This window comes from Vigna unguiculata, chromosome 9 (assembly GCF_037176805.1).
Source record: "Vigna unguiculata cultivar grain cowpea cultivar isolate G323 ecotype 2 chromosome 9, ASM3717680v1, whole genome shotgun sequence".
Classification (NCBI taxonomy): Eukaryota; Viridiplantae; Streptophyta; class Magnoliopsida; order Fabales; family Fabaceae; genus Vigna; species Vigna unguiculata.
In genome coordinates this window covers 9,440,505-9,512,593 of record NC_140800.1, presented here as the reverse complement: position 1 = coordinate 9,512,593, position 72,089 = coordinate 9,440,505, and the positions used below count along the sequence as shown (strand labels likewise).

At 33.0% G+C, this 72,089-nt stretch overlaps 4 protein-coding genes across 9 annotated transcripts; 3 read left to right on the top strand and 1 right to left on the bottom strand.

The window, feature by feature from the left end:
- The first annotated feature begins 33,648 nt into the window (after positions 1 to 33,648).
- Positions 33,649 to 36,596, top strand: LOC114164218 (transcription factor MYB1R1-like). 2 transcript variants are annotated; one of them, XM_028048802.2, is made up of 3 exons: positions 33,649 to 33,998; positions 34,511 to 34,734; positions 35,850 to 36,596. In XM_028048802.2, the coding sequence occupies exons 1-3, from the start codon at positions 33,767 to 33,769 to the stop codon at positions 36,255 to 36,257; spliced, it is 864 nt and encodes a 287-aa protein (XP_027904603.1). In that variant the 5' UTR covers positions 33,649 to 33,766; the 3' UTR covers positions 36,258 to 36,596. The 2 variants fall into 2 exon arrangements, with proteins under 2 accessions (XP_027904603.1, XP_027904605.1); XM_028048804.2 differs by having other exon boundaries at positions 33,653 to 33,998; positions 34,511 to 34,719.
- An 8,216-nt stretch (positions 36,597 to 44,812) lies between these two features.
- On the top strand, positions 44,813 to 48,212 carry LOC114164209 (putative myosin-binding protein 5). The gene is made up of 3 exons (XM_028048785.2): positions 44,813 to 45,944; positions 46,253 to 47,047; positions 47,606 to 48,212. The coding sequence occupies exons 1-3, from the start codon at positions 45,212 to 45,214 to the stop codon at positions 47,812 to 47,814; spliced, it is 1,737 nt and encodes a 578-aa protein (XP_027904586.1). The 5' UTR covers positions 44,813 to 45,211; the 3' UTR covers positions 47,815 to 48,212.
- A 252-nt stretch (positions 48,213 to 48,464) lies between these two features.
- 5-FCL (5-formyltetrahydrofolate cycloligase) lies at positions 48,465 to 51,753 on the top strand. 4 transcript variants are annotated; one of them, XM_028048787.2, is made up of 8 exons: positions 48,465 to 48,674; positions 48,759 to 48,893; positions 49,003 to 49,152; positions 50,222 to 50,263; positions 50,331 to 50,376; positions 50,619 to 50,689; positions 50,784 to 50,910; positions 51,328 to 51,753. In XM_028048787.2, the coding sequence occupies exons 1-8, from the start codon at positions 48,491 to 48,493 to the stop codon at positions 51,338 to 51,340; spliced, it is 768 nt and encodes a 255-aa protein (XP_027904588.1). In that variant the 5' UTR covers positions 48,465 to 48,490; the 3' UTR covers positions 51,341 to 51,753. The 4 variants fall into 4 exon arrangements, with proteins under 4 accessions (XP_027904588.1, XP_085522554.1, XP_085522552.1 ...); XM_085666428.1 differs by having other exon boundaries at positions 48,994 to 49,152; XM_085666426.1 differs by lacking the exon at positions 51,328 to 51,753 and adding an exon at positions 51,015 to 51,309 and having other exon boundaries at positions 48,994 to 49,152.
- Positions 51,754 to 52,907: 1,154 nt separating this feature from the next.
- LOC114162406 (transcription factor BHLH089-like) lies at positions 52,908 to 56,111 on the bottom strand. Of its 2 annotated transcripts, none has more exons than XM_028046276.2 (6): positions 55,868 to 56,107; positions 55,177 to 55,383; positions 54,931 to 54,996; positions 54,772 to 54,840; positions 54,589 to 54,666; positions 52,908 to 53,442 (listed from the first exon to the last, which is right to left on the bottom strand). In XM_028046276.2, the coding sequence occupies exons 1-6, from the start codon at positions 56,018 to 56,020 to the stop codon at positions 53,290 to 53,292; spliced, it is 726 nt and encodes a 241-aa protein (XP_027902077.1). In that variant the 5' UTR covers positions 56,021 to 56,107; the 3' UTR covers positions 52,908 to 53,289. The 2 variants fall into 2 exon arrangements, with proteins under 2 accessions (XP_027902077.1, XP_027902078.1); XM_028046277.2 differs by lacking the exon at positions 52,908 to 53,442 and adding an exon at positions 54,083 to 54,328 and having other exon boundaries at positions 55,868 to 56,111.
- Between the last annotated feature and the right edge of the window lie 15,978 nt (positions 56,112 to 72,089).

Below are 72,089 nucleotides of genomic sequence, written 5' to 3'. Positions count from 1 at the left end.
GTCAATGGTAGGAGAGGGGAACATAGGATAAATAAGACAACCAAACACTCGTAAATGCATATAGGAGGGATCACAATGATACAATTGTTGAGTGGGAAACTGATTAGATAAGGCCTTTCGAGGAAGTATATTAAAGAGATAAGTCGCCATTTGAAGGGCGTTGTTGGGAGGAGTGTGCATGACGGTGTGAGAAGTAGTGGTTTGCATCTTCGCTAAACTAGATTCCTTGAGAGTCAACATAGAACGAGCTTGGAGGAAGGAAGACAAAGGGTTGCTCTGACGGACCAGGGTGGTTACATCACGAAAGAGCTCTAACAAATCAGAGACTAACTGTAGTACCAAATGATGATTATTGACAAGAGCACCAACCTTTGTCAACTGATCATAGATTTGTTTGAGTCGCTGACAGTATTCAGAAACATATGCAAAGTTATCCATGCAAGTGCAAGAGAAATCATGCTTAAGAACAACAACACATGAATTCTAGTTGTCTTGAAAAATGGCAGCTAAATGATTCCAAGTAGTATAGCCATTGAGCCTTTCTCCATGACATTGACAAGGAGATGAAAATAAATCGTAGAGTAGATCCACTAAAGTATAGTAGAACCAAGAGTGGCCCATTGTTCATGATTAGCATCGGTTGGAGCTGGACGTTCCTTCCCAAGTTGAGGGATGATATAACGAAGAACTTTGGTAGCTCAAGTATGAGGTTCAAAAAGTTTAGCTCACATAGCATAATGGTCCTTCTCTATGTCCAATATAGAAGGAATGTTATTTTTGATACTAGTGACCATGATTGCTAGGTGAAATTCAGGTTTACCTAAGGAGGAGGAGGAGCCAAGATCAAAGTTGGTTAAAGACATGACGTCAATGGTGGGACACAAGTGTATGACGAGAAGAAGAGGCAACGATTAGGCTGGAAGGTGGCAACATGGGGTTGATGGGACCAAGGAATGACACACGAGTGAGAAGGGATGAGTGGCTCACGATTGTTGAAAGAAGAAAGGCAACACGCGAGTTGGAGAAGGAAAGGAGTGAGGTTGCGAAAACAGGTTGTTAGGGGAGGGAAGGTACGACAACGATTGGGAGCGGGGACAACGCAAGAGAGAGCCTTGGAGTGTGAGGCAGTGCGAAAAAGAGGAGCACACATGTCAAACGCAAATAGGAGAGGTCTGGATCAGAGAGAGACTCATAATACCATGCAAGAGAGAAAAATGATTTGAATTGTATGTCTTATTATGTATTGGAGATACTTATATATACATAGCAATATGATCTAAATCAAGTAAGTAATTATGCTCAACATAATTACAAAATATTTTATAAGCTAATTACAAGGATTTGATTGCTTAATTATAAGAGATTAATTGCTAATTGGCTTAATTTTAAAGGAATAATCTAGATTTTATCACAAACATACATATTATTGAATTTGTTGTTAAGAGGTTATTGAATTGATGAAATAATACATCTTAGAAAGTCTCACATGACCTAGCAAAAGCAATAGAGTGTGTGATAATAATTATATAATGGACTTAAGGTCCATGATTTTTAGACACCCTAATCAAATATTTAAGCTTGTATCTGACTTTAGTTATACTCTTGTATTAGGGTGTTGTGAGGTTTAATTTAAATTCTTTCTTTAAAGAGTGTGAGTGTAAATGTTTTTACATAGTGTTATTCTCTGATTTTCATTAGATAACGATCATGATTTGTTTCTCTAGTTTTGGAGTTTTTAGATTATATCTTGTGTTGATTGTTTTTATTTTGTTATTAATTAATAAGGTAATTCTCAAAGATAAAGATGTACATGTTCTTCGTGACATATCTTTTCATTAAAGATTAATCGGTATAAAATATTTAATTATTTAATTGTTTTGTGGATACAATTATATTAATTGTATAGGTAGTTATGATAAGTGATGGAAGAGTTGTATATGAAAGAGATTTTCTTATAAGTTAACCAACAAATGATTATAAAATAGTAATGAAAGAAGTGAAAAATAGATATTGAATACTTTAAATTAAAATAAGAACCTTATCTCAAAGCTTTATATACATCATAATATAGAAGATTGCTCTTATATATTTGATTTGGTATAAAAATCAAATGCGATAATGTATAGTTCAACCAAACCACCTAATGAAGTAGACAGTTAAGCCAATTCAAAGATTCTTCTAATTCTATTTTTGAAGACTATAGTTTAATAACAACGACAAACACATGAAAATCAAACTTGTATCATCCACACGCACCCACAGACTCAACTACATTCACATTAAATCGAAAAAATTAAAATCGAAAATATTTGATATCTTAAAATATAAATAAAACATATCCAACATTCAGTTAAGACAAAACAAAAATGGCTACTTTGAATGCTGGGTTAGAAAACAAGAAACAGACATAACCTAATTAACTGAAATTGTTAGTAGCAAAAAGTAACTAGCGCGAGATAGGAGTAATTTTAAAACTGCAGGAAAGTTTTGAATGAAAAATTTATGGATTTTTACAAAAATTTAAAAGTTAGACAAATAAATTTGCAAGATTGTTGTACAAATTTCATGTAAAAATTATGTGACTTTCATAAAATTTATTGGAACTTTTAGTATATTTAAATATGCAAGAAAAGGTGAAAATTTGCTTTGAAGTTTCCTATCGATTTAAGATGAGTATTCGGACCGGTAGCAAGATCTATATGGCTTTGACAAATCTTGATAGGATGCTTTCTAAGTGTTGAGGCATAGGAGAAAATTCACTTGCAACTTGTAAAAGATGTTTTCATGTAAGAAAGTGAGGATCTTGTATAAGAGATAATGATTATATGAGAGTGTGTGTTTTTCCTATGAAATACTAGATGTATTTATAGGACCTTGGATCCATGTGATAAAACAAGTAATGTAATATTAACCAATATAAGTGAAGTAACAACTTATCTTGAAGAAATAGTAATAGTAATAATAATAGTGTAGTACCTTACTTGATATACCAAATATTATGTAAATATTTGATATCGAAGAATATCAAGACATAATCAAACTTGCGAAATTTGTCATAATTATCGTTAATATGTGTATATCTGCCTTTTGATATATCTCATAATATTTTGTAGTTTTATTGAAAATGAAGTTAATTAGATCTTATTGGACTGCATTACTTAACATAATCTATTGGGCTGGATGAGTACAATAATAAATAAGTTCAAAGCAAAATTTGCTTGAATTTCCTAAAATACTTCTAAAAAATACGCAAGAAATTGAACTTTTTACATAATTAAATAAAACATTTCAACATTTATTTTAATTTAGCAAATAATTTCTTTTTGTCAATGATCGAAAACATATTATATCTTCAAAAAGTTTTATTTGTCAACAACATTTGTATACAAAATCCGTTTTAAAACATATAAAACAAGCAACCTAGTTTTTATTATGGATAATTCTATCGTCAAAATCTTCCATAGACCATGACTAATATTAGAAAGGTTGGCACGATTTTCTTGTAAACAAGATTTGAGTTATTGATGGAAAGACTCTATATCAAACAGTTTTACAATATATAATTAAAAAGAAAATAATTATGATAATTGAGAATAGTCATTATAATACATAATTAAAAGTAGATAATTCGATAAAAATTGAGATCAAATCATTAAGATAAACGTCAATGGTTCCTCATTATCAAAAGTAGTAAACAAGAATAGTTAGTTAGTTTAACCTAATGACCTTTATTTTACAGCACTAATTTAACCATCATACAAACGCATTATAATAGGCATATTTTATGCTAATATAAAAATATAGAATACTTTTTAGTGTGAAACTTATATATTATTTTTTTAATAATCATAAATTTTTTCTGAAATATATATATATATATATATATATATATATATATATATATATATATATATATATATATATATATTGTATCCAATTTCTGTGTAGAACTTTTTTTTTCATTTCAAATTTCAACCATTTTATTTTATAAAGGATAGACATTTTTTACAGCCCTAATTTAACCATCACACAAAGGCATTATAGTAGGCATACTACAAAAAAAAAATCTCATTAATAACCAATTTTAGAGTAAAAGTTACTAGTTATTATAGTCACTAATTTAGATATCAATTTACAAAATAAAATATTATTGATTATTAAAATAATCACTATTATGAATAAAAAAATTTATAATTCATCTCTAAATTAGTTTCTAAAATTTAGCTACCAGGGTTTTAACTACTCAAAGAGATTGGTCACTAAACATTAGCTACTAAAGTTTTTGCTCCCAAAAGAATTAGTTTTAAATTAGTGTCTAATTAAATTAGTGATCAATTTAACGACTACTTATAATTTTTTATTCATAATATTGACATTTTTAGTAACCAATATAATTTTTTATTTTGTAAATTAATATTTAAATTGATTACTATAGTGACTAACAAAAGTTTTAGCTACCAAACTAAATTGGACACTAAACATTAGCTACCAAAATAATTGGTTTTAAATTAGTTTCTAATTAATTAGTGATCAATTTAAAGACCACTTATAATTTTTTATTCATAATAGTGACAATTTTAGTAACCAATATAATTTTTTATTTTGTAAATTGATATCTAAATTTGTCACTATAGTGGCTAATAACTTTTGGTCACTAAAATTTATTGTTAATGAGACATTTTCTTATAGTAACTTATTTTACACTAATATAAAAATATAAAAAAATTTTAGGGTGAAACTTATATATTATTTTTTAATAATTATAAAATATTTTCTAATATATATATATATATATATATATATATATATATATATATATATAACTACTTTTTAAAGCATAATAAACAATCAATATTTGGTGAGATAAATTTTATATATCCAATTCTGTGTTAAACATTCTTTTTCCATTTTAAATTTCAACCATTTTTTTTATTAAGATAGGTAAAAAAAATTCAAATTGTAAAATCTAATTTATAATAATCTAAATTTATATTATTTCAAGTCTTTATAATTGAATTTATTTCAAATTTAAATTTAAATTTTTAGATTTTAAATCTAACTCATTTAATTGGATTTGGATTAAAATTAGATTGAATTATTTTTTAGATTTTGAAAATTCAAAATCGAGATGCATCAAAGTCGAGCCAAAGTAGTTGAGGATCAAGTTGAGCTACGTCAACCCGAGTTCAAGGTCGAGCAGAGTTAACTTGAGTCGAAGGTTTATCTGAGTCGATCAAAGACGTAAGTCAAGCCAAATCAACCTAGGTAGAGTCAAGTTTGCATGAGATGAAGGTCGAGCAAGGTCGACCCAATCTGAATGGTCAAGTTGAGTTAATCCGAGTTAAAGCTCGAGATGTGTTTGTCTGGGTCAAATGTCGAAGCGAGTTAGCTCGGGCCAAAGGTTAAGTTGAGTTCTCCTGAATCAAAGGTCAAGGCAATTCAAACGACAAGACTGGAGGACAATGTCGAACCATCAAGGACCTAGGATTGAGTTGAGATGGTTAGCATTAAGGAATCTAGTTGAGTTGCATATGCCAAAGGTGGAGTTGAGTAAGTTATCGAAGCTCAAATTGAGTTAGCGTTAACCAAAGGTCGAGACAAGTAAGTTTGGACCAAAGGTCAATGTGATTCAGCTTAAGCCGAAGGTCAAGGTGAGTCGATCCAGGTCAAAGGTCGAGGTAAGTCGGCCAAAGCCAAAGGTTCAGGTAAGTTGATCAAAATTGAAGGTCGAGACAAGAAGCACTACTAAAAATTTAAGCATTTTATATATGTTACTTATGAGCCACAATAAAAAATAAGAAAAAAATTTAAATCCCTAACCCCATAAGAAATCATCTTATATAAACAAATCTTAAAACATAAAGAGAATCACAAGGAAAATTTGTACTCACCAGTGCAAGGAAGGGAAATGACAACGGTTATTTTCACCTTTTGGCTTCAGGTGCGCACTCGAGGCATATACTGCCGAGGTAAGAAGGTAGTTCTTTATGCCTTAGTTATCAACCCGAGACATATTTAATAGTTACTGCCTTAGGTATAGTTTAACCGAGGCAAAAAGCTAGATTTACTGCCTCAGGTCTGGTCCAACTGAGGCATATCACCATTTAAAAAAAAAAATTCAGTGTTTCTTTTGATTTATTTTCTCACACACTAAAGCTGCACCCAACTCTCATTCAGAGACAAGCAAGGCAATAATTAAAAACAAAGCAACCACAAAGTGTAACAATTCATACAATTACACACAAGAATGTATCACATAACTCCCAATTTAACGATCCCTACCAAATATTACAGTTTAGTTTAACCAAACTCTCGAGCGAGCGATCGAAGTGGCTTTGCACCTTGTGCTTGTCGTTGCCGCTCTGGTCGAGCAAGGTGAGTTCGAAGAGAGCGCAAACATCGGGATATAAGTAAATTGCCCACTGGTACCCTTCAATGGTGAAAGTCTCGCTTGCGATGTGTTTTCCGATGCCGATTCCCTTGGCAAGAGAGTAACCTTTGATCACGAACTTATGCGAACCGTTCACCGTCACTGTCACCGTTCACCCACTTTCTATCATAAATCATCACAAACTCAACTATGAAAACTCAACAACATACAAAACAAAACACAAAAAAGTGATAGAGAGAGTTGAATCAAAAACGAAAAAAATACGTAAAAAGGGGCGAGATTCACGCCGGCAACAGAGGAGCAACAAGAACAACCAATTTATGGCCAACCGGTGCGGTGGAGGGGCAAAACAGTGGTGGCACGATTTGGGATCCACTGAACCAGCGTATGTTTTTCGAATATTGAAGACGTTGGAACAGGGCTGCGATTTGGGATTTGTAAACCTAACCAGCTTTATTGTCTCAGTTGATTCGAAACCGAGGCATAAACATGAATAAACCTCGGTTCAAAGCATAATCGAGGCATATTCTCACGCAAAATAACAAAAAAAAGGCACGTGGAAAAATTCTGCCACTTATAGGCCTCAGGTGAAAAAGTCTGATGTAGTAAATACTTATATGTCTCGGTTCAGTGGGACCCGAGGCATAAAACTGCCTCATTAATTTAGAATTTTAAAAAAGGGGGAAGTTGGAATTTTTGGCAGTGTTACTGCCTCGGTTGAGAATATAACTGGGGTATCAACATTCATAGGCCTCAGTTGTTTGGTGAACAGAGGCATAAAAGTTATTTTAAATCACAAAAATGTCACCGCGTCTCTATATACCTCGTTTGCGCGAGAACCGAGACATATAGGACGCTGTCTAAACTTGAAACTGCATTAGTGACTACTTCAATGTAAATTGGTGTGAGGATGAATTAAAATAGAGAAAACTCTATCTGAACTGCAACCATAAGACACTAAGATACAAAATGAAAAGAGAAAAAAAAAACATAAAAGGGTTTTTGTGTAAAAGGCTTTTTCCTGAAGCCTATGTTACTTAGAAAGCATTAACGTAGAAGTGTTCAAGGGCACAAATCTCTTCTAAGAGCAAACACATCCGAGTTGGTGGTCATAAAGGGTAGTGGGTATTGGTCACGAAGGGCAGTGGTCTCCTCCAAAAGCATGACAAAGTGGAAACGGTGTCACGGTGGACAACAGTCTCCTCCAAAAGCATGGTGTAGTAGAAACAGTAGTCAAAGAGGGCGAGGATCTTCTCTAATAACAAGAAAAAATAAAGACGATCACTACTTTGGCAGTCATAAATAGTTGTGATATCCTCCAAGAGAAAGCAACAACAGAGGTGATTATTTCCTTACACGCGAGCAATAACAATGACTTGGTGCTCTGTTGGAACCATGGCGTATGAACGGTTGATGATAGAGTGATAAAGGCATAGTGTTCTACTCCAATAACACCAGACGAATGGTTGGCCTATTACATTGGTTGGGCCATGAACCAATGTAACATCTTGTTCGAAGAAAAAAATTGAGATATATTAAATTAGTTAAACAAATAACTAGTGTGAAAAAGAGAGATTACATCGGTTCCTATTGTAACCAATTTAATATATATTAAAATGATTACAATTTTGCCACTGTTTCATATTACATTAGTTTTGAAAAAACAATGTAAAATATCGATGTAGAAACCCAAATTTGCACCAGTAAAGGCGCATGCTAAAGATCAAGTTAAGTTAGTTTTGGCCGAAGGCTGAGTTGAGTCGGCCCTAACCGAAGGTTGATACGAGTGTACTTGGACCGAAGGTTAAGCTGAGTCGACTAGAGCTTAAGGTTGAGCCAAGTTGGCCATTAATGAAGGTCAAGTCGTATCGGTCCAGGCTAAAAGTCAAATTGTATTGGTTCATGTTGAAGGCTGAGTTAGGTTGGTCTAGGCCAAAAAATTAACCTGAGTTGGTCTGTTTTGAAGGTTGAGATAATTTGGCACAGGTTGAATAATATAGACGAGTTGACCTAAGCCAGAGGTCTAGCCAAGTCGGCCCCGATTAAAGTCTAGTTAATCTCACAAAATTTAATCTAATTGACAAAATGGATTCAATCTAGATTTAATCTGATTTAAATTAAATTGAAAAAAACACATCTAAATATAGTTTATCTAATTAAAATTGATCTAAATTATAGATCCAATCTAAGTAAATCTAGATTGGATTTTGAAAAATCCAATCCTTGATAACTTACATTTTTATAAATGAAAAAAAATATGAACTTACCATGACATTTTTATTTATCTTTTATATCTATAATAAGTAGTGAGAAAACATTATTCGTTTACTAATACAAGAAATATATGTAATTAACGAGTTTAAGAGTAAATTTAAGATAATTATATAATATTTTTCATTAATACTTCTCTTATGACAAGTTGGTGAAAATAACAACAATGAAAACAGTCCGAAAGAGTAATATTAATCAATGTTTTCAAGTTGTAGTTCAAATTAATAATTTACAGTAAATAAACACACACAATCTCTTGAGAAATTACTAAAACCCGGTCACAGGAAATGTAGCTCAAGGCAATTAAGTCTCTGCATTTTCTCGGGTGGAAGTTTATAAGCATTAGGTGTAAGGGTCAGACCCGGAAGGTTTACGCTGAACTACAATATTTTGTTTTAAAAGATAATATATTTTGCTTTATTTTATTTTTTAAATTATGTGTGGGATTGTTAGAAATATTTTAATATAATTTAAAAAATAAAATAATTAAAATAAAAATTATACTGTTACTCATGTTTTTATAGACTTTTAATTTATGGGTTAATGCTTTCAATGGCTAACGACTATATTTTTATTACTGTTTACTTTTGTCTCCATTTTCTACCTATAAATACCACGTAGGTGCATGGGGAAAGACACAACAACAAAACAATAAACACTAGAGTTCTCTAAAAAGTGTTCTTCTTTTCTTTTCTATATTATCTTTTAAGACAATGGTGTTCATAAGGTTCGGAGATCCTTCGCTGCACTCGACCGATCTGACGGGTTGTTGTATCTTGGGAGAGAAATACATTTGATTTGAAAACACATATGATTGTGTATTGATATATTTGTTTAGTCCTGTGCAGTAGGGGCGTTTTCTCTCAAAGGATAGCGCTATGTGTACCTCAACCCAAGCTATTTCTAATCCTTTCCTCATTTTTTTTAACTCTTATTGTTATTATAATTGTTGATATCTTATTAATATTCATTGATTTATATATATATATATATATATATATATATATATATATATATATATATATATTATGTTATTTTATATTTTTATTATTATTATTTGAGTAATCATTTTCTAACAATTTGTATATTTCATATTTAATAGCCAAGGTAGAGAGTCATGTTATTGGTGTAGAATGTTTGTATTCACATGCCACATCTAAGTAAACTCATCTTTAAAAAGTTAATAATTGGTCTATCCAAAATCATACTTTAAAAACATTAATTTCGTGGTTAAAAAGGGAAAAAAAATTGAAGCCTTTTTTAAATCAATAAAAATGACTTACTATTGAAAAATTTAGATGTTTATGAGAAATCTTTATGGGAATGGGAGGTTTGAGAACATCCAAAGATAGTATTGCATAACCATTGTTCTGAATCTTTTTCTATGATCTATCACATAAACGATATCACCTTTCTTTTCTTTTTTTAATTCTTGTATAGACTTTCATATAGTAGGTTTTTACATGTGTAATTTTTATTCCCGATAGACTTTTGAAGAAGTTTTGCCTTTCTTGAGTAATTGCATTTTGCAATGAAGTGTTTGTGTAATATGAAAAGTTCAAAATAGTGATCAAACTTAAGCTATGATAATTGAAACTAGACGTAGATTGAAAAAAATAATAATAATCAAACCAGTATAAATTTTTTTATCATTATTTATTTATCTTCACTTATTTGTGTATTCTTTATATTTTCTTTAAAAAAATTGTCTTAATTTTTCTATTCTACTCATTTAATAAAGTATTTTTAAAAAACAATTTAAGGTTCTATCGGTCAAATTTAATTTTTCAAACACAAATTCACCCTCTTAGTAGTAAATATTCTTCTTATTCAATTTTTATTAACAAACTTTAATATAACTTTTATTGTATGGTTAGATCTACTGATTATTATAATAAAGCATACATAAAACTGAATTGAATAAAAAAAATCACAACAGAACATTATTAATATTTTTATTTCATTTCAAACATATACTTACATAAATCTACTTCATTTCGCATGTACTTCTATATAAATAATTTTGCATACTCCGCAATAAAAATTCCTACATATACACTAATAATTTGTTATTACTACGTGACAAATATTATTATGAAAAGAAAAAAAAAACATGAAACACCAAATCAAATCCATACACAACGCATTGAAAAGTAGTTTATAATTAATTTGAGAGAGAGTACATTCTACTAATTTTAAAAAATGTTCAAAACAATTACTTGCTTTATAACGAAAAGTGACTTTTAATTACGTAATTATCTACTACATGAAATAAGTGAGAGTACATTCTACTAATGAAATGTTTTCTTTTTATATATAAAAAGTAAAGCTATGTTATATTCTATTTTAAGATACTAATTAGAGTTACGTTTGTTTTATAATTTAGAGGCAACTCAACTTATAATTATAAAAGTTTAGGTTAACCTAAAATTTCAACTATCGATTATTCGTATTTAAGGATAGAATTGATAATTTGATTCGCATTTTAAAAACAAATACCATGTCCTTTTAAAAGATTAAAACAAGGATTTATACTAAATAAGATATAAAACAATTTACTTATAACTTTTAAGTGTAATATGGTGATGATTTCCGGTTGTGGATCTGTTTTTTTTTTTAATGAAGAAGAAAATGTATATTATATAAAGTGTCATGTTCTTGTGTCACCGTTATCGAATCACCTATTAATATATAATTTAATGGTCGAGCTGTATGGTTCAATGTGAGGGGTGTGTATTGATATCCTACATTGATTATAGATAAGACGATTTCACAATGTAAGTGGGGGTAAACCTTCCCTTATAAGTAGGGGTGGCAAACGGGCCAGCCCGACCCGTTTTGGCCCGGCCCGTATGTGGCCCGTCAAAAAACGGGTCGGGACGGGCCAACCCGTCAAATAGAAACGGGCCAATAATCACAACCCGTCCTGTATAGGACGGGCTAACGGGCCGGGCCGGGCTGGCCCGTCTAGTTTTTTTTTTTAATTTTTTAAATTTTTTTAATTAGTTTTCAAATTTTTTAATTTGTTTTATTTTTTAAATTTTTTTATATATACATATAAATTATTATTAAAGTCATATTTAATCAAATAAAATATTATTTTAAATTTTAATTGATTAGTTAATGTTTTTAATTAGATAAGTTAAAATAATTATTAAATTTACATATTAAATTATTCAATTATAACTAATAATTCAAACTTAATTTGTAGGTGTTGATGATTTAAATTACAATACTATTATATATTTCTACATTTAAAATATATAATCTAAAAAGTTAATCTTTTTAATTATTTTTATTTTATTTTATTTTTTTAAAACGGGCCAACGGGCCAGGACGGGCCAGCCCGTACTTTGGCCTGTCAAATTGACGGGCTGGACGGGACGGGCCAGAACGGGCTGACGGGTTGAAATCTTCAACCCAGCCCGTTCCTTTTAGCACGGGCTGACGAGCTGGCCCGTTGGGCCCAGCCCGTTTTGCCACCCCTACTTATAAGCTAGTTTATAAGGTTGATTTAAACTTAAAATTTATTTCTTAATATGGAATCAAAGCTACACGTTAGAGTTTATCCTAGCAAGTTTATTGTTTATAGGGTCTATAGTTTCACCCGCTATCAAACAACTATTATACCACACATTAATGTCTAGTTAACGCTCAAGATGTATATGTCTCGACGTGAGGGTGTGTATTGTTAGAATTAATTGACGAATTAATTTTTTGATGTGTGTCATGAGAAGTTATAATAAAATAAAGATAAAATGCAGTCCAACTTGATGGATGTTGGTTTATAAAAATGGATCAAGGTTTTGTCTCTGGCCATAAGGCTATTCCATAATAAGTAATTAAGAACGTGTGAGAGGAGAAAGAAAGATAAAGAAATAGATTGGAAAAAGGAGTTGGAGAATAGAGATTGAAGAACACATCCTCATTGGATCTCTCATGCATGAATCAAGGTTAGTATCCTATTATGATTTATATATTTTAATATGTGAGAATCGTGACTCTTAAGATCCTATAGTAGTTTGCTGGAAAGAATTAAGAACATATGAAAACTAAAAATTAATTTATGTGTATTGGATATCACACACCAACTAGAGATAAGTCGATTTCACAACATATAAGTGGATGCAAACCATACTTTTTAAGTCAATTTTGTAAGATTGAATTAAGCTTAAATTTCACTTCTTAAAATGGTGTCAAATCTAAGAGTTAGAACTTAAAATTTATCCTAGCGCATGAGAAAGTGTTTTGGAAGTCCCATTATTTCTGTAACATTAGACACAAATTTAATAATTACAATATTTTCCCATAACTATTAATAGTACAACATTCCTTTCTTCTTTATTTATGAATAAATGATATTATATATAGAATTACTGGTCAAGACTCTCTATCCCTGTTAAGATTTCCCTGTTAAATATACACTTACTATTGAAAGATTACCTCAAAGTCATTTAATCTTATTATATAAGAATATACCAGGTAGACTTGTGGGTCAGGGCCAATCCATAGGCTTTCATCATCAACATGAAAAATATATTATTATCTATGGGACGGACCCGATGATCCAGAGGGGCCCAATGACCTGGACAAGCAGACGACTCGAACAAGCCCAAAGATCTGGACCTACCGAACGACCCCAACAATACCGACCATCCGAATGGGCTCCCTGACCTAGATGGGTCCAACGACTCGAACAGGCCCCACGACCAGAACGAGCCCGACGATCCAAACGACCCAATGATTTAGACAAGCTCGATTTTCTGGCTAGGCCTAACGACCCAGACCAACACGACAGCACACACGTGCCCGACGACCGGAACGGGCCCGACGATTCAGACTGGTCCGAAGTATCAGATGGGCCCAACGACCCAAATAAGCGCGACGACCCGGACCAGCCTAACAAACCAAACAGGCTCGATGACCAAGAATAGTCCGACGACCCAAACGGGCACAACGATCCAAACAGGCCCAACGACCCGGATAGTCTTGACAACTCAGATCAGATCCTACAACTTTGACGGGCCAAATGACTTGAATGAGCCCCTCCAAACTCTCAAGCCCGTCTGGATGGGCTCGTCCGGGTCATTAAGTCCGTCCTTGTCGTTGGGCCCGTATAGATCATCGAGACTGTCTTGATCTTTGGGCACATTCAAGTCGTCGGACCTGTTAGGCTCATCCGTGTCATTTGGCCCATTTGGATCGTCAGGCACGTCCAAGTCTTCGAGCCGTCCAAATCATCGGTCCCTTTGGATCATCGGGCCCGTTCGGGTCATAGATCTTGTCGGGCACGTCCGAGTCTTCCTACTTGTCCGGGTCATTGGTCTTGTCTAGCTCGTTGAGCCTATCCGGCTCGTCGGGACTGCCCGCGTCATTGGGGTCGTCCGACCTGTCCAAATCATCATCCTTATCTTGGTCATCGGGCCCTTTCGGATCATCGGGCCCGTTCAGATTGTCGGGTCCATCCGATTTTTCGGGCTCGTCCTTGTTGGGTCCATCAGATTGATCTTTGACTTTGACTTAATATAATATTATTTGGAGGACCTAACCCACGTTAGCCCTAGCCCTAACCCATTAAAGAGGGAGTTTTGGGGACTGAAGTTTTCTTTGATCCCGTCATTTGGAACCCCTAAAAGGGGACTTAATGAAGAATGGGTCAGGACTAGTCCATGGACTAGGGGTCAAATTTATACCTCAAATAGCAGGTAGTCAAAATATGACAATATTTTTAGGTGTAGTTGCATTAATAATATAAATAAAAAAGATATACATTTGATCTTTTGTTTTGCACCAATGCATGTGGTTTGTGGCCCCCTGAAAGTGATCTATTTCTTTTTGGTCCATAAACTGATCTCTTGCATTGCAATTTTTAGAAAAAGTGAGGATTCGGGAGCACGTGTTTCCTCTACAAAAAAAATATGTAAAAGGAGCACATGCATGCGTTGGGTAGGGTTCATACTTTAGTGGAGACTACAAAATGGGAGCCACTGTGATATTGTCTCCTCTACCTTTATTAGTGTTTCAATATTCTCAAAACTTTCTCTTAACTTTCAACAATCAAAATTAAGAGTTTAGTTAGTTCCAATTAAAAAATAGTAAAACCCATAATGAACAATATATATAATAATTGGAGTCTAATAATAATGTTATCTTTGTACATTTCAGCATAATTAGAAAGATTGATTTGGATTTTGTTTGTTTATAAATAATAATATATCATATATCATATCAATCTTCATGTATTCAATAATAAAATAACGAATATATGAAATGAGAGATAAATTGCTCACAGCAACAACTTTGTCTGATTTGTTTGTTGAAATGCGAGGTTGAAACTTGATTCTTGAATAAAAGTCTATTGATGTGAGATAGAAATGGTAAGATTAAGTTAAAGAAATGCACAAAAAGAAAAAAATACTTGGTATTATTTTAGGAGATTGGGAGTTGATTTATTACATATTTAAAAATAAGTTATATACTGAGATGAAAGTTATTCTTGGATAAAATATTGGTCGAAACATAATTATGAATAAAAGAGTTAAATGTAAGATTTAAGGACAACAAAATTAACATGTACAAAAAAATCTATAAATGTAAAGTATCAGAATGGCTAAAAGAGTATCGGTAAGGTAATCTCCCGTTTCGGTAATTTTTTTCTCCAAATTATTCTTTCTTGCATGTTCCAATATTAAAAGTACAAAAAAAAGTTACGTTTATTTTTGGATAAATTATGCAATATAAAAGTTCAATATGGACATAAGAGAAGTAATTTGTTTTTGATGTATAAAGTGTATGTATACCTAATCCACAACTGAATATTAGATAAGTAACAATTATAGAAAACAATGTTTGCGTCGAATTATGCAATGTCCAACATATCATGAAAGATTGAAATATATATATATATATATATATATATATATATATATATATATATATATATATATATATATATATATATATATATATGTATGTATATCTACAAATATAATCCAATTGTACTAAAAGTTAGAATAAAAAGAATCTACCCAAACCTAAATGATAAATCTAACTATACTACGTTATAATAAAAGTTGTTCATTGTTTTTTTTTTCATACCGTAAGCATTAGACGATGGAAAATTAAAGACTTGTGACATTTAACTCAAGTATAAAAGTTAAATACGCTTTAGCGTTGAAATGGGTTACTTCTATTAAAAAATTAGTAATATCCACATAAATGATAATTTTTATCCGGATACATGATGTAAAATAATCACATTCAAATAAATTCACTTAGTTATTATACTAAAGTAAAAAATAAGTACCAAAATTATTTTCATACAACTTAGGAAGAAATTTATCATATGTACTAAAAGGATACACGAATTTGAGTGACCTTGTTATTTTTCTTCTAGTTAAAATATTTGAGTTAGTCACACTTTAATTGCAATTGCAATAAGAACATATGTTAGTGAATATGCACTTAACATTCTAATGAGAAGTATTAAACTTTTCTAGAATAGACTCTAATTCATTAATTTGGTATCATGTTAAGAAATGAATTTTAAACCTAATCCAATCTTACAAAATCAACTTGTATTGTAAGGTTTACACTCACATATATATACTGTAAACTAAATTTATTTCTACTCGATATGAGACTTTCAACAAAAAGTACATAAACAAAAATACACAAATTAAAAATAAAAGCACTCTAATAGTATGTTACTACCCTTACAAAAATCAAGCATAAAATTAACTCTATTCAGAACAATAATTTATCATCAATCACTTACTCCATCATTGTATTTTCTGCACATCAATTTAAGTCTCAGTTCTTTGAGAATTCTAGTTGTACATTTGATTTTTTAAGTAGTTTCTTGAATTAAATTACCCAAAAGAAAATCCAAGAGCAAATGGAATTACAACACTTGCACCTTAAAATTATGGGTCTAAACTCTTTGTAAAACATGTTAATCTTAACAAATATTTCAAAAGGAATTCTAACCTTTTCAAACTCCCCCAAAGAACAAAACAAAAACTCAAATCAAACAAAAGCAAGACACAAACTAGATCAATCAAACATAAAACTCATACCCATTTCTTAAAGAAATATTTGACCGACAATAGAAATACAATTACTTGATTAATGGATTAAACTTTGAAATATACAAGGTAACAAGTCCTAAACATGTCTACAATGATTTTACTATGGATATAATCCAAAAAAAAAATACAAACAATCATATCCAAATAGAAATGGGTTTCATACCCATTCTTGAAGAACATTTAGATGAAATGTGATGGCCACCTACTTTGAATTGATTGATCTTATAGCTACGAGGGCCACTAGATCCAAACCTTGAAAGGTTGGAAGGATCTTGATCAACTCAAGTGGTGTTGGATAAGAGAAGTTTGTAGAAACTGTTAGAAGTGGACTTTAAGCCTAACTCAACCCCCAAAAACCGGCTTGTAAGGTGAGGTTTGCACCTCACTTATATATTATGAATTGGCCTTATCTCTAGTCGATGTGGGACTTTCAACAGAAACATGTCCCATGGTGATTCAAATTTTGTATAACCATGAAAAGCAACACGTAAAACAAAATAAAAATTGCAAAAAGAGATTAGAAATGGATTGAGACTTAGAAATGAAGAAGAAAACTCTACCTTTGTGATGAATCCTAAAGGATAAGTATAGTAAGATTTGACATTTAAGAAAGTTTCTCAAGAGAAGAACCAAGACAAGATTAGAGATCTCTCGCTGCTTTTAAACTGATCTCACAAGGCAATTTTATTCAATCTTCAAAAGTGATTTTGCATGTGGAGTTTACTCTCTTCTATAAGGAGCATGCCACAATTTTGAAAAGGGAAAGGCGTCTTTCAAGTATTTAAAAACATTAGGAAACCCAAATGCAAACATAACACCATTTAAGTTAAAGTTAACTAAACTAAATTTATGTTTAACACTTAATTAATTCCTTATTAATCCTAACACATTCATGATTTCCTAAAATTAAGAAAAAACACATGATAACTCCTAAGATTAAGGAAAAGTTCATCATTACACTTCCATTAAGGAAAAAAATATTTCATGATATAAAATTTTTAAAATAATTTGAATGCTTCTTTTTATATATATATATATATATATATATATATATTTATTTTTCTTTTACTTTCTTTTTAGTTTGTTTCATATGAATCTCATTCATAATCTTCCATGAACTCTTCTTTATTTTTTTTTTCATACTACCTGTATTTATTCATTTTTTATATTATTCTCTATCTTCAACAAACTCTTCCTTATCTCTATTCACATTAAGTAGCAAGAAGATGATAACTATGATTGTAGCTAACCATGTATATTAGTGTAGTGGATGGATGAGGACACCTAGGCCAATACCTAGGACACCTCGGCCAAATCTATCTACAGACCATAAGACTATCAGCTAGAATTCCTCGACCATGGGGGCTAATGTACTAGTGAGCCAAGGAAGAAGACACCTTGGCCTGCACGCCTACATGAGTCAAGGAGGACACCTCAGCCTGCATCATGTCCACATAAGTTAGGAGGAGGATGTCCCTGTAACATCCCGTCAGGATATTACGAATTTAATAAAATAAAATAAAGTAATTAAATTACATTACACTTATTAATACCTCATTTCCCAAAAAACACGGGAAATTTAAAACTTTATTAGTTCATTAATAAGTCCATCATTACAAAACTGAAGTATAGTCAAAATATTCCATGAGCCTTTACAACCCATTTCAAATAACATAAAGAAAAAGATCCTATGATCATCCCCTCTCCGCAGCTAAGCCTCACTAGCTCCACCTGCATCAGCACCTGCTCACGTGTACCGCGTACACGATCATCGCCAAACACAAGCATATAGGGTGAGCTAAAAAAAATGAAACACACAAAAATATACCAGGCACACATATACATGTCTAATCGATAAAAATAATACAACAATAACACAAACTCTTCCATTACATCACATGGCCACAACCATATCTAATATCCTTTCATTTCCCACAACACTTACTCTCTTTCCCTCACATGGCCACAACCATGTACAATGATGCACCTCGTGGAAGACTCATTACCTTCCTTCCACATGGCCACCACCATGTTTATTAAAGTACATCAGGGAAACTCGTTCTAGTCCTTCCACATGGCCACAACCATGTTAGCAGTGTGCTACATCTTCTATTAAGTATCTCAAGGCGCCTTGCTGCCACACCTATCGGCCACAACCGATAGAGCACGCGCAGAAACCCTACTACGGATCACACACTGTAACGCCAGGTGGAGTTTCCAATTACGAACATAGTCCGCAACGTCCCAGGACTACCAAACTCGTCAGCGAATCACTGAGGAGGACAATCCCTCTGGACCCATCCGTACTGGCCACAACCAACCAGGGATGGCAACAGGGCGGGGCGGGGACGAGTTTCACTATCCCATACCCATCCCCGTAAAAAAAATTCATCCCCATCCCCATACCCAAACCCAACGGGTATCAAACTTTTTCCCATCCCCATCCCCATCGGGTAACGGGTATAATCTCGTACCCATACCCGTACCCGTTTACTTACTACTTTAATATTAATTTTAACTAATTTTTATAAAATAATAAAAATTACGGTAAAGGAAACATAATATTATCAAATATTCAATATTAGGAGTATGGTTGTTTCTTTGATATCAAATACTTTGAAATAAATTATAATTGTTTACATTTTAGATTAGAATACCAAATAAAATTTAATGAGAACCAAAACATTTATTAAATTTGCAAACATTAATGAAACCTAGTTGATAAACTTTAAAAATATTTTTTAAAAAAACTATAAAAGGAAAAAATATTTTTAAAAAAGTATAAAAGGAAAAAAATATTTAAATTAAAATATATTTTAAATGTTTGTTTACTTCAATTTTTTAAATTATAATGAATCTATATTTTATACACTAATAAAAGTTATAATACATCACTTGATCAAAATGACGCAAAGAACAAATAATAAACATAATAATAAAATTTTAACATAGATCTTGTATCTTTTGAACCACAATATATGTTGGATAGTGGTAAAAACATATTCATGGCAATTACATTAAATTTTTATATTATAGTAAATAAAAATTATTTATACAATTATATTGAGAAAATTAAAGTATGATTGTAATGAGTTAAAAAATAAAAAATAAATAGATAAAATTTATCAAAATAGTATTCTACATGATGAAAATAAACAAAAAATAAAAATATTAAGAAATTATCAAATGTGTGTCTTATAAACAATTTGGAGACTACTGGAAGGAATCACACAAAAAGAAACAAATATATAATTAAGGGTATGATAAGATGAAAAATATCTTAGAGATCTAAGAAAACTTTTCAAATATCAACATATATACTCAATGGTTGATAAAGAAATGACGGAAAGAACAAATAATAAACATAATAAAATTTTATCATAGATCTTGTATCTTTTAAACTCCAATATATGTTGGATGGTGATAAAAAATATTCATGACAATTACATTAAATTTTTATATTATAGTAAATAAAAATTATTTATACAATTATAGTGAAAAACTTAAAGTATGATTGTAATGAGTTAGAAAATAAAAAAGAATTAGATAAAATTTATCGAAATAGTATTCTACATGATGAAAATAAACAAAAAAAATATTAAAAAATTAACAAATGTGTGTCTTATAAACAATTTGGAGACTATTGGAAAGAATCACACAAAAGAAAACAAATATATAATTAAGGGTATGATAAGATGAAAAATATCTTAAAGATCTAAGAAAACTTTTCAAATATCAACATATATACTCAATGGTTGATAAAAAAATGACGCAAAGAACAAATAATAAACATAATAAAATTTTATCATAGATATTGTATCTTTTAAACTCCAATATATGTTGGATGGTGATAAAAAAATATTCATGACAATTACATTAAATTTTTATATTGTAGTAAATAAAAATTATTTATACAATTATAGTGAAAAAAATTAAAGTATGATTGTAATGAGTTAGAAAATAAAAAAATAATTAGATAAAAATTATCGAAATAGTATTCTACATGATGAAAATAAAAAAAAATTAAAAAATTAAAAAATTAACAAATGTGTGTCTTATAAACAATTTGGAGACTATTGGAAAGAATTGCACAAAGAAAAACAAATGTATAATTAAGGGTATGATAAGACGAAAAATATCTTAGACATCTAAGAAAACTTTTCAAATATCAACATATATACTCAATGGTTGAGAAATAACAAAAATTGTTTTAGTGAAATAAAAGAGTTCTTGAAATGAAATAAAAATTAATAATAATAAGTAAAGGTTTTTTTTTTTTTATATATTACCAAGTAAATGAAATGTTTATGCTATTAAACACTTAAATTAAGAGTATTAAACATTCTCATGTGAAAGGAAAATATACAATAAATAAAAATATTAAAAAATAATAGAAATATTCAAATGTTAGACATAATTTTTTTTTAATTGACATACATCATTTTAACATAATTACATAAAGATTATGATAAGATAAAAAATATATTGGAGATGCGAATGAGTTTCATGACAAACCAAATATTTAGAAGAAATAAAAAATAAAAAGAATATATAGGGTTACTTAATTAATTGTGAATATTTTAATAATTTAAACGAGGATGAAAATATGGCGGGGACGGCTATTATGGCGGGGATATATTCATCCCCATCCCCATCCCCATACCCAATTGAAAAAATCGGAGATTCTCCATACCCATACCCATACCTAGTCAATGCGGGGGTTCCCCGTCAAAACGGGGACGGGTTCGGGCAATACCCACGGGGACGAGTTTATTTGCCATCTCTACAACCAGCACACTCACACCGACAACACTCGTCAACCCGAGCCACAACTCAAAGGTTCCTCGTGTTCATCCGCTATGCCAAGCCACAACTCAAGGGAAGTCATTCCGGGCCACAACCCATAGAATGCCACGTGCTTAACCCCTATCCTGAGCCACAACTCAAGGATACGTTCCGGGCCACAACCCATGGAACACCAACAAGCTCACCATCGAGATATCTTAGAAGCCTTATAGATCACGCAACACCATTCAAACTTCAATCAAACCAATACTGCAAAATTTATTGCTTTTAAACCTATCCTCCATCCATCCCTGGACTTAAACTTCCATCTCTCGCCTAAGCATTTCAGCTCATCTCGCTTAGGCTAGACTACCTCACCTAAGCGAGCACCATACACAAAACCAACCACGAACCCTCGCTTAGGCAAGTTACACTCGCCTGGGCGAGATCACGTTTCGCCCAAGAATCCCATCTCTCGCTTGGGCTGCGAGTTAAACCACCATCATAATGTTCTTCCAACTCTCGCTTAGGCAAGAGACTCTCGTCTGAGCGAGACACACTTTCGCCCAAACAACAAACCCCGCCTACGCGAGATGCGCAACCAACACACTCGAGACACACACGGATTCTCACTTGGGCGAGTCACACTCGCCTAAGCGAGATGGTCTGTCGCCCAAGGCCAAATCACCTCGCCTGAGCGAAATGCTCGAACAGAAAGAGGTTTATGAGTCCCTGCATATTTCGCCTAGGCGAGCCTGGCTCGCCTGAGCGAGACATGCAAACTTTGGCACTGTTTCACGCACACAACAACAATAATCGCACCCAAAATATACTCCAATTTCATACCATTTCATTCAACACAATCCCATTAGTCATAAACGCATAATTGAACACTAAAATAGACCCCAGCAACCCAACTTTGCATAATCACTGAATAGGCAGTATATAACCCCATTAATTTCATGCTTTTAGTCCAACATTCAATAGAACAATACCAAAACCCAAAACCCTTAATTCCCTCAGGTGCAACACTAAAATCAGGACACAATTTCATCACAGATCATGCAAAATGACACTATAAACATAGGAATTCGGCTCAGCTCCCCTAACCTGAAAAATCCCTTGCTTAACTTCTGAAATTGGGAAATTCCTTTGGTCACCAAGGGCTTGCCTTATCACCACTTCAATTACCCCTATCTAATTCTCTCAAAATTCTCTATTTTACCTTGGATTCGTGCACCTCACAGAGCTCTCTGAAAACAGCCTCTCAAAACCCTTTTCCTCTCTCAAATTTTGCCTTTTAAAGGCCCTAATGCTAGGTTTATGCAAAAAAAAAAAAACGAAATTGGGTTTTATGATGGAGTTAATTGCTATTCAAGTCCATTATTAGTTGTTTTCTTTTCCAGCCCCTCTTGGCTACCCCCTTCTGCTAAGATCTTCCTCACCTATTCATATTCAGCCACCCCATTTATTAACAAAAAGTGAGTTTAAAATTGAGTCCATCCAACTTCGAACCCACCCCATGCTAAAGCCAAATCAACACTAAACCATCAAACCAACTCATGTTTCTTGCTAACACATACCATTCAAGCATTATAATACGCGAGACCAGCTCCAACATAATGCTAAAACAATAGAAATTAAATAACACACAAATGAAATACATAGGACTCGAACCCAAGTCCTTTCACACAAACAAAGTACTCTCAACCACTTAAGCTAGTACTTTTCCATGTCATACTTATTAGAATTTAATGTCATAAATATACTACCTACCCGCATTTATTAATTAATTTTTTTATTTAATTAATTAAATTTCGCGGATCTTACAGTCTTGACCTACACTACAATATAATGGTTGGACGAGGACACCTAGGCCAGTACCTAGGACACATCGGCCAATGCACATTGAAGACCCAAGGACAAGTACACCTTGGCCATTACCAAGAAGCCAAGACACATGTGTCACTACTACAGTAGGGTCCACACAAGCAAAAAGACAAATAATAGAAGGAGAAATAAACATTAGGAAACCCTAAAATGAGGTAATCTTAGGACACCCAATCACGCTTCTAACTTGAGCGTTGGAGTGTCTTTGCAGGCACCTCATCCACCTGGGACACCCAGTCATGCTAGATGAGGACATGACGACACATCAAAGTAGAGAATATGTCAACCCGAGGAGTTCCCCTACGAGGCTCCCCTACCTGGGTCATATCACCCTCATAGGAAGAGAACATCTAGGCATATGTAGTGAAGAATACTTGTTACCTAAAGAACTAAAACAGAGTAGACACTAAAGCTACCTGATATGTCCTGGCCTAGACAGAAGACTTGTGTATCTTTAGGTATATCTAGGCCCACTAGGAACAACTATGAAATGGCAACAAAAGTGAATACTCCATAAAGTACTCACCTTTGACACAAGAGTACAATATTTATTAAGGAGGAAATAGAAAATAGAAGATAGGTCCAACTAGTAAAACAATTTGCAATCTACTTAGATGAATTATTGTATAAACGTAAAAAATTTCAAAAACTTCACTTGTCAAATTCATGTATGTTTGTTACATGGAAACACACTTCACGATTTTCACATGTATACACTCAAATATTGTCATCACCTCATCTATTACATTTAAACTTCACGATTTTCACTAAACATTTAAACATTCACATGACATCTCAAATATTGTCATCACCTCATCTATTACACATAAGTATCTTTATTGACATTGTTCTACTACTTTTGAAAAGCTCGTGCGTTCAATGTGACTTATATTCTACACCTATTATGTGTTAGGAATCCAAGTGTGAGTTTCACATTGGCTAGAAATGAGAAAGTAGAGCACTATATAAGGATAAAGACCCATAAACCTATTATCTTAAGGTTTTGGGTTGAGAGTGGTGTCAATGTCTTATGTGGTTGGGCTCAGGTCTCATAGGTGTTTGTTCTCCCCATTGAAACCCCCTCCTTTATAAATTCTAACAAGTGGTATCAGAGCCGATAGTTAAAACCGGCTCAGACGAGTGCAATATGGTCCTAGTATCGAAAGTCTTCCTGACAAGGATCACAGGTAAGCGTGTCCCATTAAGAAGAACGACGGTACAGAAAAGGGCAGAAAAGGAACACTCATGGTTGGTTGGGAATTCTTTCGCTGGAGGGGAAGTGTACCAATGTGGTTAAAGGGACTCACCCTTGAGGGAGAGATTGTTAGGAATCTAAGTGTGAGTCCCACATTGGCTAGAAATGAGAAAGTAGAGCACTATATAAGGATAAAGACCCATAAACCTATTGCCTTAAGGTTTTGGGTTGAGAGTGGTGTCAATGTCTTATGTGGTTAGGCTCAGGTCTCATTGGTGTTTGTTCTCCTCAATGAAACCCCCTCCTTTATAAATCCTATCAAGAACGTAGGCATACACATTGTACACCGAACCACGTTAAATCCTCTATGTCTATTTTTCTCCCCTTTATTCTTTCCTTTATTGCCTTGTTCCTAACATTTGGTATCAAGAGTCATTTTTCTTAGTATGCTCTGTGGTTGCAGCACTGTCTGATCTTCCACATCAGAAAAGATTTGGTTTCTATTTTTTCTTCTTGGGGACCTCAGTTTAGATAAGTAGTGGGAGCTTTGATTAAAAGCTGCAACATGAGCTTTGGTCAAAAACCGTAGCAGGAGCTTTGGTCAAAGGCAGCATGAGCTTTGGTCAAAGACAGCAGGAGCTTTGGTCAAAAGGCGCAGTAGGAGCTTTAGTCAAAGGCTGCAACAGGAGCTTTGGTCAAAGGCAGCAGGAGCTTTGGTCAAAAGCAACAGGAGCTTTCGTCAAAAGCAGCAAGAGCAATTGCATTGGAAGAAGGGAAGGTGAGGATAGAGAAGTTTGATGATAGTGACTTCGGGTTCTAGAAGATGCAGATAGAGGACTACCTATATCAGAAGAAGTTGTATCTACCCTTAACAGGGCAGAAGCCAACCGACATGGGGCAGGCAAAATGGGATTTGTTAGATCAGCAGACACTCAGTGTGATCCGGTTGACATTAGCAAAGAATGTTGCGTTCAACATCATGAACGAGAGCACAACCGTAGATTTGATGAAGGCGTTGTCAAATATATATGAGAAGCCATCTACAGCCAATAAAGTGTATTTGATTCGCAGGCTAGTCAACCTAAAAATGGGTGAAAGTAACTCGATTACTAATTATATTAGTGAATTTAATACAATTATTGCGCAGTTGACATCAGTGCAGATAACATTTGATGATAAGGTGAAAGCATTAATTTTATTATCATCTCTTCTGGAAATTTGGAGTGCAACTGTTACTACAATTAGTAATTCTACAAGTAATAGTAAGTTGAAGCTTGATAACATCTGTGACTTGATCTTAAGCGAATATGTTCGCAGAAAAAGTTCAAGGGAATCTTTCAGTTCTAGTTTTGGTTCAGCATTGAGTATTGAAACTAGAGGAAGAAGTAGCCAGAAAGGTCGTAATCAAGGCCGAGGCAAATCAAAGTCTAGAGAGAAATCAAAACCAAAATTCCAGAATGATATCATTTGTTGGAATTGTCAGAAAAGGGGTCACTTTACAAATCAATGTAGGGCTCCAAGGAAGAACAACAACAAGAGGCCAGATGATGATCAATCAACAAATGCAGCAACTGATGAAATTGAACATGCAGTATTATGTGGTCTAGATAGTTCTATTGACTCATGGATTATGGACTCAGGTGCATCATTTCATACTACACCTTCCTTAGAATTATTATCTAACTATGTTCCAGGAAAGTTTGGGAAGGTCTACCTTGCAGATGGGAAATCTCTCTATATTATAGGAAGAGGTGATATAAATATCAGAACCTCTAATGGAAGTGTGTGGACTTTAAATAATGTTATACATATTCCTGCCTTAAAGAGAAACTTAATATCTATAGGGCAGTTGGATGATGAGGGGCATTACACCACCTTTGGAGATGGACATTGGAAGGTAATGAAAGGTAATCTTGTTGTTGCTCGTGGAAAGAAGCAAGGATCTCTTTAAATGATTACAGATGAGGATATGATATCAGTTGCAGAAGTTGGCAACAGTTCCTCTTTGTGGCATCAGAGGCTTGGGCATATGAGTGAGAAAGGAATGAAGCTCATGGTCTCAAAAGGTAAAATACCTAACTTGAAGCATGTTGACGTTGGACCTTGCGAACATTGTATCTTTGGAAAACAGAAAAATGTTAGCTTCTCCAAAACAAGTAAGTCGTCTAAAGTTGAAAGACTAGCACTAGTGCATACAGATGTTTGGGGGCCAGCTCTAGTGAAATCTGTAAGACCCGGGAAAAATTAATTAATTAAATAATTAATTAATAAATGCGGGTAGAAGGCGCCTTTATGGCATTAATTGTTGTTTAATGTGCTTGGTCCTGAATTTCTGCAACAAACGACCAGTAAGGTCAAGTTAATCCAAGACCGGATGAGAGCAACTCATAGTAAGCAAAAGTCCTATGCAGATAAGAGGAGATGGTCACTTGAGTTTGATGAAGGAGACCATGTATTTCTCCGGGTGACGCCAACCACAGGTATCGGAAGGGTTCTTAAATCAAGGAAGTTGACTCCGAGGTTTATAGGACCTTATCAGATTACACGGAGAATAGGAACAGCGGCATATGAGATCGCTTTACCACCTCACCTATCTAACTTGCATAATGTATTCCATGTCTCACAGTTGAGGAAATACATTGTGAGTCCAGATCATATTCTAGAGTCAGACGAGGTGCAAGTACGCGAAGATCTGACTATGCTAGTTGGACCGGTTCGCATATTGGATACTCAGGTCAAGCAACTGAGAGGCAAGGATTTGAAGACGGTGAAGGTCCTCTGGGACGAGGCAACCCAGGAGATGACTTGGGAGATGGAGGATCTCATGAGGAAGTCTTATCCTCACCTCTTTGCTGGTAAGTCCTATTTTCGAGGACGAAAACTTTTAAAGGCGGGAGAATTGTAAGACCCGGGAAAAATTAATTAATTAAATAATTAATTAATTAATAAATGCGGGTAGAAGGCGCCTTTATGGCAGTAATTGTTGTTTAATGTGACGTGAAAGAGTACTAGCTCAAATGGTTGGGATTACTTGTTTTGTGTGAGAGGACTTAGGTTCGAGTCCTGTGTATGCCAATTATATGTTATTATTTTATGATTTATTTTTAATAATATGTAGGAGTATGGAATTTGTAATGTCAACTTATGTTGATTTGTGTATATCACCAAATATGAGTTGGCATAGTGGTTGTGTTGGACATTATGAGTGGAGGGTCATGAGTTCAAACCTTGGTAGCAGAACTTAACCTTTATTTTTAAATTTGGTTTAGAGTGAATGTGGAAAGGTAGAGAACCTAGAAAATGGGGCAACGGGGGAAGGGTCAATTGATTCTATATGCTTGTGGAAATTCATGATAAGCCTAATGTGATTGGGAATTTGGGTAAATTGATGTAGTTGTAGAGTCTTACATGTTTTGGGTGTCAAAAATGAGGGTTTTGGGTAATGTAAGTGTGAATTGTGCTTTAAACTAGGATTATTTTGGGTCTAAATTATGCGTACATGTTTGGTGTATGATTCTCCATTGTTTGGCATAAATTGGAATGTGGTTTGGGTATGATTTCAGATGGTTTGTGTGCGTAAACAGAGGGAAACTCTGCAAGTCTCCCCCAAGCGAGGTTATCTCGTCTAAGCGAGAGTTGCAGAACCTCGTTTTTGGCTCTGTATTGCACTTCTCGCCTAGGCGAATGGTTCCTCGTTTAAGCGATAGACAGTCTCGCTTAGGCGAGAGTGGCTCGCCTAAGCGAGGTTGCAAGGAAGTGTGCGCATGTTGAGCGCGACTTCTCGTTCAGGCGAGAAGTTTAGCGTGTTGAGCGAGCCTGGTCTCGCTCAGGCGAGACGACTTCGAGACGACTTCGCCTAAGGGAGATAATGTGGTCATGTGTGATGTTTTTGCGTGATTTGTAGCTCAAGCGAGATTGATTTGAGTGTTTGGGCGAGAGATGATCTTGCCTAGGCGAGAGGATCTCGCCTAAGCGAGATAACGTATTGTGGTCACTGTTTTAAGCTCGCTCAGGCGAGGTGAGCTAGCCTAAGCGAGGCTGATGACTTAGCTTGGGCGAATGTCCTTGGCTTAAGCGAGTTTATGCGAGTACTATGTTTTTATGTGCTTGTGAGTGTGTTTTGGCTGTGTTATCCTAAGGATAGGATGTGTGTGCATGTGGTGTGGTGTTTGGGCTTCAAGGACTAAGTCCAAGAGGGGTCTGGGATGTGCTTGGTGGTTGGATACATGATGGGCATGGAACCGGTTGAGTTTTCGTCGGCTACTAATGGGCGAGGAGTCCTTAGTATGGTGATTGCATGTGTCGGGCGCACGATGGGCAAGGAACTGTGATGTTCCCGTCGGCTACTATTGGGCGAGGAGTCCATACCGTGCCAGGGTCCAAGTTTTGAGGCTTGAATGTTTTTACTACAGCCGAGGAGTCTGTAGGGCAGGACTATGAGCTGGATAGGCTCATAGGGTTGGACCACGAATGAGTTAGTTTCGTGGGAGCACAGGGAAGTCCCAAGACTTAGTTCATGCATATGACTCATGTAGGACTATGAGGTCATGGTAGGGTGATTTGGAAAGTATGAGAATTTTAATTATGTTATTTTGGGTTGGGGAACATATTTATTTCATATATCTGTTTATATTTTTATTGTGCATAGCTCACCCTATCTGTGTGTGTATGGCGATGATCGGATAATTTGTTATTCGGGAGCAGATGTTGTGACAGGTGAGCCAGGAGATGCTTAGAGACGGAGAGCATGGGCTACTTGGGTTTTGTGAAGCATTTTTATTTTTGGTTTTTGATGTAACTTTAATATTGCTGGACTATATTAATTTTTGTACAGAACGATAGTGAACTTGGGAATTATGTTACAATTACTATCTTTTTTAAATTTCCCGCGCTTTTGAGAAATAGTTTATATTCAATGCGGTATTTATTTTAATTGATATTTTATTTATTAAAAATTAGTAATATTCCTTAGGGATGTTACAAAATCCCTTGGAGGTTCACAGTATTACCTCACCTTCATTGATGACTCTATAAGAAAGGTATGAGTTTATTTTCTTAAAAATAAATCTGATGTGTTTTCTGTGTTTAAAAGGTGGAAACAGGTGGTTTGACTCAAATAGGTTTAAAGATTAAATGTTTGAAGTCTGATAATGGTGGAGAATATGACAGTAGTCAATTCAAGGAGTTTTGTTCAGAGAACGGGATCAGAATGATCAAGACGGTTCTAGGAACACCAGAACAAAAAGGTGTGGTAGAAAGAATGAACAAAACCTTGAATGAGAGAGCAAGATGTATGAGAATCTAGTCAGGATTACCCAAGGTATTTTGTGCAGATGCAATAAGCACAACAGCCTATCTCATAAACAAAGGACCATCAGTTCCTTTAGGCTATCAATTACCTGAAGAAGTATGGTCTGGAAATGAGGTAAACCTTTCACATATGAAAGTCTTTTGGTTGTGCTTCATATATTTTGTTGAACTCTAATAATAGAGATAAATTGGACCCTAAGGCAAAGCGATGTTATTTCATTGGTTATGGATCTGACATGTATGGCTACAGGTTTTGGGATGACCAAAACAAGAAAATTATTAGAAGTAGAAATGTTACTTTTAATGAAAACATGTTCTATAAGAACAGGACTGCAGAATTTGAAAATGCAAATAAACAGCCATAGCAGGTATCATTAGAAGAAATTTCAAAAAGTGATGTAGTCAACAGAAGGCAGAATACAGAAGTAGAGCCTGAGTCAGAGTATGGGTCAGAACCTGAACAAATAGTAGAGTCAGTAACTCCTGAATTACCGACTAAAAGGTCTAGCAGAACAATTGTAGCACCACAAAGGTATTCTCCTTCATTTCATTACTTGTTATTGACTGATGCTGGTGAGCCAAAGCATTTTGTTGAGGCTATGCAGGGAGATGAATCTATTAAGTGGGAGCTAGCAATGGAAGATGAGATAAAGTCTCTTCAGAAGAATAAGACATGGTCTTTAACCAAGCGTCCAGAAGGAAAGAAGGTTTTTCAAAACAGGTGGGTCTATCGGTTAAAAGAAGAACCAGATGGCAGCAAACGATATAAGGCTAGACTCGTAGTGAAAGGGTTCCAACAAAGACAAGGAATTGACTTCACAAAAAATTTCTCTCCTGTTGTCAAGATGACTACCATTAGAGTTATCTTGAGTATAGTAGCTGCAGAAAATCTTCATCTAGAGCAGTTAGATGTGAAACAAACACTGAGAAGAAATCTTTATGGCACAACCAAAAGGTTTTGAAGTACAAGGCAAAGAGAAACTTGTATGCAAGCTTCATAAAAGTTTGTATGGATTGAAACAAGCACCGAGACAATGGTAAAAGAAGTTTAATGAGTTTATGAGAAACTCAGGATTTCACAGATGTGAAGAAGATCATTGTTCTTACGTGAAAAAATATGTTAACAACTATATTATTCTTGGCTTGTATGTTGATGACATATTGATAGCTGATGCTAATATGACAGAAATTGACAGGTTGAAGAAACAATTGTCAGAAAATTTTGAAATGAAGGATCTTGGTCCAGCCAAGCAAATTCTTAGTATGAGAATTTCCAGGGATAGATCTGAAGGTATTCTAAACTTATCTCAGAAAAAATATATAGAAAAATTGCTTAGCAGGTTCAATGTTGGAAATGCTAAAACCAGGAATACACCTTTGGGAACTCACTTAAAGTTCTTAAAAAGGCAATCTTCTTAGACAAAAGAAGAAGAAAATCACATGTCTAAAGTGCCATATGCATCTGCAGCAGGGAGCTTGATGTATGCTATGGTTTGCACCAGACCTGACATAGCACATGTAGTGGGAGTTGTGAGCAGGTCTCTATTCAATCCCAAAAAGGAGCATTGGGAAGGCGTAAAGTGGATATTGAGATATTTGAAGGGCACTTCAAATATGCATTTTTCTTTTAGAAGAAGTAATCTCACTTTACAGGGGTTTTCTGATGCAGATTTGGGAGGTGATTTGGATGGTAGAAAGAGCACAACAGGTTACATTTTTACGTTGGGTGGCACAGCTATCAGTTGGAAGTCTAAACTTCAAGGAAGAGTCCCCGTTTCAACCACTGAAGCTGAGTATGTAGCTATCTCAGAAGCAGCAAAAGAAATGATATGGTTGAAGAATCTTCTAAAAGAATTAGGAAAAGGGCAAGATGAATCTCCATTGTTTAGTGACAGTCAAAGTGCCATTTGTCTTGCTAAAAATCCAATTCTTCACTCCAGATGCAAGCACATTGAATTGAAGTATCATTTTATCAGAAACTTGATAAATGATGGAGACTTGTTTTTGTTGAAGATTCTAGGTGCAGAGAATCCAGCTGATATGTTGACCAAGACTGTCACAACAACTAAGTTGATGAGGCTTTGCATTGCCTCAACTGGCCTTCAAGAAAATTGATGATGAAGGCACTACATTAGGTGGTAATGTAAATCAAACCTCAAGTGGGAGAATTGTTAGTATTATGGTGCTTGATTTAGTCCCACATCGCTTAGAATAATGAGATGTGATTCTCTATTTTACTATATAAGAGACTCTATATAAAGCTTTGAGATACACCAGAAAAATCATACTTCCTAATGTAATCGTGAACGCAAACATACACATTATACACCTAACCACGTTAAATCCTCTATGTCTATTTTTCTCTCCTTTATTCTTTCTTTTATTGCCTCTTTCCTAACATTATGAAGATTTTTGATAGATTTTGAAAAGTCATTGAACTTCATTTGTCCCCAGTATCTCAAAGACCTAAGTTATCTTCGTATCACAAGGTTAATTTCATATAATTTACAAGAAAAAAAATCTTTTTCATACCAATTCTTGTTTTAGTAATCTTTACTGACTTGTACTACTTAAATATATTTCTTTGTTTAAATATGAATATGTAGTATAATCTACGTAATGTCGTAAAAAAAATCATATTCAATATACGTCCCAAACTTAGTTACAGTCGGTTTAAAAGAAAAATGTATGTTTTAGTACTCTTCATCTTATAAAGATAAATATATATATGTAAGGAGGTCTATTATAAAAGCTATTGTATAGGTCCAATCTTTGTTCTTCTTTTTTTCTATAACCAGAAGTCACAATGAATAATATTTAAAGTTAATAGTGTTAGGAGAGGATTAGGAAAAGCTAAAGAACCCTTACTGAATTAGCATGTGTGAATTAAGTTATGTTATTAAAATAAATAAGAAACCTAGCTCAAAAGATACTGCCACCCATATAAAAAAAAAATGAAGATCGATCATAATGCTATATAACAGCAACGTTGGGCCCAAAAAAGAAGATAATATTATTATGATGATGAGGAAAAGAAAACAAATATATCCATGAAATATTCTGAAAAGAAAGGATTCCATAAAGAGACAAGATAAAACACAGGATAACAGCAGATAAAACGGACCACCAATTGCCACGTATTAAACACCACACAAAAAACTTCTTTTTTCTCATAAATCTTATGTGCTCTAACATGGCAAAAAAGGAATCCCACTCTCCACTCCATACTTTTCAATAAATAAATTAATTATATTAAATATATGCATCTTCTCAATTACTGTAATCTAATCATACACATAAAGTAAACTATTAATGTTAATGCTGGATTTTACTACATTATGCGATTGATAATGAATGAATGAATTTTAAAATAGTTAGCTTAATATGAGACCAAAGATTATTTATAATTAGCTGATATAATCCTTATTAAAGTGGTAAAAACATTAAAAAAAGAACCATTTGCATATTAAGAATGGTTCCGCCAGCTAGCTTCACTTAAACTAATATATCTCTTTCACTTGTTTTGGGGAAAAAGAAAAGCTAATCTAATGTGTGTCCTTAATCTGATTAAGAAAAGATAATAATAAAATTAGACATATATGTACTAAAAAGAATATTTCTCATAATGTTATCATCACAATCAATGATCTAAGCTACAATTTTGAATTATATGCGTATCAAGTACATCACATGATAACTCACATTAAACCTTATTTTAAACATCTCTGTCCCCTCACCACACCTCTTCTCTTTCCTTTCTCTCTCTTATATTAATCACTTCCTCACACATTCACTGCAACAACGCCACAATTCACTTTTCCCTCTCACCGGAAAATGCCTCTCTCCTCCGCCACCGCTCCTCACTCTGCCTCATCCGCCGAGATCATGCTGTTCGGAGTCAGAGTCGTCGTCGACTCCATGAGGAAGAGCGTCAGCATGAACAACCTCTCCCAGTACGATCACCATCGCGATACCGCCGCCGCCGCCAAAGACGACGCCGCCGGCTACGCCTCCGCCGATGACGCCGCTCCGAACAACTCCGGGAAAAACCGCGACCGCAAGCGAGGTCCGACCAACACCTTCTGGAACTCTCTGCCACGCTTTATAATTTATATAAATAAATACTTTATTGAGTATAATTGATTGTTCGCTCCGCCAAAAAAATTAGATGATTTTTCAAACTATACTTAAATACATTCCTGAGACCTAAATATGGAATATTAATTTTGATCGGTGAGAGAATCGTATCATATGAGGTATGTTAGTTAATCTAAGTGTTGTGTATTTTTTTTTTTTCATTATTTTTAATGTTAGGTTTGTTATATTATAGAATATATGAATGTTTATATCCGTTATTAATGTCGATTTTAATCACTGAGATTTAAGTAGGTATTATTGATACGAAATATTAATTTTAACCGGTGAGAGGATCTATGTTAGTTAATCTAAGTTTTGTATTTATTTTATTGGAAGTTGATTGTGGATTTGTTGTAGGATGAGTATGAATATGAATATGAATGTGATTATTGATTTGTTGCATTAAGAGAGTGTTGTTTGTGGATATTTGGGGATGATCAGGGATTCCATGGACGGAGGAAGAGCACAAGCTGTTCTTGGTTGGGTTGCAGAAAGTGGGGAAAGGTGACTGGAGAGGAATCTCAAGGAACTATGTCAAGACACGGACACCAACTCAAGTTGCTAGCCATGCTCAGAAGTACTTTCTCCGCCGTACCAACTTCAATCGCCGTCGCCGTAGATCCAGCCTCTTCGACATAACCACCGATTCGGTAAGTTCTGTTCAGGTAAAGTTTGATGTTAATTCTGTACATGAAATTTGGTGCTCTGAGTCAACGCGTTATTAATCGATGTTGGTGGTGGGATTGAAATTTTAGGGTGCTTTCTTTTGCCGTGTTAGGAAAAACAAAGTATAGAAACCAAAGGAAAAGGGGAAGAAAAAAAGTTATGCCACTATTCAGGTTCTGTTGGGTATGTTAGATTGGTGGATTATTGTTTTCAAAAATACTATTATTTTTTAAAATTCGTTTATCTCTTTGGGGTACTCGGAGTGTTCCTTAAACAGTTCCGTGTTTTTCTGTTTCAATTTTGCAAGCAATTGGGAGATTGTAGTCTTATTTTCGCAGTGTTTGGGTTCAAAACTTCGAAATCGCAGTGTTTGGGAGACTTTCCTTGCAATTGTTTGTAAAAGGGGAAATGGAATAAAAAATGTTTTATGAAACCCAAAGAAACTTGTGCCATTTGGTTATGTATCTTATCTATACTTAATTAATTAATTAATTAATACAGTCCTTTGTTGTTGAAGAGAAACTCCAACCGAACAAAATCACGTGATTTCAGGCTTTATAGCCCAAGAAGTAACTATTTTGAAAGAAACCTTTGTGTTATTTTAGAGTACCAATCGTTCAGTTTCCATGGTTTGGTACGGGAGGAAGACTTATATTTGGATGAGAATAAAGAAAAGGAAAAACAGTACGAGGAAAAAAAAAGAAAGAAAATGTTGTTTGGATGAATTAGTGAAAATGGATGGAAAAATTTTAATTAAATTCTTTTGATTGAAAAAAGGGTCATAAATATAAAGCAAGAGAATTGCATAATTATCATATCATTTTAGTGTTACAGATTTAAATTTAAATTAAATTGCTTATTAGAATTTTTTTTTCTCAACTTCATCCAGTTCCTCTATTTGTGGTCCTTTATTCGACTATTCAAGTTTTTATTTGATTTTTTCACAATTTTTCTCTCTTTTTATTTAAATATGTGAAGCGTTAATTAATCGAATTGTTTTTGGTTTCTTATTCAAATATTTAAATCTTTTATCACCAATTATTCAAACATGTATACCCTGTTATGTTTCAACAACGTGAGTTATTTGTAATGATGTTATTAAATTTTTGGTCAGGTCTCTACAACCCCGATGGAAGAAGGAGAGATCCAGCATGAAGATAATGTGTCTCTTGTGCATCCCATGTACCCTGTTACGGGTGAAGGAAGCAACATGAACGGATTTTCAATGTTGCCTATGTATTCGAAGGACATTGCTGAAGCTGGGAATCCAATGAAAATACTTACTTTGGGACAAGGAAATAATGTGGAACAGAATGGGCCTTGTACTAAGCTAGTTTGCACAACACCCCCAATTGTTCCAGCGTCTGATATCACTGCCACCAGTTTAAGTTCAGTTGATCCACCAACACTGTCTCTCGGGTTATCTTTGTCATCTACTCAAAGACAAACTTCATCAATACATTCAGCTTTTCATTCACTCTCGCGTTTCAACAATGGAGATAGCGTCATAACCGTTGCTTAGAATGATTCAGAGACTTTGGATTCAGAGATTTTGATATCTCAGATCTCCTTGATGTTAAAGGATAAAAGATGTTAAAGGAAAGGACGATGAATTAGAGAAGGCAATAAGGTAATAAGTCACCAAATTGATCCTTCTGTTCCTTGTACAGACCCTGGAAAGGTCCTGTCATGGTTTTGTTTATTGTTTATTGCCTCTTTTTATGTTTGTAGTTACTATAACTGAAAATAACGAACTACTTCCTGTTAATTTTTAATCAATATAAATCTGGACTATACCCAAGAATGATCTCTAGCCCTTTCTGGGAGCAATTATATACATGAGTTTCATGTTGCCACTGTACGTCATCTGCTTTAGCAAATTGACTCATTTTTCTTGTTTTTTCTTAGTGAATTCATGACTTAGTTTCTGCCTGCTCTATAAGTCTTGAAATTGGCAATTGCATCATCCCTGTTAATCCACAACATCCACATATTCTTTACCGATTATTTTGGTGCTGTTCTCTCCTTAACGATTGTATTGATATTTTAAATATTTTTTTAATATATTTTAAAACGTTAAAATTAAAGATAATTCATATATTATAAAGATGCAGTATAAAAATAACACAAAATAAAATTGAACATAGAATCTAAATTGATATTAGTTGTTAATATTTTATTAATGAAGAAATTGAACTCATAATCTCTTTGATTCTTCTAAATTTTTCAAATCAATTTTATAACTTCGAAAAGTTAGTGGGTGCGATGCGAGTTTGACTACTCAACTTGTATTGTTGTGTGTCTTCTCACAGTTGCAAGCACCGTGCGGGCCAGGTTGTCAATTCAGTTATTCGACAAAAGAAGTGTCCTACATGTTAAGAACCTATAAATAATCATTTTTTTTGGTTAATGTCATGGGTAGTTTTTGAGATGATGCTGTGAGATTTTTCCTTTTATTTTAAAGTGGTAACAATGCGTGAACACAAATATTGTGTCTAGATGCTAGATCCAATGTGAATTTTTTTTGTTTCTGTTAAGGTAACAATATCTTCTAAAGGAAGAAACCAAGGGCGTGTTGACCCAAAAATGTTTTTGTTCATACTAAGTTAATGTTTAAACTCCCTGAGTAATGCTCCCTTAATTATATGTAGTTTATTTCTTAATGTGGTCTTTTTTAATGTTTTATTTAAATAAAAAAATTTAAATTTACTGAGTTTTAATTATTTTATTAGATGAAATATTTCAATCAATCAGTAAATATAAAAATTATTTAAATATTAAATAATTATAAGTAATTTACAAATATAAATGTTGATAATTGTCAACACTCAATCTTGTCCGGGTGAATAAATTTATTTTCAAAAAACAAGAAAAGGTTTTTAGTTAATAAAAAAATAAAAAAAATGTGAAACAAAATTTTCTTCAAAGATTTTCAAACTTTAATTTAAAAAAAAAGAAAGAAAAAAAGGAAAAAAAGAAGGAAGAACCTAATTTGTTATCACACCCCTCTTTATGAGTCCAACAACTCAACATATCTTCTACCTTTGTTCTGATAGAGAAATTAATGATTGATTTTAATAATTAGAAGCAATATTTCTTTCAAATGTTAAGAATCAATATTACTAATTGGGATATGATTTTGTGCTCTGATTTGTTAATGGTTAGAATCAATATTACTGATCTTGATTGATTTTGTGCTCTGATTTGCTCTCTATAATGTACTACTATCATGACCAATTCTTTCCTTATATTGTTCATTCATTACAATTAAGGCTAGGATTGCATTGATATTACAATATGTGAATATAAATACGTACTCTGTCATATGAAGAAAACAGAAAAAGATAATTCTATACACTTCTCTAATTCTTTCCCATCACCACTCCCACATACACACCTCCTTTCTAATCTCTCTTAAAAAAAAAAAACATTCTCTACACTCTCTCTTCCTCTCATTACCATCCATATAGACACCTCTCCTCTTTATCTCTATTGGAAAAACAAACACAAATTAGAAAAGGAAGCAAAAACAAAAAAGAAAAGAGAAAAAGGTGAGGAGATATTGAAATTTTTTGTTAAGGTACGTCACTCTCAATTTTTTCTTTCAGCTTTTGATTTAGTTTTTTTCAATTTTCATTCTTTTTTTTAATCATAAAAAATATTTTTTCCCCTTTCTTTATTGTCTGCCCGGCCGCTCGTGTCGCATGATATCCAATTTAAACTTTTGCTTTTTTTAAAAATATATACAGATGATCTAAAAATAAAATATATCTTTCTTTGTTTATTCTTTTATATCTATTTGGTTACTCACGTCGCAATGACATCCACAACTACTCTAAAATAACTTAAAAAAATATTAAAAATTTGTAAATGATTAAAAAAATAAAAAATAAAAGATTAGAAAAAAAAGAATTTACTTGAATTTACTTGAAAAACAAATAGTTTTGTTGTTTTCTGTACATTCTTTTATTAATATTTTTGGGGAAAATTAAATATTTTGAAAAAATCACATAACTTTTGCACATTTAATTAAAGGTACCATCTTAAGACGAACGTTGTGAGGGTGTTAATACCTTCCCCACGCGTAATCGACTCCCGGACCCAAAATCTGATTTTTCGCATACCTTGGTTCTTTTTTATGGTTTTTCATAGTTTCCTATAATAACTATAGTGGCGACTCCAAACTCTATTTTTACAAAATTTTTATTTTTAGTTCGTTGTCCCGTCGCGATTTCGACAATAATTCTTGGTTAATTTTATTTTTTGATACAAAAATTTCAAGACTTTTTTGTTTGTAATTGACATAATCTCTAATCAATTGTATTCTTTTTTTAGTTTGTGCAAATCCTTTGAGCATCAACGGAAAATATTGGAGAAATCATCATCTTTTGTGTACGAGTCTCTCAAGTTATCAAAATTTAACATTTTGTTTAAGACTATTAAATAATGCATTGGGCATATCTCATTTTATTGTCATTTTCTTATTTATGTTTGATCACACAACAAAATTATTTGTATACCTTATTCATATTCATTAAGCATGTTTCTGGTTAAGCTTACATTGAATTTTCAAAGATGGAAGGAATTCATGATTACTATTGATCATAAAACTCTTTTAGGAAAAAAAAATGTATATTTTACAAAGTTCTAGTAAAAACATACAACTCTTTATCTCCCCAAATTTCCATAGAAACTATGTGGCTCATGAAAACTTCTTCATTAATATTTGTAGGAATTGGTCAATCTCTAATTACTTTCACATTTTCATACCATTCATTTCAACTCCCTTGAAACTCACAACAAATTTTAGGAATACTACATGATTCATCTTAAATATGCATTTATCTTTATTAACAAATAATATTTCTTTCTTAAAGGTTTCAAGCACTTTTTATATGATACATATACTCATATAATCAAAATATCATCAAAATATACAATAGAAAAAACTTGTCTACAATGTGTTAGGTGAATTTAAGCATGACTAATCACTCATAATTCAAACTTTGTTTTGAAAGTAGTTTAATATTCATCTCTTTCTTTAAGCCTTGTTTGGTTATATTTGTTTTTCAAATCAATATTGGAAACATGTTCAGGGTCCATACAATTCATTAAGTCTTGGAATTAGGGATGTCTATATATTTGATTGTAATATTGTCGATGACACGATAATTCATGCACATACACCAACTACAACAATTCATGCACATACACCAACTACATTTTTTTTAAGAACAAGGATAATTGGCATATCACAAGTACTCTAGGTATATCTTACTCATTCACATTCAATCCACTCTTCTACTTGCTTTTGAATTTCTTAACTCTTCTAGGTTAGTTTTACTAGTTGGCATTGGCGGAACTTCAACAAGATAGAGGAGAGTCATGACTCCCCAAAAAAATTTTAATTTAATTTTATATATTTTTAAATTATTTATAATAAGTTTAAGAAACAATTTCATTATTTTATTTATATATTATTTATTTATATATCTTTATTGTTTAAAAATAAAATAAAAACTAATTTGATAAATGTTGGTTAATAAAATTGATTCTTTTTTAATAAATCATCAAGAAAGTATAAGAGTAAAAAGAAAGATAAAAAGATATATCGGAAACGAAGATAGGAGAATAAATAGATTGAATAACGCATTGTCACAATATTTCTCACGAATAAAGATTAATATTCTATTATGATTTATGTAAGAATGGGGATTTTGTGTTTTTCATTTGTAAATTTTTATTGATGTATCTTGGACTGTTTTATGAATTGTGTTACACATATTGAATAACCTTGAATTGGAATAAATTAAAATACCTATGTTGCGTGAATTCAATGAAATAGAAAGATTAGAAATTAAAAAATGCTACGATAATTACTTTGTGAAAATGGTTTAAGTAGAGAAAATGTAGAGTTTTTATTTAATTAGAAAAAAATAATTTATATATAACAAAAAAATCTAATTTGGTACCTCTAAGTTTTTTGTCAAGTTTCACCAATGCAAGTTGGTCTATTTAGCAAAGAAAAACTAGGGATAAAGTCAATTTGATGTTATATTAGAGGTGGTAACCCATTTGGAGGATCTTCGAAAACATTCTCAAATCACACCAAATATTCTTACCAGAAAGGAGTGTGCTCTCATGAGGTGAAAAAGTGACATTTCTAAGAAGTCAAGCTTTAACGTTCAAGAATTGAACATTAAGTTGTTACTGAGATCCATCTCTAAATGATTCTCTAACACTAAAGATAGTAATAATTATAAAACTTATAAAATATGTAAGTATTAATATGGGTGAGAAAGAAATTGAGTTAGTGCTTCCTGTAAAATCAATATGTCTTTATAAGTTTTTTAGTCTATGCTAAAATATTAAAAAAAATAAGTAAGACAAATAAGACAAATTATACCTAATTATATAATATATAATTAGTTAATAAGAAATTTGTAGTTTAGTTAGTTATAACCAATTATGAGAATAAAATCTTTTCTTAGGTGCAAGGAGTTTTGGAATCTAGTGGATGAAAGCATTTCCACACTCATAATTGGATCAGGACCAAGTGGTGGAATCGACAAATCTGTAATAAAAGTCACTTTTTATGCCGGTTATACCATACGTGAATGGGTTTTGTTGATCGAGGTCGTACTCTATTGACTTAAGAAAAGTAGGTTTAGAAGATGACACCTCCGCTAATTGTCAAATCGCGTCTATCTCAAAATCATCAAGTTCCTCAGTGCTGGCAAAAGAGCTTTGAGACTTCCCGTCTGAGGATAGAATGTGAATCAATAATGAATGCGATGATCAAAGAAGCGGCTAGACATAGGTCAAAGGTACAATTGCTACCGCCAGTAAAATTTCCTTGCTTTACTAACGAGCTAACCTACGAACCGTTCCATGGGCTACATAAAGAAACAAGAGTAAAAGACAACGTAGACGCTATACTACACAACACAAGCAAATACCAAGATAGAAAGTGTCACTTTTTAAGTTGGTTATAACCACAACCGACATAAAAAATGATGTTTTCTTTTATTGCAAATTTATTTGTTTCCCAACCACTCACATAAGAAAACTTGCATATATAATATAACCAGTCCACACCAGAATTGCAACACATTACCAGATCATCAACTATAATAACCACTTTGGAATAAGTTACCAAAACCCTAAAAGAGTGAGAAGAGCACAGATAATCCTAATGGTGTGTTTGGATGAGGTAATTTAAGAGATTAATTCATTTATTTAAAATTTTTGAATTTCTTTAAAGTAAAATGACTTGTTTAGATGAGAAAATAAAAAAGAAATTGAAATTAAGGAATTTTAAAAATGTATTTCAAATAAATAAAATAATAGAATTTCAAATTCACTCAAAAAAGAAGGAAATTGAAATTCTCCAAGTTGTGAAATTCTTCATTGGTTAGATAAAAGATGGCTAGGCCTGACTTGACCGAATGACTAGGAATAACTCGACCAAATTCAGTCAAATTTCGCTCGATGATGACTTGGCCGAAATTCGGTCTGGACTAACTCGATCGAATTTGGCCAAATTTCGATTGGAGCCGACTTGACCGAATTTGACTAAATCTTTATCTAGGGCCAACTCGATCGAAACTTGGTTGTGACTAACTCGATCAAATTCAGTCGGGGCCGTCTTGACCGAGTACAACCAAATTTTGGTCGAGACCGACTTAGCTGAAATTTGACCGAGTTGACTCGATCGAATTTGGTCAAATTTGGCCGAGTTGATTTTGACTGAAATTCAATCAAGTCAACCTTGTCCGAAATTGGACCGCATTTGGCTGAGTCGACCTCGGCCAAATTCGATTGAGTCGATCTCAACCTATACCAAATTAGATTGAATTTATGCTGACAGAAATTTGGTTGAATTCGATTAAGTGAACCCCATTGAAATTTCATCTAATTTAAATTTTTTAAGTTGAATAATCTATTTTCTAAATTTAATTTAAAATTTTATATATTAAAATAAATATTATTAAAATAAAAATTTATCTCATAAAAAAATTTAATTATTTTATCGAAACAAAAAATTAAAATGTGTGATATTTGAATTACTCTGTCAAAAAAATATTTAAAAAATTAATAAAATTCAATTAAAAAAAATTCAAATACAATAAATTTTAATTTCTTGATTGAAATATTTTATCCAACCACAAGATAAAAGAGCTACGCGCGAGCCACCGGAGTACGATAATGAGAGTAACCATTAGATGATGATGCATTTTGATATGCAAGAGTGAAACCAAGTACTTATCTTATTGTTCGTTGAATGTGAAATATGATGGAGATAAAATAAATATACGAAAAATTGAGTATAATTTGATAGAGGATAAATGTTGAAAAGAAGTTTAAAATTCATCAGTAATACTTTTATGTTTTTTTTTTAATCTATTTTTAACCTATTTATTGCATACCTATTTTTACTATCCATAAATTGAATACCTATTTTTATAAATAAATAAATAAATATCGTGCTTTCCACTCTATTGTTACTTTATTTATTTTGTTAAGGTGTGTGAGACGTTTTGTACCCGACCCGCGCCCAAAAACTAAAAAATCAAAACCCAATTTAGTTTTAAATTCAGGCAACGTTGATAAATCAGGGAAGAGCCCTCGCGTTCTTCAAACTCACTCAATCACCCAGCAGGTAGGGTTCAAGATTCCGTTGTCGTTTTCATGCAATGCACTGTTCCATTTATTTTTAATGAAGAAAAGTTATCTTGCAGTTTTGCAGAGAGAACAGAGATGGATTATGACCCTTCACCAGACTTATACATTTCGGAGCAATGGTTAGAGGTTGCTGAGTCCATTGCTTACAGTTCAATGCCTCTCGTTGCTCTTATACGTGCCAAGGACTCTGGGAATCCAAATGTCATTCTTGGAACTATCTTTATTAGAAATTATTTATGAGATATTACAAGATAAAATTAACTTGTACCTAATTTAAAAATAAAAACTTAAAGAAATTACATGAGATAACTTCTAGAAATTATGTTGTGTATATAAGTTAATTTTTATTTATTTTTTATTCCTTTTCTCTTATCTATGATGACGAAGAAACTCGATTTTAGTTATATCAGGTTTATTCTAATTTACTATAGAGTACTTTACCAGTTACTATAAATGAGTAATACTTTTAGTTCAGTTGAGTTTAGTGCATTATATGAATATCTACAAGTATGTCTGAAATATGAAGAGTACGAATTATTTTGGCTGTACAGGAATTCATCAAATTTAAATACAAGATCTAATAAATGTAATAATTAATAATTACTATTCATTTTAACGAATTTACAACTCCCAAATATATATTGAAGGAACAATTCTTTTTTTGTTTCGGATTCCATTTATCTTTCACAAATAAAACAGTAATATTGTCGTTTTTCTTAAATTTTACCTAAACCTCTTTAGGATAAGTAGTATTTTCGGGGCAATCAAAAAATATGAAGTAAGTCTTGGTTTCGGCAAATTTGAATCTTTAATTCGAAAGATATTAAACTGTGAAAATTACTGTTCATTCAGAAAGACATTCCTCCAACTATTTTTCTCGTGAAAGAAAGGTTATTTTATTAATGATAAAAAAATGAGTTTAATTTCTGTACATTGTTAAGATAAAAAAATTTATATTGTCAATTATTAAAAAAAGTATTGTTGGTGTGATTTAAAGGTGATTATTTTAAAACAATATTTTATTAGACATGGTAATTTGTAATATAACCTTTTTGAAAATTTAAGCTAGAAGAGATAAAGATTTATTCAAAATAGAGTATAACTCCAAATTTATAAATATGTCATAGATAAATTATGGCTTCATTTTGTAGTATAATAATATAAAATAATATAGGCTGAGAGCATATGTTAATAAATTCATTCAGTATTCTGTTTTTACACAGTACCTTAATATTCCTGATAAGATTGACCTTGTAACATTTAAATCTTTGAATGGTAGTTGTAATGACTAGCAGCTGTGAATGAGAAGTGTGAAGAAAAATGGTGTAAGAAGAGTTTGGCAATGGGAAAAGGAAGAGGTATCTGTTTTTGTAATTTGGGAACAAAATTGGGAGAGGCATGATAGACCGTTATTTCAGGTAATTGTCTGCCTAACAGCCTCCATTGGTTTTAATTTCTTCTATTTACGGCTAATTGAGTTCCACCTTTCACATTCTCTTTTCTTTCCTTTGCAAACGTGCCACTGAGAGAGACACACGCTGAGAGAAAGATCTTGGTCTCATCCCCAACCAAGGTCATGATCTTCCTCCTTCTTCCCACATTCTAAGTTCCTATCTTTTTCTTTCTTAATCCACACCCACCTTTTATTTTATTTTTTTGTTTGATCTTCGGCACCATCAAAGATTACAGAAGCTTTGCTGTTTTGTTGCATTGATCTGCATGCTGTTAATAAGGACAGAGAAAACAAAATAAAAACAAAAAAACAGAAAGGAAAGAGAGAAAACTACCAAAATGGCTACTCGATCATTTTCTACTTTTGTTGAGCAAGAAATGGGGAGGTTCACACATTTTGTGATCTATGTGTTGCTTGAATGGGTGCTGATATTCATACTCTTCCTTGACGGTTTTCTTGCATTTGCGGCCAATGAGTATGCAAGATTCTTTGAATTGCATATCCCTTGCTGGCTGTGCACCAGGTTTGATCATGTTCTGGTTCACAGAAATCATGATTTCTATTACAATGAGTCTGTTTGTGAGGCTCACAAGAAGGACATGTCGTCTTTGGCGTTTTGTCACAATCACAAGAAGCTCTCTGACATAAGGAAAATGTGTGAGGGGTGCCTTCTTTCATTTGCAACGGAGAAGGAATCGGATTGTGACACATACAAGTCCCTTGTAGGGATTTTGCACAAGGATTTGGAGTGCTTTGTTCAGGATGGCCAACCGATTCAGTTGAGTTTGAAGGATGATGGGTTCATGCAGGTTGACAGACTCAACAACCAAAGGTGTTCTTGCTGTGGAGAGCCTTTGAAAATGAGGACTACCAATGCAAAAGTGAAGCACTCCTCATCGTTTGCGCGAGCCCCGAATCCTTCACCACGAGCTTTTCCATTTTCATCAAAAAATGACGATTCTCATTCTCTGGAATTGCCTCACATGAGGTACAAAGAACTAAAGTTTATGTCATATCACGATTCCGAGCTTCAGGAGGATGACTTCAATATAAATAGTCCGAATGTTAAATGTGAGTATATGCAAAATTAGATTTTCTTTCTTTGGAGTTTGCTTTAAATGTTACATGTAAACTAGAATTTCCTGATACCATGCTTCTGTAGATTATAACAAAAAATGATATCTTTCTGGCTGCACAAACACATTGTCTGAATAATATTAAGACAACTTCATCATTGGGGCAACAAAAAACTTTATTGTTATTATTTCATTTAATTCTACTCTTGATTACTTGTGCCAATAGACACTGAACATTTACTCATGACAGAAAACGTGGTATCTTTTAATTGTGGTATAAAATAATGATTTTGTTCCATACAGTAAGGGACGACCACAAATCTATCTCAATGCCTCCTGTATTGTCAGAACTTGATGATCTGAATGATGAGTCCAGCAAATTCACCCCAACTTTTACAAGGGGCAATAAGTTCTTTGGTATCCCACTCACCGATTCTGCAAACAACAGTCCCAGGTGGACTTACAGAATTAGCAGGAAATCACCACTGGAAAAGACAGAATTTGCCTCTGAGTCTAATGAGGTAACCCAAAGTGACTTTGATGATGCCGTCTTAAGCAATTTGAACAGACAAGTTCGTTTGGATCGCAAATCACTCATGGCTTTGTACATGGAGCTAGATGAAGAAAGAAGTGCTTCAGCTGTTGCTGCCAACAATGCAATGGCCATGATCACCCGGCTACAGGCTGAAAAGGCAGCGGTGCAAATGGAGGCTTTGCAGTATCAGAGAATGATGGAAGAGCAGGCTGAGTATGATGAAGAAGCCCTGCAAGCAAGTACTGAAGAAGTGCAAGCTTTACAAGCTGAATTGGAGGTTTATAAGAAACAATATGGATGCTTAGCAGAAGGAGTTATCTCGTCCCTTCGTAACAGCTCTTCATTTAGGTTCAATGAAGGTAATGATAATCAAGTTGCGTCATCTCAGACAGAAAATGGAGGGATAAGACACAGTGAATCAGTCAAAGCTTTTAAAGCAGAGAGAGCACATCTTCTTGGCCGGATAAAGAAAGTAGAAAGTAGAAATCCCTTTGAAGAAAGTGGAGTTTATTCCTCCTTACTGTCTAGCTCTGACAGTGTTAATAATTTAGACAATGAGAAAGGTAACATAGCAGGCATGCCTTCATGAATAGCTAGTATTGTAATTCTATAATTATTAGAGATAACATTTCCAAAGCTACATTACCACATTAGCCCTTGAGAAATTTGGTTCCTAAGTTACTGCCTCAAGGATTTAAGCTTCCATTACATTAGTTCTCCAAAGATTTTGAATTTGTTTGTAAAAACTTATCTGTAAACACTTATCTGTATACATAATCTCATTTTAACTTGTGAAGAAACTTATTTCATTTATGCTTCTTCTTTTTCTCCTCTAGTGGAACTTATGCAGAAGCTTATTCAAACTGGATCATTGTCACTAATTTCTACTAGTCACATCTTGCATAAAGATACTATGGCGACATTATGCAGATAAAAACTAATTTGGTAACAATTTATAGAAGACTAATATTGTAACATTTAGATCATCAGAGGACTAATTTTTTCACCAATTTGAGAAAAAAATTGTGGGGATACAACAAGTGACTCTGAAGGACAAATCTGGGAGGATTTGTCTACCATTGTGCTTATTAACATTCCTAACAATGTTTGTGTTGTAACAGGAAAAGGAGGCGAAATCTTTCTACCAAAAGAACTGTCTTTTCTTGCTGAAAGAGTGAAGGCTCTAGAAGCCAACAGTGGGTTTTTAGACCTTGTTTCCAATAAAGAGGAGAAAGATGGTGAAGGTACCAAAATTTTGACAGAGATATCACAGAATCTAGAGAAACTCAGTCACCTTGTTATGAACTCCTCTGAGGTAGACAGTGCATGATGCCTATTTTTGTTTTATAGTAACTGGCCCTTTAAGTGTTGATGAGGCTCAGAATGAAGATAATTGAACTTCATGAGGCTCAGCCTATAATAGAAAGACCAGAAAAGTCTTCCTTGTGGTAAAGATTCCGAGTTATTCTGATACTAAAGGTTCTTTGCCAAATGGCAGCTCAAGTGTCGAAAGCATGAAAGACTTTCTTATGCCTCAAGAATGTCCCTGTAAAATATTTAAATTGCTCTCTGACCATGTCTTGTAATAGGTTTTTAAGATCCCCATTTCTAGGCTTCTCTAGCTTTACTTGGATCATTTGGACAAACTTGTCTAGGGTTTGCTTGTTTATAAAACTATTATTGTCAACCTTTCCGTTTCTTTTTTATTATTTAGTATGAACTTCTCTCATGGAAGAATTGTAAATTTTGTATTCCATTCAAATAGTAAAACATTCATAAAAACTCACCTCTACTATTATGACAAGTTATTAACCCTTTTTCGCAATGAATAACCAGCCGTTTTCAAATTATCAACATGGTTTTAAAAAATAAAATAAAACAAAAAATATTATTAGCTCTAACCATTTGCATAAGGACGCATAAAAAACAAATGAATGAAGGAGTGGGGAAAAATAATATAAATAAATACAATTTATTTTAATGAAGAATAAAAGTGAGAAAAAAGTATGCGAACGAAGATGATAATTGCACAGTGTTGCTCTAGAGCAGCGTTTGGACAATTGAGGATGAGCTCCACCACCACTCCCACCCACGACGATCTCGACGCCGTTTTTAAACAAAAGCGCTTAATCCGAACGCAGGTCAGAAAAACGCTCAAGTCCATTCAACCCTCCCTCAGATCTCACCAAGGTATCACAAATCTGAGTCTAAGACACTGTTTGTTTCACGGATTAAAACTTCTCTCTGTATATTCAACTTTTCACTATTTTCCAGATAACGCCGTTCAGGACATTGTTCTCGAAGCTCCCTGGTTCAAATCCAGTCGCAGGCTTTGCGCCTACATAAGCTGCGCTGCGCTACGCGAAGTCGACACATTTAAAATCTTGTCACAAATTTTGCAATACAATGGTACTAATTGTCGGAAAAACGCAGTAATTCCTATTATGTGCTTTTTCTTGAGAAGCTGTTGTTGAGCGTTTTTGAAGCGCTTCCTCCGAATATTGTGGAGTGTGTGCAGGTGGGAAAAAGCTGTATGTGCCGCGCGTGGAGGATAAAAATAGTCACATGCGAATGCTCCACATATCGCGAATTGATGATCTGGTTGCGAATTCAATGGACATCTTAGAACCTGCTCCGGTTGATGCTGATGGAAATGCGCGTGAAGATGGTACTTCTCTTGCCCCTTTTTGCTTCTTGGTTTTTGAGTACATAGAGCTAAGGTGTTTATACAATCATGTACGTGAGTTTGTTGATTTTTATGGCAATAAGCTTGCTGGTTTTGTTCTTTTTCATTGACTACTAAACTCGTGATTAGAAATGGATCCCTGCATTCGCCCATTCATCAATTGGAACAATTAGATGAAGATCAAACAGTGTATATTTAGCATGATACTTTAAGTGAGATTTATTGATATAAAATGAGTCGCTTGATCTTCGTCCAACCATTTTGTTTGGTTTTGATCTTCTTGCTGCTTCAGCATTTTTTTTAATTTGCAGTTGTGGTTGTGGCTTAGTTGTGATTTTAAATAGTGGAAAATTGCAATCAAATGCAGCTAATTTTGGCCGGGCTTTACTTACCTTTCGGCCGAGGAAGATTAGTCTGGGGTGAAACCTTTTGACGCTGGTAGACCGTGTCCAAGGACACAGAAATTCAGCTAATTTCTCACAGAGATCCCAAAATCCTTGATGTTGCAACCTTAATTTTAAAATCTTGCGGTTTAGCTTTCGTAGGTATAAGCATACTTGCAAAAACAAGCTGCTTAACTTTCGGATTGAAGTTTCAATATTTTCAAAAATGCCACTGTTATCAGGCCGTACTCTGTTACAGCACGTGAGACTAATTTTTGGAAACTTATCTGTCCTCCTTTTGATGTAAAATTGTCAGATATCTGGTTTTTCTTTGGGTCAATGTGAACAGTGGGTGGTTGACATGAATTTGTATGCAGTTTGCATATTCTAACTGGGGTTTCTTCAGCTAAAAGATGTGAGCTCTTTTGATATTTCTTTTAATGAAAAAACAACAAAGTAAAGCTTCACAATAGCTTAACTTTTACAAAGCAGCTTCCACTGGGTCTGGATAAAAGCTATGTGTATCCTCCTTTTCCTTATCTGGGCTAATTTTGTTCACTTAGTTTCAAATTTTTCTGATTCTTGTAGGGTTGACTTCCATTTAATGTATTTTCTTATAATCCTGATTGGCATTATCAACAACCATTTGAGAGATCTCTTTGGTACAGTTATGCAGGCAAATGATCCTGTTGATTTGTTCCTTTTACCTGGTACGTTTGTCATATTTTTTATTGTCATAGTTTGAATGTAGCTGATCTGTATTATTGTTCTTCCCAGGACTTGCATTTGACAGAGCTGGAAGACGTTTAGGTCGTGGTGGAGGGTATGGTTTTCACATTTGTTTCTCCTGTCTAAATTAAGAGTTGAAATCTGCCTCATTATATAAATTCTGAGTTGTTCTGAAATTTGTGAGCTGAATTAGTAATTCTGCCATGTATTGGTGACTACTTCACAAACTCTTATGCTTCACTTTTGACATTTCATATCCTGAATTATATTATTTTTGTAACAAATGATATGAAATTGTAGTCCAAGTTTGTTACAGTTAATATCCACCTTCTACAGTTACTATGATACCTTCCTGAAGAATTACCAAGACTTGGCAAAGACGAGGAATTGGAGGCAACCCTTGCTTGGTATGCAGTTCTTCCTTGCAGGATACATAATTTTGGTTGAACCAAACCCATAAACATGTGTCACATGATCTAGCAATTTGGCTTTGATTTGCAGTTGCTCTGTCTTATTCTGAACAAATTCTGGATGAAGGAGTAATACCAATTACTCCGTCTGATCTTCCGGTTGATGCTCTTGTATCTCCTGAAGGTGTGATTCCCATCAGTTCAGCTGCTTTAAACAGGTATCACTCACAGATCAAACTCAATTACTTTGGGAATTTGTTAATTAGTGGGCTTAGGATCTTAGTAAAGGAATTATAATAAAAGGGTAAAATGACCAATCCAGTGCTCACATGGGATCTAGGGAAGGTAGAAGTATAAAGCCTTACCAGGCATGCGAAGAGGCTGTTGTCAAGATTTGAACTTGTGATCTCCAAGTCAAAAAGACACTGATATACCAACTCTCGCCCTCTAATTTTTTTATGAAAGAGTAGAATAGAAGCATTTAATATCTTGTAAATCTAGAAAGTCTTCACTTTTTTCTTCTTTGAGCGATAACGAGGATTTGTTTATTTTTGTGCTATTTGTAATGGAGAGTATTAAATGTTTCTTCAACAATGCCCTGAGAGAATTGATTAACATCTTGTGAACAATTCCAGAATGGATCTCTAAACACTGACACTGGACTTCAAAGCTGATCTTGAACACTTTCAACAGTAAATCTTCAATAAAGTTTTGTGGTTCCTAAAGTGGTCGAAGGCGCCAAAGGATTTGGGTCTTGTACAACAAAGGATAACCAATTCATTGGGTGGCACTGGACTGCGTTAAATGATTGCATCCATTCGAAGTTTCAGTACTTGATTCATCTTAAATTCAGTATGCTTTCTGTTATGTTTGAACTTTGAAGTTTGAAGTTAACATTCTTAAATCACACGTGTTTACACAAGAATTGCTATGTTTTAACTCGTACGGTTAATTTTAGACTTTTCAGTGTTTATTTGTGATAGCGAAATGTCAGGTTTTCCTATATGGGAACAGGGATTCAAAGGCCATTTAAGAGCAAGGTGTTCGAGAAATATGAACAATTTCATAGGTGTGATGGCTAATATGTGAAAGTGTGTTTGGATGAGTGTCGGTAAAATTGATTTTGGTTAAAATTGGTTTTGTAGCGATGTGATTTATGGGCAGAATTTTTATCTGTAAAACTCAGTATAAGATTTAGTTCTCTGTAGAAGTTACTTATAGTTGTTTAAACTCGTTCTATTATAGATCCAAAATTCTTCCACATAAAATCAAACAGTCATTAAAATCACGTAAATGTATGTTTTAACAAGATTTTGGACAGTCAGATATAAATTTAAGGACCAAATTTTGGCATTTTTTTGTCATATTTAGTTTTGATTACTGTAGTTTAAAAATTGATTTATTAGTCTTAAATTTAAAAAAAAAATGTGAGTTTAATCTTTCTATTAATTTTTTGAACATAAAGAAATGTTAATATTTGTAAAGTTACCAATAATAAATGTTAAAATTGTCACTAAATGTTAAAATTGGATATAAAATAGTTATAATCATATATTATTTGTAATAGTATGGAAGTATAAGGATTAAAAATAAGTTTAAAAGAAAGTATTTCACAATCTAAAACACACTTTTCAAAAATTTAAACAGAGTTTGAATGAACCACTTCATACCTTGTAAGTTCTAACTGGCAAGCAAAGTTGCTAGAGTCGTGAAATAAAATTACCAGTTTGGATCAAAATTTAAGCAAAAGTAAAATTTGATCCAATCAGTTTTATTAGTTTGAATTTTCATTTTATTTTTCACAATCTAAATCACACCAAGCTAGTAAGAACAAGTGGACTTGGTTTGAAAATAAACATTTTACGAATATCTCTCATCGTATTCTCAATTCTATATCAGTTGGGAGGCAAAAAATGATTCTGCCGTTGTAAACAAATTGAAAAGGACAAAAAACTTAAAATGTCTAGAATAGATTATACTGACACTATAGATATACATCGATCTAGAACTCAAGATTGAAAAAGACCATATCTCTCGATTGTAAGACCAGACTTATTTTTTGAGATGTTTGTGTTTGTCCTAAGTACTTATGATAGCTAGATACAAAATTTTGACTATATCTCTCGATTTTTCCTATTTATGTATTGATAAGAATCTAATCCTGCTGCAAATATTTTTGAAAAATATAACAAAAGAAGATTAAAAAGTCTCTATGTTACTCAAATAAACAATTCAAAGTTTTTGTCATCATTCAAAATACACAAATGAATACCAGCAATATATATATATATATATATATATATATATATATATATATATATATATATAGTTATAGTTATAGTTATACATATCAAACCAGGAGGTAGGAATCCTATCACAGCAGGGACTAAAAACCATAACTACACTAAGATTGTTTTCTAGTTGCTGATTGCTAATGTAGTGAAGCATGTGGTATTTAGATGCATTTTCTATGTAAATTATATCATTCTCTAACAAAGGAAATACAAACCTACAACATTCAGCAACAGTTAACTAGGTTGTTAATAAAACACACTATGTAACCAAACCTTTAGTTTTTTAGTAGAAAATCAAACCTATCAGTTGATGATGTTTCTTTCCCAATGAGACTTCTCTAAACTATGTTGTTCTCTCAAACCACCACCTATCTGCATATGCAGCCATCCAGGATGTGATCCCTGAGCATACCCTGTTGCTGCTTGTGATCCAAATACCATTCCAGCACCACCAACCTGAAACAATTCATTAACTGATCAAGATCATGATACTATGGGAACACAGTCTCACAGTAACCACAATCATTAGGAGAAAAATGTTTTAGGCCTAACTAATTTGGCATAGATACAAATAGAGACACAAGAAAATGTAGTTCTGATTCACAATATTCATCTTTGAGATAAACACTGGGAATCATTTTCACTAGTTTTTACTCATGATCATGATTGGTACACCAATAACTACAATTATGATTAATGAAATCGCATTGAAAAGTAGAATTGAACTCTAAATCTGGTGGAAATTAAGGTCACATTCCCTAAAGATGTTCAAATCAAGTTTATAATAGAGCTAAATTTGGAGTTTGCCAGAGTGAACTACTGAGGATTTAGCCTAATGTAGCTTGATACACCCGAAATCCCAACTGCACTTTTGCACATTCCAATACATTTTATCCAAATGAAGAACAATTATCAACAGTATTGGAACCAAAAATTCTCAAAACGCTTCAAGATGATGTAGGTGAAAGCTTCAACCTTTTATCCTCTCCATGAAGGTTGAACTTCAAAATGTTGTCCCATCTAAACTGGATGTTAAATGGAGATATGATCAGGGTAATTATATGCTGATTCAGTCATTCCTTTCTGCTGATAAGCCTTCAGTTATCTTGAGGAAGATGTCATATGATGATACTACAGACAGCCATTAGATTGCTTGATAACAAAGCTGCTTTTATCCCGATTATGGATTACTATGCACCAACATTATCATCTGTTTTCCCGTTCTGATCTATTCGTTTCCCAGCTCAAAACTGGTTTTGCATTCCTCCATCAGTTCCTTTCTTTTTCTTTTCTCCCTCTCTGCTTCTTCCATACCAACTTCACTTCAATTAAGCTTTGCCAACTGATCAGTGAGATCCATAAACTTACAAGTTAGAAGAAATCACTTTATCCTATTAGTTTTTGACTTTTCAAATAAAAGTAGTCAAGAAGAATAATTTGAGACACAATTTCCCAGACAAAGCATCAGGATAGATTTCTTCGGCAGTATTCCAAAAGCTGATAGCAACCAACACATACAATTTTGCATAATGTTTAAATCTTATGAAAGCGGAAATTAATTGAATATTAGAAATCAATATGACATCAAAGTTGAGAACTTACATCTTTTAAAGGAAACCCATCTATGTTAGGGCTCATGTTCATCCTTGAATTAACTACTTCAAGCTTCATAGAAAGGAACTACAAAACTCAATTTGTTAGGCATACAGAATTAGATTGGAAGTTAAAAAGAAAACATCATCGAGTGAAAATACCAAAAAGTGATGGAAAGATGAAGAAATCCACCTCAACCTGACGCTGCAGAGACTGTATGTAATTGATTATCTCATCTAGGACTAGTGCTTTACCAATTACCTGAACATTAAAAACAAACAAACAAACAATGAAGGAAAGGAAATATAGAAGCATTAATCTTGTGATGGTCCAACAGAATATAATGAGTACCTTGTTACACCCTGGAACCAAGTCCTGCAGAATTTTCATTCTCTCACTGATCTTTTCTCTTCTTGCCTGCAAAACAGGTGGTGTTAAGTGGCATGCCTGTGAACAAATAGTAAATATAAACAAAAGAAAGAAAAAGAAAATGTCTAGAAGTTCCAACATTCCATTGGTTTCTAGATCAAGGAAAAATGCTCAAGAGAAAGCAAAACTTGTAAGAGACAAGAAATAAAAAAAACAGAAGCCAGTTACTCTTTCTGCTAGACTGTGGCTATCAGTAGCTTGACCCCTTCTTGCTCTCACGTGAATATAGTCTTGCTTGGGTGCATCACAAGGTATAGTGCTTTGTTCACTTGACTTGTTACCACTCACAGAACTTGTTTCTGCTTCCTCTTTGAAACCATCATTTTTAATACTGGACCCTTCCACCTTCATCCGTTTATTGCTACTAGAGTCATTCTGTTCAAATTTCCACGCAATGCATCAATCAGAACCCAGCTCCTCACTTGGAAAGAAAATAGAAAAATAGAGAAAAAGAAAAAGAAAACTCAAATAACAAAAAGGAAAAAGGCAGAAAAATCATTTTTCAAAAGTAAAGCTTCAAACTTTTCTTTCCTTCAAATAATCTCTTCGTGTTAAATTTCAAAATTTCCAACCTCCCTTCATTTTCTTTCCTCCAAAGCAAACGGGCCAACACCATAACGATTCAAATTCACCGAAAAACTAAACCCTAAAGTATACAACACCCTCTCTCAAACAGTTAATACAAGTTGGAATTACGACCCTTTCACCGAAACACAACATAAGTTAGATGCAGTTTGCGAAATTCGAAACATTTGGGAATTGCAAAAAACATGAAAGCATTGAACTTTAATTGAGGAAGTAGAGTGTTGTAAAAACAAGTATTGAAGTGTAATTGATGAAGACATGAAAAGTGGAGGACCTTGGAGAAGTGGTGGTCGGAGGTTCCGAGCCAAATATCGGCGAGGGTGTAAGCGGAGGAGAATGTGGAGTGAGTGATGAGAGGAGGATCCATTGGAAAGTGAGAACATGAATGTGTTAATGGATGAGTGTGACACTGAGAGAGAAACATCATATTCTACTCTTATACTCCATTTTTTCACCCTTACCTTCTTCTCCACCTACTTATTCCCACCTCAAAATTACCATCACCATTTTACTTCCTCCTTCAATCTGCGTTATTTCAAAATTATTCTTATACCACCTCATCCTCACTCTTCTAATCAAACATCTCTCTGACTCCAAACTCAATTAGTACGTGTTTAGGTGTTAAAGTTATATAGAATCGGTTAGAAACTATTTTCTAACCGGTTTAATTTTCAAAATTAATTAGAGTAAAAAAATTATGTTAAACGAGTAATATCTATTATTGATCTAGTGGAGGATAATCTAACTTTAAATATGTTTTTTTACCTTGGCTTTCAGTAAATTTTGGAATTAGTTTTTTATAAATTTTGGATCAGTTTAGTTTTTTATCTTTAGAAATATGTAAATTTAGTCCTTTTAATCAAATTTTGTTATGTTTATTTGATATTTCAAGCGTGTTTCATATAGTATTTGACTTAACATTAAAACAAAAATATGTCAAATAATATAAACAACTCAAATACAATTCTGAAATGCGTACGAAACATCAAATAAACCTAACAAAATTTGATTAAAATGACTAAATCTACGTATTTCGAAAGATGAAGGACTAAATTAGTCCGAAGTTTCGAAATGGACTAATTCCAAAATTCACTAAAAGTTAAGGGACCAAAAACATTTTTAACCCAATAACCTATAACGATATAAGAAAAACAATGTCTACGAATTTACTCTTCTACCCTTCTTAAAATTTTGATTGTTGTCCAAATAGATGTTTTTAAGTCATTTTTAATTTTCGTTTTCCTTTAATACACATCTTAATATTGTGACACTTGTTCTTAGATGTGGGTTTTCTGTCATTCTCAATGTTTCCCCACCAACGACTATTATATCCTCACCTTCACATTTCTGATGTCATTATTTGTAATGGTATTTTTATATTTTAATGTTTGGCGCTTCTTCCCTTTTTTCTTCGTTTGATATCATTGTACTCGATGGACGGGAAGAAAATGATTGATGGACATGCTCAACTTAGTTTCTTGCTCCTTCCTCTTCTTCGTATCTTTTGCTTCTTATTCGTCTCACATAAGGTTCACGTTAGGTCTTTTTGAACCCATTTTTGTTTTTTGTGTTCTTCTCCTTATTTCCTATTTTTGTTGGTGTTCTACTTCTTATTTGTTCCAGATAAGGTTTAAGTTAGGTCTTTTTCAACCCATTTTGTTTTTGGTGTTATTCTCCTTATTTTTATTGGTGTTCTTCTCCTTATTTTCAATCACCATAAGGTTGAAGGTTAGGTTCTTCTTCTACTTTTTTTTTGTTTGCCTCTTTCGTTATTTTTTTCGCCATCTAAGGTTTTCGTGTTCCTTGCTATTTCATGTGTTTTCAAGTTGTGTTAGTAGTTGTCTATAGATTTCTACCAAAGTTTTTTGTTTGTCTCTTTTTTTCTTTTTGAGATTTAACAATTTTGTGTTTTTTTGGGTTTCTTTGTATATTTGTATCATACAAGATTTGTGTTTGTCTCTGTTATTTTCTTTTTCTGTTTCAGATCTAGGAATTTTGTTCTAATTTTCTTTTTAAGTAGTTTCATTGGTTCTTTGTATATTTTTGTCATACAAGTCTTTTGTTTTCCTTTGTATTGATTTATTGGTTGATTTTTTGGATACCAGTTCTTTAGTTATTTTTCTGCATTTTTTATATTCTCTTTCTGAAATATTTTGTTTTTCTTTTCGACATCTATGATTTTCGTGTTCTTTGGGATGTCAATGTTGTCATCTTTGGGTATAAATTTTCTCTCCATCTTTTAAGTTTCTTCTGCTAAGTTTTTTTGGTATTATTCTTATCTTTTTTTTTCTTTGTGAAATAAATATGTATATGTTTATGGGTTGTGTATTGTGGTGTCAAGGTTGATGAGTTTATTTGTGTATTGTGTAATGTTGTTCTATTGTTTCTTTTTAACACACTATAGCAAAATGACTTTAGGCAAGGCATAAAAAACCATGGCTTAAAGCCAAAAATCATGGCCTTAACATTAGACAATGAATTTGTAGTCGTTGCATAGGTGGTTGTGGTCTATACTAGAGACAACGATTTTTTATCATTTAGGCCAGGAAATTCAAAAATTGTTGCCTAATATGCAATAATTCAGAAAAAATTTGCCTACTAAGCAATAACTAAAAAACATTACCTAAGATTTTCTACAACACAATAGGCAACACTTCTATATTTTTGGAAATATTTAGTGTTGCCTAAAACCAAAAATGTTGTAGTGACAATGTTTTTTTGGTTGTTTTTTTGTTTATTTCCTCTTTGCTGTAGTGAAGTTTGAATTTTTTTTTTTGTATATTGTGTGTGTAACATCCATAAATCAATAAATAATGTATTACTTTATAAACATTTTATTATATATTATTATTATTATTACAAATATATATATATATATATATATATATATAAACTTATATATACATAGGTAAACTAACATATTGTTAGGTAATAAAAAAAACAATTGGTTAAATAATTATAATAATTTTGTTTCAGTTATAAGAATACATAAATTTCTTATATATAATTGAATATGCATTATGATACATGTACGGGTTAGTTAATAAGTAAATAAAATAATAATAATATAGTATAACTATAAAATATACGTATATGATAAATATATGTTAATGACCGGATAATTTCATTAGTTACAGCAGACTGAATGACGTATTGAAATGATAAAAGAAGATAAAATATCTTCTAAAAATAATCTATAACTAACCTAATAGGAACTACACCATTAAATGCTTAGTCTAATTTGATGAAGGATTATCTTGTTCCTTTTTAAGATTATTAAATATGGTGTGAGTTGATTAAGAAAGCTAAGTGAAATCCCCACTGGACATTAAGATAGCAAGCTATCTAGATGTGAAGGTTCCTTTCACAAAGCTCAAGAGAAGAAGATGATGGATTGATTCAAAACAAAAAGGAAATGGAAAGCACATAAACCATAGAAAACCAAGAACAATTAAAGGAAGAAGAAAACATAAAATGGAAAGGAAAGGAATGGTAAAAATGTGAGAAGCACGCCACTACAAGGCTAGGCTAGAAGCCATGGCAACCTTGAAGATGAGTGGATGTGTGCCGCCACTTGCTATGCAAGATAAGGCTTAGAAGTATTCACTCCCAAGGGAGGAAACTCTCACAAATGGTTGAGACACAAGAGTGTTTTTACTTCAAAATGTTCAACCCTTTTACATGTCTAGGAGCACCCCTTATATAGAAGAGTTTAGGGGCCTCTAAGCAAATAAAAGATACCTAAGGATGTCTCTACAAAAACCTAGCCCTACCTTCTAGAAACTAGGTCAAATAAGGTTACAAAAATGAGAGACAAAAGAGCCAACTATGGTGTGTGCAAGGCTAATTTCGTTCTAGCACAAAAGGAGACAAAGAATGTGTCTCATATGTCTCCAAAAGGTGGCCAAAGTGTGCTAAATTCAAAGGAGACCAAAGGTACATAGGTACACTTGCTTTATGCCTTTTTCTTTATGCTTTATGCCTTTGCTTTACTCTCTCCTCCACATCATTTATGCTCCCCAATCACCATGCGCCACCTAGCATTGCTTTCTTACTCCTAATTAACCTACAAAGCAAATAAACATAGATTAGCATGTTGGCTTAAGTCAAGTCAACTATAGTCAACAAGTCAAACCTAGTCAAAGGTCAACAAGTCAACTAAAGTTGATTCAACTAAGTCAACTTAGGGAATAAAAAATAACAAACACAAATGAAATGGATGAAGGATTAGTGAACTTCCTTTCTAAACATGCTTAGTCTTCTTAAGCATGTGCCTCCATCCTTGGTTGGGGTCAATCCTTCATCATCCTCCCCTTCTTGGAGAGAATTTGACCACAAATTCTTTAAGCCTTTGTGGATGGAACTTGACTTGATTTGGGGGAGGATTTGCGCCTCCCTTTTATGAGCTTTTGTTCCATCCTTTCTAAGGGTATTACCCCTAGCTTTGGTTAGGCCATCTTTATTTTCTAGACTATTCTTCCTCTCTTGCTTGTGCTTTGGGCTTTCCTTTTTGGCTTGGGAAGAGAAGGAAGGGTGATGTACATCTTGCTTTGGAAGAATTTTTTTGTAGGCAAGTAACACCTTAGTGAAAGCTTGCCCCTTTTGTTTTTCTTCTTTATCTTTTCTTATTATATTTCTATCCTTATTAACTTCTTGAGGTGATAGAGGTAGTAAAGTTGTCTTTTTCCCATTTTTGAAGAAAATGTATTGGTTGGTATGGCCATCATGTAAAGTTTGTTTATCAAATTGCCATGGCCTACCTAGTAAGATATGTGTGACTTCCATGGGAACAACATCACATAGCACCTCATCTTTGTAGCTTCCTATAGAGAAGTTAATTAAGACTTGTTTATTGACATCTATTTCTCCCTCTTTACTTATCCAAGCAAGCTTGTAGGGCTTAGCATGAGGAATGGTCTCTAAGCTAAGCTTTTCCACCAACCTTGTGCTAGCTACATTGGTACTACTTCCTCCATCAATAATTAGAGAGCAAACCCATTTGTTAATTTTGCATCTAGATTGAAAAATGTTTTCTCTTTGAGTTGGCTCAAGCTCACTTTGATCTTGACCTATCATGCGCCTTAATAACATAGGGTCTTTCTCAAAAATTTTAGTTTTACTAGAGGAAGAAGATTCTTTTGAAAGAGAATAGGGAGATGAGTGTTCACTTTCAACATCATTACTCTTCTTTAAGATCATGGTCCTTTTGGTTGGGCAATTTAAAGCAATGTGATTATAACCCAAACATTTAAAACATTTAATGGAACTTGATCTTTGAGAAGTGGAATGGTGAATGTGATCACTTGGTGACTTACTTTTACTTGGTGGTTCTTGATGAGAGTTAGAAGGGAACTTATCATGTTTCTTTTTATCCTTTCCCTTCCATGAGTGACTAAAGTAGTGGTTGGGTGAGTAACTCTTCCTTGCCCTTCTTTTTCTTTTCAATTGAATTTCAATCCCAAGGGCAAGTGTGAAAACATTTTCAAGAGTGGAGTACTCATACAACAATACTTGGTCTTGTATGTCTCTCCTAAGACCACTCACAAATCTTTTTATTTTCTCTTTGTTAGTTTCTTTTATTTCAACCCTACGCATTTGAGACTCTAATTCTTTAAAGTACTCACTCACACTCATAGAACCTTGGTGAAGCTTTTGGAGCTTCAAAAGAAGTTCCTTCCTATAGGAGGGAGGAACAAATCTAGCGCGCATAAGAGATTTAATGTCCATCCAAGATGCCGCGGGTGGCCCTTGGTCATAATTCTTACAAACTTTATGCCACCAAGTATTGGCATACTCCAAAAATCCTAAAACTACTAGATCAACTTGTGCTTGATCCTTTACATGATTTTCATTGAAAATTTGATCAACTTTAGCTTCCCAATCAAGGAAGATTTTGGGATCACTTCCACCATAGAACTTAGGAATCTTTAGAGTTTGCTTCTCTTGTGATGGGTTGCGCCTAGAATGCCCTCTTTTCCTAGGCTCTCTTTCTTTCTCCCTAGCTTCAAGCCTTTGAATGTGCTCTTGGATTCTTAGGTCACTTTGCTCCTTGTCTTTTCTCAATTGTTCAAAGGCCTCCTTCCTAGACAACTCCAAATCCCGAAGCAATCTCATCAATGTATTGTTTTTGTTTGGTGTAGGTGCATTTGATGAACTTGCCATGATTCCTACAACAAAAACACTCAAATCCGAGACAAAATAAATGGATTAGTGGTTAGAAAACATGAAAATCGAGACCAAATCCAACCCAAAATGTAACCCAAGTGTTTAGATCACTCTCCCAAAATAACAAGGCAAGGCTAGCACTCAAAATCCACCAAAGGAGTGAAGCAAACACTTTTAAAAACTTGTTCAAAACCTTTCAAATTCAATACAAGTGATTCGGCCACAACATCCCAAGAGTTTCAAGAAAAGAAAACTACTAAGACAAAACAAAGAACACCTAGTGACAAGCAAGAAAAGCACAAAAACAAGGAAAGCTAAACTCTAAAGAAGAAAAGTTTGAGACAAAACTTTTAACAAGACTAAAACAAGAAAAGCACATTTTAAAGACTCTATGGAAAGCACTTGACAAGCATCTTCAAGTCTTAAATCATGCATACACCAAGAAAGATCATAACCAAGTTAAAGCATGAAACTAATTAGCCAATATCACCCAATTCTCAAGTATGAAAAACTAGTAGCATAACACCTAGTGAAAAACACACTTTTAGTTCACCAAGGAGCAAGGTTGCTCTCGGTTTTTAGGCAAAAATTGGTGTAAAATTTTCTTCTTTCCACAACTAGTTTCATAAAATGGTGAGAAAGAGTTTTAGGTGGCTTGGACACTTAGTTCCTCAAGTTTTAGGCCAAAATCAATTTCATGGAGCATACATCAAGCAAGACATAAAGTGAATGCAATATTCAAATACTTGGAAGAACAAGAATAAGAAAACTTCAAGTTAACATATGACATATGACTCAAGCAAAAGTTAGGCACATTTAAAGACTCAACATGACATACACAAAGACACAAACATGTAGCTATCATGCATTTAAACTCATGGATTTGAGGCTCAAAGAGTAAGCATCAAAAGACATGTTATCCAACCACATTTAGGAGCAAAAGAGTCACAAAGCCGAAGCCAAAATTGCCACAACATAACCTGAAAACGTTGTTTTTCGTATTCTCGGCAGCTCTGACCTTTGCTCACTCATTTGATCATAACTCTCTCCACAGAACTCCAAATGCGTTAATTCTTTTTTTGTTGGAAACTAGACTCACGGAGCTTTCTTTTGATATAAAGAACGTTACTTTTGGACCACTGAGCTAGCTGCAGTATTTTTTGCAAAATTGCACACGTTGCTGCCAGCACTGTTTTTATGTGGACCATTCAAAGATAGCTACAGAGGACAAGGTTAGAACATGAAAACACCATATTCAAGGACAACCAAAGCTCTAGATACCAAATGATGAAGGATTATCTTGTTCCTTTTTAAGATTATTAAATATGGTGTGAGTTGATTAAGAAAGCTAAGTGAAATCCCCACTGGACATTAAGATAGCAAGCTATCTAGATGTGAAGGTTCCTTTCACAAAGCTCAAGAGAAGAAGATGATGGATTGATTCAAAACAAAAAGGAAATGGAAAGCACATAAACCATAGAAAACCAAGAACAATTAAAGGAAGAAGAAAACATAAAATGGAAAGGAAAGGAATGGTAAAAATGTGAGAAGCACGCCACTACAAGGCTAGGCTAGAAGCCATGGCAACCTTGAAGATGAGTGGATGTGTGCCGCCACTTGCTATGCAAGATAAGGCTTAGAAGTATTCACTCCCAAGGGAGGAAACTCTCACAAATGGTTGAGACACAAGAGTGTTTTTACTTCAAAATGTTCAACCCTTTTACATGTCTAGGAGCACCCCTTATATAGAAGAGTTTAGGGGCCTCTAAGCAAATAAAAGATACCTAAGGATGTCTCTACAAAAACCTAGCCCTACCTTCTAGAAACTAGGTCAAATAAGGTTACAAAAATGAGAGACAAAAGAGCCAACTATGGTGTGTGCAAGGCTAATTTCGTTCTAGCACAAAAGGAGACAAAGAATGTGTCTCATATGTCTCCAAAAGGTGGCCAAAGTGTGCTAAATTCAAAGGAGACCAAAGGTACATAGGTACACTTGCTTTATGCCTTTTTCTTTATGCTTTATGCCTTTGCTTTACTCTCTCCTCCACATCATTTATGCTCCCCAATCACCATGCGCCACCTAGCATTGCTTTCTTACTCCTAATTAACCTACAAAGCAAATAAACATAGATTAGCATGTTGGCTTAAGTCAAGTCAACTATAGTCAACAAGTCAAACCTAGTCAAAGGTCAACAAGTCAACTAAAGTTGATTCAACTAAGTCAACTTAGGGAATAAAAAATAACAAACACAAATGAAATGGATGAAGGATTAGTGAACTTCCTTTCTAAACATGCTTAGTCTTCTTAAGCATGTGCCTCCATCCTTGGTTGGGGTCAATCCTTCATCATAATTGAAACTAAGTAATCATAACACCACCATTATAAATAGCAAAGAGATGTTGGAAGACAGGAAGTGGAAAGATACGGGTGAAGGTGCAATGAACAAAAAAAAGAGAAGAGAGGAAAATAACAGAGAGTGGGAGCGTAGAAGCAAACAAATCTCATATAACCTTGGTGCATTTTTCACAATAATTAAGGTAAGGAAAGGAGACATCTATCATTTTATCTTTTTACTAAGATTATTTTATATGTTCATAATTATTTTTATCTCTATATTTATCTAAAGTGGGGTGTCCCTAACCTCATTTTAATTTATATGTAGTTCTCATTCCTATTTATTTATTTATATTCATCTCTAGTTGTGCACTGATCCTATTTATTCAATTTATATTTTTATATTTATCTCCAGTTACATACTAGTGCTTTTTATTTATATTTATTTTAATTATTCATTGATCCTATATATTTATTTATATAATTACATGATTTAATATTGAAATAAAATTTATAACAAATAAAGATTTGATTAATGTAGTTGGAGGTATGACCTTGGGGATTTAAACGAGTTAGTATTACTCAAGATGATATGTTCTTGAGTTATTTTGTTGGCCATGAGCTAATTTATCCTGACTAGTCACTACAAAATTAATCAATATCTTTATAAAATATGATAAAATTCAATTTTATGGATTTGAGAGAATTTTCATTTTATTTTATTTTATTATGATATGCTGTATTTTTTTATGTGATATTTGTCTCACTTCCCTATTTTATGATTGTGTGTGAAACACAAAAATTTTACAACCTTATCATAGATGGTTGCCCCCAACATGCCTGATCCCTTCTTCGCCGACATTGTGGCTGTTTTTCTAGGGAATGCATGGCAAACCAATGCAGTGAATAATTCTGTAACATTTCAGGGAACGGGAAACTCTACCATCACTTTACTCTCTGCTCCAAATGCGTCGATTGTCATCAAAGGACAAATCAGAGTTACCTTCTATTTACCCCCAACAGTCCAAGTGAACCATATCCATAACCTTTTCCCTCCACCTGTTTGAAAACCAGTATATGAGGGGGAAACTGTAAATAAATAACACTTCTTCCTCTTCTAGTATAGGAAATATAAGATTTACTAAACAATGTAGATATAAGATGCATATAGTACTGTAAAAGTATATATATATATATATATATATATATATATATATATATATATATATATATATACATACATACATACATACATACATACATACATATATACATATATATATATATATATGTATGTATGTATGTATGTATGTATGTATGTATGTATGTATATATATGTGTATATATATGTGACTATTTTAAGTATAATCAGATATCATCGTATAATTTTGTCTTTAAATTTTATAAGTATATTGTAGGAAATAATAATAATTAAATGAATAGTATTTTTTTTTATCGCCACAGTGTGATGGTGTTCTGTTGATCTCTATTGTTTGTTAAGGGTTTTATTTTGCTTCTTTTTAGTGTTATTTCCTATCTTGTTGAGATATTTCATTTCTTATCTGATCTCCTTATTGTTGTCTCATAAAAGCATAATCTTGTTGATAAAGATTGTGGAGCTATTAATTAATTACATAATGGACTCTTCTAACAAGTTTGATTGTTTAGATTTATACTTCATATGTTTGCTAAAATGTGAGGGGGAAAAATTTTGTTTATGATCTTCAGTTATTCTCCTATTTAATGTATATTTTGGGTTATATTTTAGTGTTATTTATTTCTTTAATAGACAAAAATATGGTAAATATTATTCTTAAGTCAATTATAGGTTATTTTTTGTACTTGATAAATGACTTTTATTTTTTCTATTTTCTATTTATGTTTGTATTTGTTTTTTAGGTTACAAGGTTACTTATGAGAAGAATAAGAGGTGAGATTTGTGTCAAACTTTTAGGAGTATGGAACATTTAAATGTCTTTGTACTCATTATTTTGAAATGTTTTTTGTATTCTTTAAGATTTCAATTTAAATTTGTACGTCATTTGGATTATTTATCTAAAATTTGTACGCATTTAAGGTAAATATTATTGTCAAATCAATTATAAGATGTTTTATGTACTTGATAAATGACTTTTATTTTTTTTATTTGCTATTCATTTCTGTTTGTATTTGTTTTTTCAGGTTAGCAAGGTTTGCTATGAGCAAAATAAGAGGTGAGATTTCTGTCAAACATTTAGGAATAGGGAACATTTAAATGTCTTTCTCTACTTTTTATTCTGAAATGTCGTTGGATTCTTTAAGATTTCAATTTAAATTTGTACGTCTTTTAGTTTATTTATCTAAAATGTGTACACACTTAAACTTTTAGGAGCTATTTGGGTTTTAAATTTATTTTACTGGTAGTTAGTTGCCCTGTTACAGTATTTTTCGTTGTTTGGTATATTGTTATATTTCATGGTTCTTTATGTTTTTTCTAGGGATGGAAAGTGGATTAATACAATCACTTGCCTTTTGAGAATGATTTGTAAATATGACGTGTAAATTGTTTTTATTTTTATGTTTTGGAAAGTTTTGTAGTTTTGTTAGACATTGTTCTTAAATTGGCGTTTCACATGAGACATTATTTTTATGCTTTGAAAATTTAGCATGAAAGTTTGATGATAATGTGATAATGTTAAGAGATTTACTATTTATATGTCTAAGCCTAATATAATATCTTACCAACAGGACATGATGTCCTCCAAGAGAGACATCATTGTCTAGATAGTTTATGAAGTTATTAATCAAAGATATTATTCAATCATATTATACACTCTTCTAACATGTTTGATTGTTTTGTTTTATGCTTCATATGTTTGCTAAAATGTAAGGTAGTTAGTAGTTTAAGGAGAAAAATTTGTTTATTATCTTTTGTTATTTTTCTGTGGAATTGTTGAATGTATATTTTGGATTATATTTTAGTGTTATTTCTTTCATTACCAGACAAAAAATTGGTAAATATTATTTGATAAATGACTTTTATTTTTCTATTTGTTGTTCATTTATGTTTGTATTTATTTTTTCAACTTAGCAGGTTAGTTATGAGCAAATAAGGGGTGAGATTTGTGTCAAACCTTTAGGAATAGGAAACATTTAATTGTCTTTTTCTACTCACTAGTGCATTTTTGACTTTCTAACTTGGCCTTTATGCATCGGTTGTAGAGCAAGCGAAGCATATAAACATGTAGTGGCAGTTTTGAAATTTTGGCAACCTTTTATGCCTCAGTTATCATAATACTCGAGGCAGAAAACCCCATTCTACCTCGGTTCACATAGACCCGAGCTCTAATGCCAACTAGAATTTTCAACTTTCTCACTATTTTTAATTTTTCATTTTGAACAAAAAGGGTTATGTCTCTGTTGTGCAGGACCCGAGGCAAAAAATGGTTTTATGCCCCGATTTTTAATTCAATCGAGGCAAAAGAGTTAGGTTAAAAAAAACCAAATAACAAACAGTCACTACTTTGTCTTCTTCTCTACTCGCGAGGTTCTTCTTCTTCTCACAAGGTTTCAAACCCAATCCTCTCCAAAGTTCCAAACTTTCTTTCATGCTATCTCAGATCCAACATGCAATCTCAAACTTTCTTTCATTTTACATTCAATCCAGTTTAGTTTTGAGTTTTATTTTGGAGGTAAAGTGGTGGGTGGAGTATCAAGGTGGTTGGGTATGCTTAGAGGGATTTGGAAATGACACACATGGAGGTTCGATGGCTTACGGTTCTGATTCGTTTACGGTGGCTAATGGTGGAGGTGCGTGCTACTTCACTCTGGTGCGTCGTTCTTTATTCTGTGGTGGTTCGTCTTAGGCGCGATTTGTTGTTGATGTTATGATTTGCTTCACGATGTAGGTTTATATATGATGGTGTTCGTGTTTTCTAGTTGAGTCGCGAGGTGCAGAGCGATGGTTGGCATCACAAATCTGTTGCGTCAAAGGTTCAAATGTCTGCATCGTTCTCCAGCAAAGAATTGCTCAAAGGAATTGGAGAAATCCCATCATGTGAACAATCGTCTAATTTTTTTTTAATGTATATTGTGCCTCGGTTTCCTCTAGAACCGAGGTAATAAGGGAGAAATATGTCTTGGGTCATAACTAAGACAGAAAGGTCACTCCTCTTTGTCTCAGCTCAAAATGCCTCGGGACTTAAATCGAAGTTAAATGGTCAAAATAATCGCGGCTAAAACCCTTTCTTGCACTAGTGACTTTTTATACTTAAATGTCTTTAAACATCTTTTAATATGTTTATTTAAAATTCTTTAGGATTATTGTATCACCCTATGGAATTTTGCTAACTCGCTTTATATATATATATATATATATATATATATATATATATAGTCCAAGTGTGAGTCAAAAAAAGTCCCACATTGGATAGAATAAACAAAGTTAAACATTATATAAGAATAAAGACCCATAACAACATTGCCTTAAGGTTTTGGTGTAAAAGTGGTGTCTAAGGTCTTATATGTGTAAGACTAATGTCATATAACCATATAGAACCACAATCTCTCAATGACCATGCCATAACCATGACTATGACTATAAACCATATATGAAAAAATATAACCTATCATATATATATATATATATATATATATATATATTTATATTTGAGATGTTAATTTTTTAAAGTGAAAAGATACATAAGATCTCATTTCAAGTAACAATAAGAACAAATTGTGATATATAAACAAATTACAATCATTACTTTATATTGAATTAGAAATAAATCTAATGGTTCACGTAGTTAGAGAAGATTAGTTTCCAGTCACTGTTTTACGTATGCACACCATTACTTACTATAACAATTGTCAGTGCCTAATTTGTTTAGCCAAAAAGTGATAATCAGCCAAGAAAAGTAACCTAAGCCCAAGAAAGTTTCTCTTTGCCATGCCCAAATATGGATTACTAGTTAGTTTCATGTGATGCATGCGATTGCAAGTTAATTATTCTTTTACTCAGAAATTGTGTGTCATTGAGAGGGATGTGCATTGTTGAGGATCTAAATTTGGTTAAAAAGGTGCTTAAAATCGATTAGAATTTGGAATTAAGCCGTTTGCATCACAAGTTTTGCAGCCAATTGTAGCATCACATACCATCACGTTCCTATCTCGTAGATATTTGCTTTACCAAATGGAAACAATGCATGTAACGTCAAAGTTTGGTATGCATGATTTCATAATAACTTAATCATAGTATTATTTTCTTTCATCTCATTTCGTATTCAATATAATTGAAATAATTAAATTAAATGACATATGCAAAAATATCCACAAACATACAATTTTTTAAAAAAATTGTTATACTATTATATATTATAGTATGTGACTTATTCTTATTTTAAGTATATCATCCTCAAAGATTTTCACGGGATATAAGTTTTACTTTCTGTGGAAGTTATTTAATATTTTAGTAACATTCATATTTTCTACTAATTTTATTTTAAAAATATTTTTGTTAAAAATACTTACAAATTTTATTATAAAAAAAATTAAAAAATTATTGTAATTTTTTTTATAAAATATTTTACATAAAACACATTTCACAGATAATTTTATAAGAAATGTTTTTGAATTTTATAATTTTCTAGAAAATAGTTATTTATAAAAAAATTACTTATCAATTAAAATTTTTAAAAATATGACAAAAAAAAAATCTTTTCTTAAAAAAGCTTTTAATAAATTTATGAAAAAAATCTCATAAAGTTTTTAGTAGTGTTAAATAAAATTTAGTTTTTTAAAATGAGTATGTTTTAATTTTAGTTTACATAACTTTAGTTGTTTCCAGACATTTTGAAATCAATTTTTAATCTTAATAAAAACGTGTGAATTTCGGTTTATTGTCTCATCTTTCTTTGGTTATACTAAAAAAAATTAAATAAATATTATAATCCCTGATATTCATATGTTAAATTTGAAAAATATATTTTTTCATACAAATTTGAGGAGTTTTTTTAAGTGAGATATGTTGACATTATATTACAATATTAAAATAGGTCGGTATTTAATCATTTATTCAATAGGAGTTAACTTGTGTTTAATAATATTAGCAATCGAAGTAATAATATTCAAGAATTTTACAACGACCAAATTTAATCTTAGAAAGTAGGGCTAAGCAATGGTCAGGTCGGATCGGCTTCAGATTCAATCAGGCTAATTCAGTTTAATCCATATTTAATATTTTTCAATCCATTTCGACCGTTTTTTATTTTGGGTTTGTCGGATATGGATATTTGTGGATACAGTTTCATTCAGGCGAGTTATCAAATATGATTTTTGAGATTAAATTTGTAAAACGCAGATGAATCTTGTAGATAGTAGATGAATCTTGTACATCGCAGATGAATCTTGTAGAACACATATAACAAAACTTGAACCACATTGTAGAGGAAGAAAACAGGTTGAATATATTCGCTCAACCTTATTAGAAAGATTAAAATATATTTAAAAATACTATGTATGTAATGACTTAGTTATAGTCTATGAGTGCTATCAAATAGGTTATTACATGACAACATGGAACACACACTTCATAATAGAGAGGTAACTATATCATCATGTATGTATAATCTTCCACATGAAAGATTTTCTAAAATAGTATTTCAAAAGAAATTTAGAACAAAATGATTACATAATATAAGTATCCATATTCATACTATAGACTCTATATTAGTTAGACACACTCAATGCAGTCTTAGTGTAGCTCCTCTCATGCCCCTACATTATCTTTGCTCTCATGAAACAGACGATTATAGCATGCGAATACCAAAAACACAACCAAAACATAAGGTAAGTTAGAGTAAGTTTAAATCATACTACTTATAACATTAAAAGTCAATTTAGAATAATTGTTGATGCTCCAATGCAATCAATTCTTCAACATAGAGGGTCGTTTGTAGTACAAGAGTCATATCCATTGGGATTTGGTAGAATACACAAAGTTTAAACTAGTTTGATTTGAATGAAACAATGTTTGAGGTAAACAAGAAGTGTGAAAACAAATTCAATGTGTAAAAAGTGTAGATTTAATTGAGAAAAGATGTACTAAAACAATTTTAAGTAAAAGATTAACTTCAAGATAATAAAGACGTGTTGAAGCTAGATTTCACCACTTTACCCCTCTTTTGTATTTCTTCCATCATTATTTATAATGACACAATCATTCATATCCTAGGAGTTTTCTTTGAATGTAACTCTAGGTCCATTCTTGACACCTAGAATCTAGGATCTTCAAACATCAGTATGATTCCTTAGTGGTTGCTTGAATTAATCGCCTGCTTTAAGATCGAGACTTTATAACCAACTAGAGCCTTAAATCTATTCCCAACATATAAAAGTATGAGGAGAATCAGTTGGACCACATGTTTGGAACTAGTTCATACTCAATCTCTAACCAGTGAAATAAGATGAGTGATTAGTTCATCCATCAACAAGCATAAACTAATTGACAAACATGTAATAAAAGCATACTTTGATAAATATAACAGTACCAATACAAGAGAGTTCCATAAGGTTACATATTTGCTTTAACACTTAGATAGGTTTAGATCCTCATGATAGATGAAAATAATACAAGATAGTGAATAACTCCTCCAAAAGTCTGTCTAAACAAATGTGCAACTCTATTGTTATAAATTGTCTAGGATAGTGCTCGATAGTGCTCAACAGTGCACTTGTGACTCCAATTGCAAAGTTTTCCTTCCTGGTTAGGTTTCCTTTGTGGCTTAGGTTTCACGCTCTAGTGTTGTAGCTTCTAAGATAACTTCCTAGAAAAGGAGTCTTCATGGTTTAGCCTCAGGTTTAGTGCTTGAAGTTTCCCTTTGCAATGGATTTGCTTTTGGGCTCAAACCTCAACTTTGCCGCTTAACTACACTAGTGTTAGTTTTGCCCATAATTGCTTGAAATTCATTCATTTTCTTTATTTTTCCATTCTGACTCTCTATTGGTCTTGGAAACTGCA

What these genes read in the sequence shown, in the direction of transcription:
- LOC114164218 (XM_028048802.2), top strand. Translation starts at nt 33,767, where the DNA reads ATGCCTCTCTCCTCCGCCACCGCTCCTCACTCTGCCTCATCCGCCGAG. An exon ending in AAACCGCGACCGCAAGCGAG is followed by an intron (nt 33,999 to 34,510) that starts GTCCGACCAACA and finishes GGGGATGATCAG; the next exon opens with GGATTCCATGGACGGAGGAA. An exon ending in ATTCGGTAAGTTCTGTTCAG is followed by an intron (nt 34,735 to 35,849) that starts GTAAAGTTTGAT and finishes ATTTTTGGTCAG; the next exon opens with GTCTCTACAACCCCGATGGA.
- 5-FCL (XM_085666426.1), top strand. Translation starts at nt 48,491, where the DNA reads ATGCGAACGAAGATGATAATTGCACAGTGTTGCTCTAGAGCAGCGTTT. An exon ending in TGGAAATGCGCGTGAAGATG is followed by an intron (nt 49,153 to 50,221) that starts GTACTTCTCTTG and finishes TCTTTGGTACAG; the next exon opens with TTATGCAGGCAAATGATCCT. An exon ending in AGTTCAGCTGCTTTAAACAG is followed by an intron (nt 50,911 to 51,014) that starts GTATCACTCACA and finishes TGACCAATCCAG; the next exon opens with TGCTCACATGGGATCTAGGG.
- LOC114164209 (XM_028048785.2), top strand. Translation starts at nt 45,212, where the DNA reads ATGGCTACTCGATCATTTTCTACTTTTGTTGAGCAAGAAATGGGGAGG. An exon ending in AAATAGTCCGAATGTTAAAT is followed by an intron (nt 45,945 to 46,252) that starts GTGAGTATATGC and finishes TGTTCCATACAG; the next exon opens with TAAGGGACGACCACAAATCT. An exon ending in TAATTTAGACAATGAGAAAG is followed by an intron (nt 47,048 to 47,605) that starts GTAACATAGCAG and finishes GTGTTGTAACAG; the next exon opens with GAAAAGGAGGCGAAATCTTT.
- LOC114162406 (XM_028046276.2), bottom strand. Translation starts at nt 56,020, where the DNA reads ATGATGTTTCTCTCTCAGTGTCACACTCATCCATTAACACATTCATGT. An exon ending in TGGTTCCAGGGTGTAACAAG is followed by an intron (nt 54,841 to 54,930) that starts GTACTCATTATA and finishes TTTAATGTTCAG; the next exon opens with GTAATTGGTAAAGCACTAGT. An exon ending in CTCTGCAGCGTCAGGTTGAG is followed by an intron (nt 54,667 to 54,771) that starts GTGGATTTCTTC and finishes TGAGTTTTGTAG; the next exon opens with TTCCTTTCTATGAAGCTTGA.